Source organism: Neopsephotus bourkii, unplaced genomic scaffold (genome assembly GCF_033783945.1).
Source record: "Neopsephotus bourkii isolate Nb327-2 ecotype Australia unplaced genomic scaffold, CSIRO-AGI_Nbou_v1 NB_1234, whole genome shotgun sequence".
Lineage (NCBI taxonomy): Eukaryota > Metazoa > Chordata > Aves > Psittaciformes > Psittacidae > Neopsephotus > Neopsephotus bourkii.
The window spans coordinates 1,898,686-1,970,774 of record NW_026901719.1 but is presented as its reverse complement, the minus strand read 5'-3'; the positions used below and the strand labels follow the sequence as shown (position 1 = coordinate 1,970,774).

The window sequence follows — 72,089 nt, the reverse complement described above, 5'->3', positions numbered from 1 at the left end:
CGTCAGCTTAAATAAACTTGTTCTGAGACAGCTTTTTCTTGACCAGTTGAGGGTGTTTGTCCTGTGGCTGCCACTCTTGCATAACCCAGCAGAGCTGAATGTCCAACGGGAAGGACATGCCTGAGACATGAGCCTGAGCCATCCATAGCTGTGCTCTTTTAAGAGCAAGCTTCCATTTTGCTCCCTTGTCTCCAGGATGAGTGGTCAGGCATTGCTGAGTCAGTGCCTGCAGTTTAATAGTCCATGTCGGAATGAACAAGTGTGCTTAGTCCTTCTTTTAGAGGCCCAAACCCTTGTTTTCAGAGGCCATCAAGGTCTAATGTTTCCAGTGAGAAAGTGATGTTTGCAGTCTGGCTGAAACATTTGCATTGTAAAATTACTGGTGCAAATACCTCTCTGACTGAAGTGAGAACTTTCACAATCTGTAAGGTTAACTTTCAAGTAGATTCCATTCATTTCACTGATAAAAAATGTTGACTTTTCAAAGAGCAGCAGTATCACAGACAGGTGTTCTGCAATCATTTCATGACTAGCAGGTCCAGTCTGATGCTGGATAGCATATAAAAAACACATTAGCCATATAGAAACTGCATGTCATTCTTCCTGTCCACTAGAGGTGAACAGTGGCTTTAGCAATAGTGCCTAACATTAATAATGGTGTCTCCTTACCACATAAGACTGGTGACAGACAAGTGTTGACACTGTGCTACAATGCCAAAACAAGAGGTAAAGTAGGGTTTGAGGTGAGGGGAAGCAATCCAGCATTGTTCACTGGTGTATCAGTACATACCATAAGGTTCTGATACGGAAGGACAGCCTATGGCTTGTTTAGTACATAGATTCAATATTGCAGCAAGTTCCATGGGAATGTAGGTACTGTATCCTCCATTGATCTTTCTACTTTCATGTTGTGGTAGTGGAAAATTTTGTCTAAGTAGTTGTCTTTCTCCATGCATCACATTTTCTTTCCTCTTTTCTCATATCTGTATTTTACTCTTTTATGTTGTGAGATTTCTTTGGTTTTGTTGTGATTGTTGGAGGTTTCCTTTGACTTTTTAAGAGTGCTGGCAGCTTTCCTCAGTGGCTGCAGGGGAAGCAACAGGAGATGAGGCAGCAGCCTGCCATGGTGTTTTCAAAGAAAGCCACTGGGTTTCACCCACATTCAAAACAGCAGTTTTAGCAGCCAGGTGTTGCTGCCCAGGCTGAAGAGAGACGTTAACTGGCATATAGCGCATCTTCCAAACCACATTATAGACATCATCTAAACCCATTGAAGTCAGGTCCTACGAACTTCACTGGTCTTTAGGGCACATGGCAAGGTGTCCTAAACAGCACCCAACAGCAAAATATGGCATACATATGCCCCCTTTGTAGTCAGCCTCACCTTTTCCTTCCCTTTCCCAAAATAAAGGAGACCCTGCAGGCTTTGCTGATTGTTGAAGTGCTGGGTTAACATTCTGCAGTAATTTGTTTGGCCTGAAAGGTAGCTACAGTAAATGTGTTAGTGGGAACATGCTTCTTTTATTCCTTCCCTCCCTAATGCCTCTATAAAGCTCTGGTTTGCACAGACTTTAATTAGAAAAGAGGAATTTTGCATGCTTTCCAGCTGGGCTTTCTTGGATTTAATTGTCATTTTAGCTTTTATTTTTATTGAATTTGTAGCAAAACAAATTGGTATAATCCTCCAAGCCAAAATAGATACAATCCTCCAAGCCAGCAGGGAATGTACTAATGGAAAGAAAGTTAGGATAAAAATAACCCACTTAACTCTGCAAATATCTTCATCATTTAACAGAAGCTGCCTGCTGTCATGTAGACCAAAATCCCTTATTTCCATGGCGCTATTTTGATTTCATGAGTTTCAGAATTTTCTTAAATGGATTGAATGACACATTTTTTTTTTTTGTTTATATTTTAAAAAGGTAATAACTCTGTTTTCATTCCAGACTACAGGGTCACTGCTGACAGCCACACTCTTTAGGAAGAGCTGGGCTTTGTTGTTTTCTTCATTCTTCATTCATTTTCTTCAGTCCAGTTTCTTCCAGAGGATCAGTGGTCTTGAACACAAAGCTGCATCTGTGGAAGAGGCTGATGTCTGCATCAGTGGCCCATCTGGCAGGAATGAATGGGCTTCATTAAAGAACATCATCTGACAGGTGACATACCAAAGCCACGACACACAGATTACTTGTGTGCGATGTCAGTTCTCCACACTGCCAGTTCAAATACATACACTCATCAGGACCAGCGTGATGCACATAGACACTTGGCATATGGCAACAAAGATTCTGTATTCCCAAGGAAAGAAACGGGGAAATGTGTATGTCAGCTATGGTGGAAGTTAATCAAAACTACTGGGAGAAGACACTGTAGCACTGACAAAAGGAAAGTGGATCTGTTTCTCTAGTGAGTAAAAGAGACATCGCTTTAGGCACAGTGGGTAAGACCTTGCTTACCAAAATTTCCACCTGCAGTGAGGCTTAGGTAGAACTTAGACATCTAAGCCCCAGGCAGCTTTCCAAACTGCCCAAAATGCACTCCTTTAACCACTGTGTTTGTCATGGGTGTATACACATACAGAGTCATTCATCTATTTATCTTGCAGCCCAGAGTTCCTGATGGCCCAACTTCATGTGAAGAATGTTCACTACCTCAACAGCCCAAGGACTGTAGACTGATCTTGGTGTGGGAACTGAGTCTGTTTTGGTTAAAAACAACATTGGCTGTAGTATTATATGCCTAGATAAATCCTGCATTCACTAGGGTATTATGCAAGAGATCGCTGCTAACACAAATTTATTCTCAGGGAGTCACTTACTCCCTTTTCACCTGTTCTGAATCCAAAGGACCTGATAACCACAGATGGTAACCTGGGCATATATACATATTTACTTAAAGATATAAAGGGCTTCAGTGTAACTAGTATTGGTTAGAGCTTGGACATCATAAGTCTAGGAGTTCAGCTCATTGTTAAAGCTTGAAAGACGTAACGTTGGAAATGGTGAACGGTGAATAGCTTCTGGCCTGTGGCCAGGGCTAGAACAGTTCAGGGACTCTGCACTGTTGAGGATAGGACAATGATGGTGGCCAGAAAAAAAGGTGAAAATATAATACTAATGCTGGACGCAGTATGGCCTGCAGGCCTACTACAAGAGCTGCTGCCAGCAGTGTAAACGATACATTTAGCCTTAGGAAGAGGTTAGCGTTAAGACAGTAGTGGCAGGAGTCAAAATTAGGTTTTAAGATACCATGAAATGATGACATAAGTTTGTTAAACAATCAACAAAAGCTTAGTATGGTTGGAATTTAAGCCAGTACACAGGATAAAAGGATTTAAAGAGCAATTTCCCTTGTGACTCCTCAAATTTTGGCAAATTAACATATGGACTATTGTTGGGCTTGAGTTTGCTAGGTAAAACCAAACAGTAGTGTTGCAAGACTAGAAAATGGGGCAACAGGTTTAAAAAACATGGCACTTGGCCAGGTCAGCATCTATAGCTGAAGGCTGTGGTTAAGGACAGTTGTCTTGGAAACAATACTTTCTTTTTGCCCTACAAAATAAATTGGATGTTGGGCAGACACAGAGTCTCCTGTCTCTGTGAGGAGTAACTCTGTAGTCACACGCATGAAAATGTGACATCCAGTGCAGAAACCCCAGCATCCCATATGAGATCCAGGTAATATAGTGAAGAGCAGAATGGGGAGAAGAAAGGTGAAGTACAAGAAGCAGAAACCTTCTGAATTTCATCGATTCATTGACACTTGGATATTTGAGCGCAGTTCTGTGTTGTGCTCATATCCAAAAATGTGAGGTGAAGCTGGTGACCATGTCCCCAGTGCAACTGCTTGAAAAGATGGTCACAATATTTTTAAAAAATGATTCTTTCTCCTGTGATGGAAAGGGGACAGAACCTTTGAAAGAGAAGCTACATAAACCTTGCTTAACATCTTGCTCAGATGTATTATTTTAGCCAGTGTTAGATGGCTGCAATTGACAGCATGGTCCTTGCTGTACATGAGCTAATTAATATTTAGGCAGTGCAGAGGATGAAAAGAGAAAAACTTATGTTAAGTCATGTTAAAGATGAGAGGATTTTTAGATGATGCTTAGGTTAGGTTCCCTAAAACAGGCAGCCCTTCCAAAGAGAATACATGAAAACTTCCTATAACCCTTTGGTGACAGCTGAGCCTTGAAATCCACCAAAGTTCTGTTGGCTTCTTCATATTACACGGCTTCAAAAATCCTTCCTTTCTTGTTCTGCATGTATAATCAACACCAAACCTTTCCTTTCCATACTTCTTTCCCAACATATAATTTTCACTGTAAAGATCTGTCTATAATCAATCCCTTAAGACTAAATCAGGAATGGATCTGGGGATCCTGCTGTAAGTATGCAGTTAGTTAATGCCTAAGAGAGCTCTTTGGCTTTCATCTGAAGGAGAACCAGTTCAAGAATGTAAATGAAGTTGTGGTAGGTTTGTGCTGCTCTTATTATCTAGCCTAGATACTTGTTTCCCAGGTGATTAAGAAGTTGAATCATTGTTCACATGGCCTAATGACAGCTGAGATACAGGCCTCGAGTCTGTATGGATTAGTAAAACAAGATTTCAATTTTCATCTTTCTTACCTAATTTCTGGGACAAATGATTGCTGCTTAGTTAATGTGGAGAATACACAGGAAAAATGTGCTTAATTACTCTCACTCTGGACTGATATACAATTTTTAAAAGCCAAAAAATTGTCCTGTGGACTGAAGACTACGTGGATGGCACTGGCTGAAGTGCATGGTACCCTTGGGGTGCTGAAAGATTATGGATGGTACCAAAAAGGACTGCTTTTTTGCATCTTTTATCTTTCAAATGAAAATTATCACTGCACACTGCAGAAGCAATACACAATAGAAACCTCTTCTATGTAGAAGGGTTTCAGGTGGATATATTCTTTCCCTCGAGATGCTTTGCATTTTCTCTTTGCTTGCTAATGTTATGACTTTGAAGCAAAAGCTGTATTTTGTTCTGTACATATAAAATGGGACACAATATTGCTTATGAAATGAAGAGTCAGAGTAAGTCTCTCTGGAGGATAAGGGATCCTCCTCCCCAGTTGTGGTACAGGGTGTATGTCTTTTCCATAGCAGAATCTGCATGCTAATGCATATGGATGGTAAGAGGTGCTGCTGAACTGGCTGTTGTTACAGTGATAAACTGTACATGCACATGGTTCACCTATAGCTGGTTTGTGGAAGTGCATGTGTTCCTTGGGGAAGCCAAGAGGCACAAGCCGTATACCCTACACACACCACCATCTCTCTGCTACCTAAGACAAAAATGCTTTATAGACAGGCTGTAGTGCCTTATTGTACTGGTGATTTTAAACTGTGGCATACCACCTCAGCTGCTGCATGGTGGGAAGCCAAATAAATCATTATACAATTAATGTAAGTCTGACATACATGGGAGAAACTGTATAATTAATTGTGACTAATGCAACTGTTACACTACAGAGGAGAAATTAGGATTGTTTTCCCACTTATTGTAAAGAATTACCAGAAGGCAGCTTATTGCCATACTAACTACTGCCATTTAGTCATCAAATCACAAACTACCTGCAGTCTGGTTTAGACATTTTTCACCTTAATGCACCAATCTGACCATGCAGATGCCAAATACTGTTTTGAAACTATTTGGATTAAATTCTTCAAAACTCCACAAATGACATGGTCATCGAGAACTCAGTCCAACATTGTCCTCTCAAAACAACAGAATAATTTAATGATATTTTCTGTGATTAGGAAAACTGACCAGAGTTATTAACCATTTTATAACAGGGACACATTCAGATATGGGAACATTTCCTGTGCATAAGCAGGCATTACCTACACCCCAGCTTTCCTGGACTTCCTGTTACATGGATACTTAGGTGAAGACATATTTAAACACATACCTACAGCTGTTTACTTAGATGTATTACTTTAGCCAGCCTTCAAATGAAGCTTATTTGTATATACACTAATGATAACATGGCTGAAGATGATAGTAACTTATGAGAAATAATACATGCCTAATAAGTGATAAGTAAAATGTGAGGTCAACCCACCAGCTTTCCAAAACACCTGAGGGGAAAATAAAAGAGGGAGGAAAATGAGGAGGCCAGTGCATGCCAATTCACATAGGTGGAGGTGAGAACTATGAAGCATTGCTGTCTGAATTATAGTCTGTCTGATCTCTTAGGGTCAAAGGACTTACAATACTTTTTTGAGTTTGTGTAACATCCTATCTACCTCTCAGGAATATTAAGGAGCCAGGAATGGGTGAGATACATTTGTCTCTCCATTCTCAAGTTTATGTAATGCCTGTTTGGATTTTTATTTTTTTTTCCAAGAAATAAGTATATAAACAATTAATTATGCTTAGCACTTAGATGCACAGTGATGTGATGGGTCGTGCATGCAATTTCTAATTACATTACAAATGAAATCAATTTCTTTGTTGTTGCATATAAGTGGGATTGACAAGTTTATTCATCTGACCCAAAGTTTCACAGTTTGTTCTTCTCTTTCTCTCTCTTTATCTTCAACAATGGGCAAAGTTACTTGAAAGTGCTTTCACTGAAGTCATTAAGGATTTTCACAGGACTAGTTTTGTGATGACAAAGACCTGCAGTCAAGGAACACTGACATTGTAGTGTGAGGTCAGTATTATTTAACATCTTTGCTGTAGGCCTCTTGAAAGCAGCCCCTAAAGTGGCAGCAGATGTTGTTACAAAAGTCAGTGATATATCCCACCAGGAACTGCTTAGGAAAACTCTCCCTCTGATCCTGATAATATGAATCAACCTGGCAATCAACTTCAAGGATGACTGTCAGATACAAACTACCATATGGGGGAAAGAAAGCTTACTTAGGAAAAAAAAATATAGGGTTGGAAAATCTAACTAATCTTGATACTATTCCTCAGGAAAGTTATGAGCAAGTCTGAGGTCAGGCAATTGAGCAGAAAATATTGGGAAATGAACCTTTTATTTAAGAAAACACAGATCCTGTGTTTTGTTTAGGGAACAGACAGATTTTCACAGATAGATTTAAAATGGCATGTGGGAAGCAGCAAAGTTTTTGTTTATATTACCATGGGTTATCTGGTATTCTTGTTATTAGTTACATAATAAAATAATAAAGTGATATTGCTTTATTTATGTTCAGTTGTCAAGGAATAATACTCTCTAAGCTTTCCACCGTGCCTCCCAGCCTTTGTGACTAACAAAGATAATTGCCTTGCTCAAGATTTGTGCAAGCATCTCACCACCTGTGTTATGAAATCTTAACTCTGCAAAAAATCCCATTATGAAACAGTTTCCATTAAGAAATACATTCTCTCTCTTTTCCATAGAGATTGCATGGCTGTAATGAACACAAGTTGGAGCCTTTGTTCCTGCTCCAGAGGGTTTTCACTTCCAGTCGTGAGCTGTTTACGGCTTGTGAGCTAGATAATGCGATAGCAGCACAGATTATCCTGATCTTTAGTCATCTCTCAAGACTATAAAAATTAATATCCTGCGATAATAATAAATGCAGTTCCTTGATTTTCAATACTGTCAAAGATTGATTGTAAATCTCAGTAAACAAAGACTCATCCAGATGTAGGTCAGCAGATATCTCTAAGCAACAAGGCACAAAGGGTAAAAAAAACACAAAGAAGAAATTTTGGTATTTTTCACACTGTATCTGATAAACAGGACATAAAACTTTGAGATTTGAAACTTGCATTTTTCTGCTGTTATCTGAAGTCAGATGGCTGATGCTTGTATATGCTTGTATTTTCAGATTATGAGTCTGCTTTTTGGGCTGTTATTGTACAAGATACTGAACCAATTACTTATCTGTGTAAACCATGAAAGGTAACTGCTGGCTGGTTATTTAGAATAATATAGTGAACAAGACTGTAGTCTAGGAACCAGGGATCCACATGGCAGGTGGTTAGAGGCAGCAAATAACTACAGCTCAGTTGGCTGTGATAATCTGCAAGTGCTCATCTCCTAGACACTGTTTCTGCCTCTTCTTTTGACCAGGGACAAGGGATGTCACATCTCTGGGTTCGTTTCAGTCCTTTTCTGTTTTGTTGCCAAGAGAGCAAACTATATCCTGGGGTGCGTCAAATACAGTATAACCATACTCTCAAAAGAGTTTTTTATCCTGCTCTGTTCATCATTGGTGTGGCCTCGCCTGGAGTCCTGTGAGCAGCTCTGGGCCCCACAATGTGAAAGTCCTTGAGTGTGTCCAGAGCAGGGCAATCAACTAGTGAAAGGGCTGGAAGAAATGGTTGAAGACTTTGGGGTTGTTTAGTTTGGAGAAAAGGAGACCTCAGTGCTTCCTGCAGCTTCCTGAGGAGTGGAAGCAGAAAGTTGCTGATCACTTCTCTCTCATATCCAGTGACAGGACATGTAGGAATGGTTCAAAGCTGCATCAGGGAGGGTTAGACTGGAATTCAGGAAGAATTTCTTTACCAAGAGGGTGGTCAAATCCCCTGGAACAGGATTTCTAGAGATCTGGTCAATGCTCCAAGCTTGTCAACGTTTAAGAGGCGTTTGGATAATACCCTTAACAACATGTTTTAGCTTCTGGTCAGCCCTGAACTATTAAGGCAGTTGGACTAGATGATTCCTGTAGGTCCTCTCCAACTGAAAAACATGTCTTTCCTTGTATCTTCTCCTCTCCTCTTTTCTCCTTTCCTCTCCTCTTTTTTACAGTTGAATTATCTGAATTAGAGCCTTTTCCCAAGCAGTTTGCTGCACCTTTCACAGCAAAGTTTTCCTGTTATGTGTAAAGATACTTAATAAAGGAGAGCTGATGCTAGCTGTCTTTAATATGCTTTTTACTGTGGTGCAGTAAAATCAGTAAACCTAGATTTTACTTTCTGACATCTTTTACTTGGTGTTTGAAGGCTGCATTATTGCCACAGTGCATAATTTTGCAAAATTACCTCATTTTGAAATTTTGAATATATTTTCATCTTAAAGATTTTATAATATAATAGAAATACTTTTCACAACTATCATTCTCCCTTGTTTCAAGGCTAGACAGGCTTTGTGCTACTTTGTCACCCCCCCAGAGTCATCTACGTATCCTTCATTCTAACAGGACAGTGGACAAGACTGGCATCATCAGAAAAGGTTGGGAGATTAACCTCTACTTATGCACTGAAAATGAAGTTTAGCTTTAAATTATGCTCCTACCTCAAGCTTGTGAGTCTAAAAGTCACCAATGACTCACCATTAAGTTGCTGACAAACACTTTGGAGCTGTTTCTCCTCTGTACTACACAGCTGGAGACACATACTCTTGGTATGACAAGGGAACTTAACCTCTCTCATGCCCCATGAATTTGGGGGCCCTTCTTTAGAGAACTTGACAATTTGAAATATACCTTTTTCTGACCATGTTGCCTGACTTAGCTAAATGCTCACAATTTCTCATCATGGAAAGACTTCATGTCATTGTCTCTTATGAACGTATTTCCTAAAAGAGAGAGTTTCTCATCAAGTTTCAATTGAATAAAGTTTTGCACTTTTCAAAGGGTTTCAGACAAGTCTAGTGCCAAAGGTGATATCCGGGAAAGGTGGGAGCCAGAACACAGAGATGAAATAAACTCAGGGAGGTCTCACATCTAGACACGTTAATAGATGCAGAGGTTCCTGATGTGCTGCCCACTGGCCTGATCTCTTGATGACATTGATTTCATCTTCCTTGACCTAATGTCGTTTTCAGAGCACCCTATGTGTTCCTTCCCTTCTAAAATTGAAAACTATCATATCCTATCCAAATCAATTAAGACAGAAACACAATGCAAAGCCTTACTGATACCCAATGTCTATTCTTGTTTTGCAAGAGAGCTGTTAGCCCATGGCCATTAAGGTTTTCCTCAGTTTTCCTCTGTTATTTTTAAAAATGGTGTGTAAAATTATTCTTTTCTGAGTTGTGTTGCCCCAACCTGTAATGCTGTCTGGGCTAGTAATAGCAATTAGATATTTTTTATTGGCAATCCAGACCTTGTATCAGTGGCAAACAAGAGCGATTTCTTTTCTAATCTATCTCTACTTCTGCATGTAATTATGCATGCATAAAATGTATGGTAATTTTCTATATTTCCACACATGTAGTGTATAGAGTACCTGAACTCCTCTTTTTTACCACTTTTTATGACCAGAGGGGCATTAAGTACATGTCCATGTAATAACAAGAAGTTTATTCTATTGTCCCCTTTTCATTTTTGGCATCCCTTTTTCTCACATTATTCATCTCTGGGTTTGTATTTGTTACCTGATAACTTGCTTCAAAACCAGTACTTCTAAAAGCTGTGAGATGTCTGCAGCATGAGTTGTATGCATCAAGGTATGCAATTTTCCACAATTTTAACACACAAAAAAAAAAAAGATAAATACGTGATTTATACCACTTTACTTCTCCTGAAGCCCTATTTAGGAGAGTGTTAATTCCTTTAGCCACTAGGTTGCTAATACCTCCTGTTGTCTGTGATTTCTGCCTGAGCAATATATGTGCACCAAAGAAACTTAATACATTATCAAACTTAGTTGTGTAAATGTAAGTCAGAGGCTGTCATCCAGCCAATACAAATACTGAAGAATCATTAAAATGATCATTAAAAGTATCAATGCAGACAAGCTCAAGTAAGAACCACAATTGTGCTTTTATAATAAAATTCAAGTTTAAAATATTCTTTTTATCCAATACTTTCCTAGTCCTTTTATGATTTTAATTCTTGTGGCAATGAGAAATATTTCTGAATAGAAAATTAAATACACTTTACTCATCAACATCAAATTCTGCCATATTATAAGTATCAGCAAGGGATTGACTGTCCTTGTGCCCACTGCATTTGACACAGTTATCACTCCGCAGTGCTTACCCCCACAAGACACACACCTTTTACATTTCCTTTCTTCTTTCCCCATCAACTGTTAGCCCAAGGGCTGCTTTTAGCAGTGCTTTTAATGGCTCCTTTGAAGTCTGACACTCTATTACAAGAGCTAAATTGAGAGCCATTTAACACTCCCTATTTCATTTTCATTACGAAAAAAAGAAACCCAAAACCCACGGAGTGTTAAATGCAGGGAAGCCTGGTGAAAGCCCTATCCAGACCCACAGGGGACTGATTTTATTGATGGCTGCTCTGTGAGGTGTCAGTTCAGTGCCCCATCTCCCTGTCAGTCGGACTAGGGGTTACAGGAGGTGGCTCTGGCTGTAGTCATTGCCTTTCCACAGCTTCTGTTGTCCTAGCTGCTCTACTGGGTTTTGTCTGCATTGATAGCAAAAATATTTTCCAGTTAAACTCGTTTCATCCTAGGTGGCCTAGCACATTGCTTGTGACTACTTTCCTGTCTCAGACTGCTTCCCACAGCATCCTTCTGTCTGCAGTGAAATGTCCTCCTCCAAGGCTCTGCACCTCACTCTGACATGAGTCAAACCTGAGAAGAGACCACTGTGTTCCAGCACCACAGGGAAAACGGCTGTTCAGTTGACAGGTTTTCTGTGTTCTGTTCAAATAATTGATGCTCAGTGTTTCCCGGTAAATCCTCACTTTAGGGGGTGAAATTAATGATTACAGTATAATCCTGCGAATGCCTTAACCAGATGACAATAATGGGATTGTGAATGAAAAACAAAAGCAGTGCAAAAAGCATACTGAATGGTCACTAATTACACCAAAAAGTGCTTTGGTGCTATGAGCCAGAACTTTATTATTGTGCAAGCAAAAGAAAAAGCCTTATTGTAAAGTCATAAATATTTGTAAAACACCAGTAAGTAGTTACACATCTTTCGGTAGGGGCAAGATCTTCTGAAGCCTATTTCAGAAGAAAGTCTGTCTAGGAAAGATTAAAGATTTTCAGAAAGCAGCAAACAGCTGACAATTACCCTAGAAGCCATTCCTAAACAGAATGCTCCTTATGCTCCTGAACTTCCAAGCGATAAGGAGTCTACTAGAACTATAATGTGAAATAACTTCTAAATCAGTGCAAATGACTCTTCTGTAGTTTCCTCATCCTCTGCCAAGGTTAAACAGTTATTATGCTGTTATAAACACTTCTGTTCCAGAAACAGCCTTGAACACAACCTTTAATGAAAACATACACAGGGAGATTGAAGAAATCACAGCTTTTATTCTCTGGAATACACTCGTTTCAAAGTAAATTTGCCAACCGACATTGCAGGACAGTCAGAATGAGAAGAGTTGTACACCTGTTTAAGCCACAGAAGCAAGGTAGTCTCAATCACGCCATATCTTTCTAAATCAGGTTTGGTAAAAATACAATTTCCTGTATCATACTATTGAAAGATAGATTCAGGCAAACCTGCCTGATGAGAATATTCTCTAGGGAGTAAAACAACCTGCTTGATCAAGTTCCAGGCTAGAAAAATTCATGGATTTTATATTGCAAACCCCATCAGCAAAGTGCAGCTAAAATGCAGTGTATGTGATATATATGTATCTACCAAGCACATGGAATCACAGAAGAAGAAAAAAACATGTCCCCTTCAGCTGGCAGAAAAAAAAAAGAAGGTACACATGGCATGAATTCCAGCTTTATTCAAAATGAAAAATTCCTATTGTACTTCTCCTGGGTTTCTACTGAGATCAGTAGAAATCAGTTCTTCAAATTTATTATTTCACTTCTTAGCTCACTAAAACCTTGACCTCAGATGGAGCAAACATACTAGCAAATGCTATTTTTAAACTGTGCATCTAGGTACTTCTAAAGGGTATAAAATGAGTAACTGCCTTCAGAAACTGGCTTTGTAATAGCCTGTGGGATGTCTGTCCTGTGCCTTCCATGTTCTGCAAAACTATATGAGGAAAGCAATGGTTTTTCCACTAAACAAAGGACACTACTTTCTTTCTAAAAAATCACATTCTTATTTTGTAAAATCTCATGTAAATTTAATAAGAAAATACTAAGAAAATATCGAATAAGAAAATCAAGATATGAATGTGCTTTTTTAATGATCTGCTGGATGTCACATTAACTCCTGAGCTACAGATCATGGGAAAACCAGGTTGGTTTTCTTTGCATGGTTGCCTGGTTTATATATGTTTGCAGTTACTGCTTGGAGCCACCTGTGTCTGATTAAGACTGTCAAGTAACCAAAGCATCCAAATACATTCAGATAATAGGATGTTTATGGTTTTGTAAATAAAGATGTCAGGTTTTCAGAGAAGAGATCATAACCTCTAGAACTGCAATATTGCCCTTTCTCAATGTTTTGCTTTTTATTTTGCCTCCACACTGTTAGTAAATTCATATGAACTTGAATGATGTTTCTATTTGATGAAAACTTAAATTATAAATGAATTCATGCAGCTGGCAAGAAATCCTCTCATATAAGTGTCACATTTGAAGTATTGAAATATGGGAATTTGACCTCCCTCTCAAATGAGACAAAATTATTGAGAGATGTTCAGTAGTATTTGTAATACATACTAATGCAGAGAGAAAAGACTCACTGTGGCTCAGGCCTTTCTTCATATGGTATTTGAACTTGCTGCTCCTTCATCCTCCAGCCAAGCTGAAGAGCTGCTGGTGTCAGGCTCCATACCTGTGTTTGAAAGGGCCTCACTCCCTTGGCTGGACTCCTTGGCTACAGCTCCTGATATGATTCCCTTTCTCCGGCCTGTCCTCCATCTCATCCTTTGAAGAGAAATTATTTTCACCTTCACTTAAACGCCCTCATTGCCTTTGAACTTGTCTCATTGCTAAAACTGTCCTAATAACAGCATTTCTCTCCATTGTGCTCATATGGTCCTTGCTGCCTCTTGAAATAACAGGTCACACAATGTAAGGCTTCAACAGCAGGCTTAAGCACATTATGAGTGAACAATTGTGGCTGTCTCCAGACATCATTCAACCCCATCATAACTGCAATTCTGTTACAGTTAAAATGCTGAAGTGACCCATTCCCACCAGTCTAGGAATGGGCTCCAAGGGGAAACACTGAGCACAGACACAGCAGAAATCTGCTTAAGGTGGTGACTTGGGTTTTTGAGCTTGTCTACAAAGCTCCCCAGCTGCTTGGGGAGAAGCTGGTTTGCCTCTGACAAGCGCAAGAAAAGGTCATGTTTTGTGTCTGTTGCATTTTGCATATTTATGCACCTCTCAGAAGCAAGCCAAAATGGGTCTCAATTACAAGTCTCTTGAAGAGGGATTTGAATGCTTTTCTCATATAATAACAGCAGAACTAGAGAGTTGTGTCATGGAAAAAGCATATACAGAGAGACTGCTGTTTCCCAACTTTTCTTTCTCTGCTGAAAGACAATGCCAGAAATCACTGACATTTATGCTGCAGAGTCTGGGTAAACGGGTAAAGAAGAGTACTTATGAAAACAGAAGTGTACAGGTAAATAGAGAGAAACAGAAATAAACAAATAGCCAGATGTATGCATGTGTGTATGTATAGTCTTGAGCAGCGTGCATGAAACAGCCAGATGTTAATCTTGATTTCTAGAAACTGAGTTGATGAGAAAATGGCATTTTTTTTCAGGGTTTGGAGAGAGGGTACTCCCTACATGCCAAATGTAAAACAGGCTAAGCAGGATTATTCAGAGGTGCTGAGCACCCCTATCTACAGCAGTGACAAAGAGTGCTGTGGTATAGCAGCCTCTGTCCTGTGCCTAAAGACCTCCATGCACTGCTCTGTCTTGGCATAGGCATCTGGTCATAGCTGATGCTGTTTGCAGAAGAGGGAGACCCCTCTTGACTCCTGTCTCCATTGGGAGCAGAGGGGATGTCTGACAAGGGAAGAGGTGTGGGGACTCCTGTGAGTTTGCAGCGGGATGCATACATGGTAGCTGGCCCTCAGGGACGTCTCCCACACCACATCCAAGCATGATGGGAAAAACACTGTCTTTCGGTGTCAGTCATTGAGTGGGCAGCCTAACCCAAGAGCTGCATCCCTCTTTTGCTCCTCCTCCTTAGTGAGCCCCTGACAGAAACTCTGGCAGAGACCAAGGCTGTTTCTGCCATTTGAAGGCACCATGAAGGGAGCACAGCCTTAGGTTTGTACAACATAGCAATAGTGTAATACAAGAGTTGATGCATCTGTACTGTGGAGCATCCAGCTCTGCTTATGTATATAAGGCTCCTAAAGACAAAAAGGTGTTTTCTTGCAGCAATGAAATTTCATTTTCTAATCAACTGCAGCAAGTTACTATTTTCTAGCCAACTGAAGTTTGTTGATGATACAGAACTTCATTCCCTTGAGTTGACCCAAATTCTCCAGCAGCAAAAGTCCAGGTAATGCCATATGGGCCTTGTCACTGTGGGCAGAGGCATAACATTATGGCCAAGCATGGTGGAAGTAAATGTGGTAAAGAAAATAAATCATGCTATTTCTACCCCTGATAAAACATGGGAATTAATCGCCTGTGAAAAGCTATCTTGCATGGGCTATATTTTACCCTCATCTTCTGCTCTCTGAATCTTAAACATCTGTGCTCTCTAGCACCCCCCAAAATAAGATTGATTGATAGTCTCAAACACTTAGCTTACACGGGCAAAGAGTACCCAGTTTTGAACTTATCCTAAGGAGAGACAGATTCCTACAGATACTAACTTCACTACTTGCAAGGATTTGTTTGTTACGGGTGCCTAAGTCAGGAATAAAACCTGTACAAAAGTGTACACAATGAAAAGAGGAAACAAGAAGTTGAGAAGTTACTTCAGAAATCCTAAAATTCTTCTCTCAGGAAGAAAAAGGAGCCTATGGGTAAGGGCATGTAGCATTCCAAAAGCTGAAATAGCACAAAAGCACCCAGAAGATGCTTTCCCTAGGGCAGACTCGATGGCACAGAGCATAAAAGTTGTTGCACAACACACAGCACCAGGAAAGGGGGGGGATCTCCATCACCCTGTGCTTCCTGTGCTCTGCTGCAGAGTGGATGGAAGGGGGCAGCTGGGACATGAGTCCTGTGAGTCCCCATTATGCAAGGTCCAGCAGGGTCTGTGCTATACTCGTGTGCAGCCCCCAAAAGGGGCATTTATTCTTTCTCACTTATTTGCAGACAGATTTCTGCACTTCAACATCCCCATGTAGCTATGAGTAAGCCCTTTACCACAGCTCAGTCCTCATGTATTAATCCCCCAGCTCCTGCAATAAGGAACGTCTAGTGTCACCTCTTAGTGGATACACAGAAAGGCTACGGGGAACTGTAGACCCTCTGAGGGAATCATGGACCCTAATCTGGTCTCCATAGACAAAAGACCAGTGCCTTTGCTGATGGGCCAGCTTTCCATACAGCAAAGGTACATGTACTCACTCCTGAGGCTGTGACCCCAGCTCTCAGAGGTGGCCACGCTGGGTCAGAAGGGTGGTTTCTCCATCCCAACATCCTCCATTTGTCAGCATCTGCACCTGAGGCAGTGAACAGAAATTGTTCGTTTCTGCCTCAAAGTCCTCAGGCTTGGAACTACATGAATTACAGAGAGAAAAAGTTCAATTTCCTGCAGTTTCTGCCTGCTGTTGTTACCTGTTGTAAAAAATGAAAGTGGTTTATATTGCTTCATGGAAGTCTACATGTTTTTCACAAGAGAAGAAACTACCTTATGCAGCATGGCAAAAGGCAGTCTTTCACCTGGAGAATCATACTAAGCTCACAAAGGAAAACATAAATATCTGTGAGGAAAGCCAGCTTGTTTATCCACTCTTCACCTTCAAGCAGCTTACAGCCTCAGTGCGCTCACTCTCCAGCAGAAACTTTAGCACAGTTTTTCTTTGGTTCCAGACTTTTAGAGGGCCTTTTTGTCTGACAGTCAACAAGCATTGCAAAGAAACACTCTCTTCCTCAGCTTGTAATGTTTACAAATCTCTCTCAAATGAAATGCCTTCACACAGACTTTGTTGATACAGAGGAGAGCAATATTTAAAACACATGTGAAACTCGCTTGACGCAGAGTCTCCTGGTGGATCTTGCAAAAGTACTATTTCATTTTGGGTTTAAAACATCTCCAGTAAAGCAAAAGAGTCATTTTTGCAAATAAACCAAAAGAGTCATTTTTCATTATAATGCTAGTGTACATGCAAGTGTAATCCTAGTTCTTTCCTAGGCCTGTGGGAAGGGGAGCTGAGAAGCATTAAACCCAGGAGGTTCTACTGCACTGCTTGAAAATTTCATCACCTACAAAAATATTTTCCCTTTTGTGGTAGTAAAATTACTGTTATATGCAATATCTACATATAATGTTAATAGATACAGTATCGGTAGAGCTCAAACCTTTTTTGTTGTTGTTGCATTTATTAAGACTTATGCCTTTTGCCTGTTTGCTTTTCCCATACAATCAGGTTGCAAAGCAGATCTGATAGCACAGTCCACATCTGTTTCAGCATGTGTTTGGGAAATCTGCTGGTTTTCACTACAGCAGCAATGTTACGTGCAATGTAACTGTCTGGAGCTGCTCTCTTCTTACAACAGGCACTGGCTTTACCAGGCAGAGTAAACCACTTCCTTGTAATGTCAGCCTTGTATTTTTAAGGTGCTATGTTTGAAGATTATCATAACTAGCAATTACAGTGCAAATTACATAAGCCTGATGCAGAGCTATTAGAAAAAAAGATTGCAGTCAACCCCCTGCCTGGTTTCTGCAGGGCTCCTTGTTCCACACAGCCTCCTGCCTCTTGAGTTACAGACACGGCCAGCAAAGAGGTACCTGATGCAATTTGCCCCTGTCCTCCGTGGCAGCCTACAGCGTGCCAGCCCTTTACTTCAGCTTTAAGTGGCTACTTGCAAGCATCCCATGGCTGAGCAACATGTAATAAAAGTGCTTATTATTTTTGTGTCAGGTGTTAGGCAATTTAAGTCCATTACATTCAAGAGCCTGCAATTATTTTCCACCCCTCCAGAACTCCAGAGTACCACCTTTACCCAGGGCCCTTCAGGTCTAATTCCTAGCAAGTTACTGACAACAATCAAATATTTTCTCTAACTCAATAATATTTTGACTCTATTATCTTCCAGCATTATGTAGCAAACTATATTAGGAATTGTCTGTCAGTTTCTTCCACAGCTTCTGGAAGAGTGTGCCCTGAGGTTTCAGATACATTCTGGAAGGAAATCCCATGATAAGTAACAGCACAATATATCCCTAGCCTTGAAGATAATATACATTCCTACCCCAAAGAAGTATGTTTCTGGATACAGAGTTTGCAACTCAGTTTTGATGTTCCAGAACTCTCTCCATTTTTCCTAGAGGAGAAATACACTTAGAAATTTAACTGAACAAATTTAAACTAAAAAATATTTAACCTACTGCTTCAATATAGAATAAAAAACATGAAATATCATTTGCTTACAGATTTGGTCATCAGTTCAAAGAATATGATTGAGATCAGTTTTTGGTACCAAGTTCTTCACTCAAGAAGAACGTTGGTTTCAGGCATACATCTCTTTCAACAATCGAGGCTATTTCGTACTATATTTATTTTAAAACTAAAAACTCCAATTCGTATCAGTAGTTGGACATAAATAACATCAGTGTAGGCACAACCAGTTCTGATAGTTACTAGTACTTACTGCTATTTTCTTTTTAGCTGAGATAGGTAGAAGACTCCTGTATCGATCCAATACTTACAGTTTTTGTGTGACTTGTTTTTCCTTACACACTGCAACCAAAACCGTAGTCCTCTGCAAGCAGGTTTTGTATCTAGTCAGTCTCTTCATTGATATCAGAGAAATACTGACAAAACTGGTGATTTGATGACTAAATATTCCCCTATTTCTCTTTTTACTTCTCTTGAGTTCAAGTCAGTATTCAGCCTAAAGATTTCCAGTGTTATAAATGTATGAATGCCATTTTTGCTGGCATGAAAGAGATTTATTTGAAGCACCACGGCACTTCCAGGCTGAAATTTTTTGGGAGACAATACAAAAGCAGCTATCCCTCTGGTTAAGCCAGGCTGTGTTTCCAGAGCAGAGCAAGCCAGGTGTCCTGTTTGCTGGCCCAGACAGGTTGGCAAGAGCAACCCTGGCATTTATGAGCACGACTGAAAACACCTAACATGTATTTTGATTTGAGAGCTTCCAAATCTACCTCAGAGGGCATTCACATGTACATCTGACCATCATTATATTCAGGTGACTGGTGGGTAACTTAGCTAGTCAAGACAACATTTTCATAGTGTGGTCCAAAGCAATTTTCAATTTGGCTACCAAAGCAATTCCCACATATTTTTTTGTGACGACTGCTTTCTGGAGGGGGTTTCATTTGCCCCAGGAGGAAGTGAACTTAATTTATGCTGAAACACAGCAAATTAGAAGGTGTCTGTCACTCCTGTGCCCCACTTGTGCAAATTGGGACGCCTCTGCCTCAGTCCTGCATGAGGCCATCAGACACGTGGTGTGTACTCCCTGCACAGGAAGCAAACTAGCACATCTGCTATGGGGTATCTTTTAAATGGAAATTTCACACATGCGGGCAAAATGGTACTTGGAAAAATACCTGTAGACTCAAAGGAAAGTAGAAGTCTCTCTTGCACTGTGTTTAATTCCTCCAACATGTCATTACCCACCAATCACTCAGAGCCTTGCACTATGCTACTGGAAATGATAGGAAATGGAATCATGTTTCATTTGAGATTTGAAATAATGCATAATTTCACTTAATATCAGTACTTACTTATAGGAGAAAGAACTTAAAGTGCTATTATGGGGAAGGTATTAAAATCTGAGTGCCCTGACGTTCCCCTCCTGCATCTTTTCAAAGCATGCTGAGCACAGCAAGAAAGGAAAGGATTCATTACTCCAGACAGCTACCTGCAGTCTGCCCTCAGGAAGAAGGATGCATTGTAGGCATATTTCAAACACCTACCCTAAAGAGTCTGCTATTACAAACTGAGTTAGCATTTTATTTTCTTTGAAGGCTTATCTGTGCACCTCTCTCATTCCTGATGATTCATACGCAGCAATGTAATGCAAAAGACAAGCACATTTCATTAGCAAAGGCTGCAATCCTGTTTTGATAAAGTATGACTCAGATCTAGACAACTCTACCAAAGAAACAGGTGCTTTGGCAAGAAGATATATATCTCCCCAAATTTCAGCAGTGGGAACACTTCAAAAAGAAACTCTGGAAATTTGTTTTCTCCTGGTTGAGTAGGCTGTAAGCTAGCCATGAAGTTTTCCCCCAAGATACAGCATCTAATCCAACTGGAAGATGACTCTATTGTTTCTTTATTCTTTGTGAGTTTAGAAGTACTTAAAAAGAGAACTTAAAAGGACCTGAACCACAGCATTGAGTACTACCAATAAATCTGTCCGCTATTCAATGAATCTGGGAATACTGAGTCACCAACACGTATAAAACCATTTGCCCTGATTCTTAATTCATCCTGCAAAAATAAAAATAATGTAAATCTGCAATATTTTCTAGAGTGCCAAGGAGCTTAGGGCTGTGAATGGATTTGCTGAGGAATGGCACATGATTGACTAGCAACAGCCAAACTAGAAGGTGCTTTTTTGCTGCAAAGTTGGTAACAAGTTTATGAAGTTCTTAAAACTCCTCTGTGTTTTGCAACTGTAAGAGTTCTAAAAATTCTAATGCCTCAGTTAATAGGGTCCCTTCCAACTGAAGATATTCTACAATATCATGCTTTTTGTCTCTGAATCTCCTGCAAACTGTGGCTTTTCCACACATTCTTCAGTTTTCTAGGGACTGACAAAATCAACATTGCATTTTCAATTACAGTAAATAATTGTAAGGAGAACTATTAAAAGGAGGCATATTCCTGTTTTAAAGTTGCATATCTGCAAGCTTTGCCATCCATTGGGCCAGACTGCTATGAGGCAGTATCTGCGTGATGAAGGAACTCCACATATATTTCCAAACTGTAACAGCTAATGGAAGGCAAATCTCACTGAAAATGGAAAGAGCACAAATTATATTTGTCTACTTTGTTTTTAGAATGTACAGCTTAGAGCAGGCAAAACCAATATACAGCTCTTTCCTTGGCTACCTTTTTATTTATTATGTAAAACACTTCCAGCAGATGTATCTGCCCAGGGTCATCAAAAGAATTTGATGCTCTTCCTCTGATGCTTTTGCAGCTTCTCCTCAATTTGGGAAATTGCCAGATTAAATCTATGCCCTCTCTGAAGTCTCAGAGCTCCCCATTTTCCCCACCCATATACCAGTATGGGACAGCCAGCACATGTCTATTGGAGTATTTTCATATGGGCTAGAAATAACTGACTTAGCACCTAATCCAAACTCCAACACACATCCAGTGTGAGGGGTGTGAAGAAGTGTCGTATCAATCACAATGTCTGCTAGAATAGCAAGATCTAGGACTACATATACATCAACATATATTTGTTTAGGATTGTATTTAAAATTTGCAACACACTAGCATGAATCCTAGACTGCTTTGGGCTGGAAGGAACCTTAAGACCATTTAGTTCCAAACCCCCTGCCATGGGCACAGACACCTTCCACTAAACCATTGCTCCCAGCTCCGTTCAACCTGGCCTTGAACACTGCCAGGGATGGGGCAGCCACAGCTTCTCTGTTCCAACGTCTCACCACTCTTGTAGTGAAAAAGCATTGTTTTTTCTGAGGTTTCCCACCTAATTCCAGACTGAACTAAGAAGCTATGTTTTCATATCCACTTTGGAGAACAAAGCCCACTAAACTGAACTCCAAAAGAAAATGCTACTTTCTTTCAAGAAAGCACTACAAAATCTTTTTGTGAGTCATCACCATCAACTGCAAGTTTAAATTAAAAAACAACAACAACAACAACAACAACAAAACGAGACAGAAAGGAAAATATGATAAATGCTAATCTTGTACAAGAAAATTCACTCAGGGCATGGGGTTTATAGAAATGAAGGTGCCAGTAGGTTAAGCATCAATCTGTAAGTGTTAAGTGTACCAGATTAATGAAGCATCTGTGGTGTTTGCCCATATTTGCTTTTCCTTTCAGGAATTTATCCAGTGTAGCATTCTAGAAAATAAAAACTTAACAAATGCTGTTTATACTTCCTTTTCACGCTACTGCTGTAATCTATATTTATTTAAATGGTGTTGCTCCTTTCTGACATTTTCCCTGGGGCCTGAAGAACAGGTGTTCAGATACAGCTAAAAGCTGTCAAAGATGGAGCTGGCAGTGATTTTAACAGATACAGGGCTAGGGAAATATAAGAAAGTTGTAACTTTGAATAATTAAACACCACATAGACTTTGTAAGACTACCTCATATTACTCAGAGGATATCTTAATTCAGATTTCATCATAAACACAAAATGGGATGTTGACCATGGTGGGACTGACACTGGAGACTTGAATTTGAGTTCTCTTGAATCATTTCTTTGCTAATCTAAGGAATGGATCTGAATCAAAACCTATCAATATTCCTTTTGTTTCCACTCCTGGGCCCAGAATTAGGGGAACACTTTTGCTAGAGACTGCTTAGCCTGTGGTGGGAAGAGCGCTTCATTATGTAGCACTGCTCCTCCTTACCCTCCTGACTTCCTGGACACAACTGGTATATGGGATGAATCTTTATCACTTACTTTCTCATAAGGTAGCAATGCCAGTTTGTTGTGTGGCTACTTCACAGTATACACATGCATACTGGAATAACATGAGTACCTGCAACCTGTTATTTGTAGTTGGGTCTGTAACAGAAGGTATATATTCAACTATTTGCTCCTTGTGGTAAGTTACAATAGGCCAAGTCTTTTGCTCCTCAGGTAAGTAAGTTTGTGAAGATTTATCTACTGCAGGAACAAGGTCTACTCAGAAGTATAGGAAAAAAATGACAGCGACTTCATGTTTTTGAAAAATGGAAAAAAAATAAAAAACCTTGAGTACTTTCAAGGAAATCACTGCTTCTTGCCAGCTGAATCACCATCAAGTGTTGGCATATCTCATGGGCTAATCAAGATGAATGAACACATAATTCAACATCCTTCCAACAAGATATTTTTAACAGGATGCAAACCCTCCAAAAATATTTTTGGGAAAACTACCAAGTGACAGTAAAGTAATGAATACATTCTACTGCTGATCGATGAAAATAAAAGATAAATAAACAGAAGTTATTTTTTTCATGTTCAGGTTTACTGACATCTCAACCAATTCCAGTACAGTGCTAATATAGCACAACTGCTATTAAGAGAATTACAATAGGTCAGAGAGATTATTGCTAACAAATCAAGAGACCCTGAACTGGCGTTAGGGAGAATGTAGCAGTTCTTTGGTTGGGCTACTGCTACACTTTGGATCATGGTGAAGACTACAATGACAGGCAACTGATATGTAGTTGGGCCTTTATTTTTCCCCTAAAGGGCTTTGTTTTTGGACTTCACTATTAACTTCAGCAATACTGTCAGAACAAATTGCCTACTGCAATCTAAAAAGCAAGCGCTCTCAGCTGCAATCATACCTCAAAAATCAAGCACTCTTCAGCTGTTAGCCCAGTACTTCTTTCACTGCTCAGGAAAACAGAAGTGACTTGGAGCATGCCAAATAGGTAGGCTGATGCACCAGTCTTGCAAATGAAGTAAACCAGGAGTTGAGATGCCTGGTGGAAAAAATCTGGCAGGCTGCTCTTTGCTCATAGAGCTCAGGAACTTCAGTATTTCTATGTGGAACTTCACACACTTCCTCTGCAAAGAAGGAAGACTTCTCACCACTGCCACCCTTCTGGAGAGGTGGGCTTTCTGTACTTTTTTCTACTTTTCAAGTTGCGTCTATGTGCACTACTGTACACACAGGAGTGTAGAATGTTTAGTACTGCAAACATTCACCATAAGACTATTAAAAGCAACAACAGTGAGGTTTGAATTGAAAAGTGGGACTGAAATGATCAAGAAAACAGAAAAGAAGGTTATACTTCTCACCAGCTACAGGAAACACAGATCTAGAAGCTGCTGATGCTAAAGTGTGCCCAATGGGCATACTGAAAAGCAGCTAATTTGAATCATTATCATAAGAAGGAGATGGAACTGTTGGAACAAGTCCAGAGGAGGGCCACGAGGATGATCAGGGGACTGGAGCAACCCTCATATGAAGACAGGCTGAGAAAGTTGGAGCTGTTCAGCCTGGAGAAGAGAAGGCTGCGTGGAGACCTCATAGCAGCCTTCCAGTATCTGAAGGGGGCCTATAGGGATGCTGGGGAGGGACTCTCCATTAGGGACTGTAGTGATAGGAAAAGGAGTAATGGGTTAAAACTTAAACAGGAGAAGTTCAGGTTACATACAAGGAGGAAGTTCTTTACTGCGAGGGTGGTGAGGCACTGGAATGGCTTGCCCAAGGAAGTTGTGAATGCTCCATCCCTGGCGGTGTTCAAGGCCAGTTTGGACAGAGCCTTGGGAGACATGGTCTAGGTGTGAGGTGTCCCTGCCCATGGCAGGGGGGTTGGAACTTGATGATCTTAAGGTCCTTTCCAACCCTAACTATTCTATGATTCTATCAGCATTTACCTGTGTTAACGTATACACGTGTAGCAACTGCTGTAATACTGAACCAGTAATTCCTCAGTGAGCCACCTTCCAGGGAACAGTAAGCCATGCACTTCAGAAACTGACTTAAGATGGTGTCTTTGACCTCATATCTGAGTACTCAACCTGCTCTTCCTGGCTAATTAGAAGTGATTAGCTGTTCCTAAACTAATACATATATTGCAAATAGGCACATCGTGTCTTGAACACGACACCCTACAGAACTACTACAAGGTCTAAACCAATGAACTCTTAGAGCCACCTGTGATGCGTTTTACAGGACAGTGCTGTTTGGTCAATTTTCAAATTTGTTCTATTATTCTGACTGAATGTCCATTTTCACAACAAAGCCATAGAAAGAATTAACACTGCCCTTTCTTAACAGAACAGCACTATATACCCTTATGCTGCCAGACCAATTACATCTAAGTGAGAAGATCCCCAAGGCAGCACAGTCAGTGACTTAAAATGCTGTCTCCAAACCCATGGAGTCAACAAAAGCCATATAAACCAACATCCTGAAGCAGGGACAAATGTTTGAGGTAACTTAAATGCAAGCATTAGAGACAAATCAGTTACAGCAGGGAATTGATGATGAAATAGAAACGTAATTAAACCCCCCTACTCTTGGTCGTATTTGATGCATCAAAATGCTATAATGAAGATTTCCCCCTCCTCCAATTAGACTAATCCCACATTTTTTCCTTTAAATACCTAGGCTTTGCATCTAATTAAAAAACCCCCAATATGACTGCATCCTTATGCAAAAACTCCTGCTGCCACTATTAGAAAATGAAATCTTCCTGTGTAAAATTTGCTTTTATCACCCCCCTGCCATGGCCAGGGATACACCTTCCACTAGACAAGGTTGCTCAAAACCCCATCCAACCTAGCCTTGAACACTTTACAGTGATGGGGCTCATTAAGCATTCAAACACACTGTAACATTAAACCACAGAAAATCATTTCAGAATGAACATGAGAGCCAATGCGAATGATGCCACTTGAATGCCTGTGGTTCAGAGCTATCCCATAGTAAGACTCTGGAAGTAGAGGAAGAGATTATGAACAAAGCACTATCTAGGAAGTCTTTAATCTTTTGCTTAAATAAAGTAAAAAAACTCAACCCAAGAATTAGGCACAAAAATTGCTTGCTAGGAAAAAGTGTATGTGGTCTTTTGGAGCAAAAATTGCTAATATTTAGGACTATAGTCACTGCTGTTGCTTAATTGTAAAAGCCAAGACTAACTGCCAATCTACAACGAGGGAAAGGAAACTTAAATCTTGTATCTTGATACTGTAATCAAATCCTATTTTGTGAATTGCCAAAGTTCTAAAACGTCCCAGATTTATAAACCAAGTCTCATGTAGTGTGAAAAAATAAAAACTGGAAAGCAATGTCCTGTTTATTCTCTTAATTTTGGGTATCATATCACATGAATGCTGTGCACTCTGCAACTTCAGTGTGTTAGACACAAAACCTTCCAAAATGGATTGGCTGAAATCTGTGCTTCTAAAGGCTGGCAAACAAAACCTGCAACTACCAACAAGTGAAAACTGGGAAAATACTGATGGATCACCATATGTTTTAGGTGACAGAAAAAACTGCACTCTCAGAGAAGGAAAATAAAAAGTAGACTACTGTCAATTTCTATTTAAAGTTACTTTACCATTCCTTTTTTTTTAATGTATTTTTTTCCATTTACTGTGTGATGTTACATAGCCGTTTTACCAAGATATTTATCAAGACATTTATATATATTTGTATTGTGCGTCATTTGTGCCACAGTGGGTGCTCACCTGCCAACATCATGTGCCATGTTATTATGTTAGGCACTCTGTGTAAGAATTCATGGATCATCTCTTTTACACCTGTCTGACAAGTATCATCACAATTTCTATTACTATGGGTCATTACCAGGTTAACCCATCCTTCATCTTAAGTATCTGCAGACTACCAAGAAAACCAAAAGCCTCAGGGCACATGCAGCCATTTTTAAAAGACTAAACATTCAAGACTACATATTTCCTTATATTTATTTCATAACTGTATTTTTCTAAAACATATTAAAATAGAAAAGATATTCATCTGAGTCATCATACAAAGAAAATCCCAGAATAGTAATAAAATACTGAAAATATATGAAAGCACCAAAACATTAAAATATTCATATTGGCAAAGACTGTAAGAAAATATTTCTTGCAATTTTACAGTAAAGTGTTGTTCAATCCACTCAAATTAAGGAATCGACATTCTAATAGCATGGTCACCATTATTGTAAGGTTACAAATTACTCTGTTACCTTTCTCAACAAGACAACAACCCGTTTTGTGGGAAGCTAAGCATGTGTGAATTGCATGCACATGAAAACAACTTAAGTAACAGCTTCAGAATAAGCAGTGAACAATATAAGCTGCCAACTCATTAAGAAAACAAAATACTGAGAAGCAAACTGAACAGAAATTAAGAAAATGCAGATGTGGTAAAACATTGTAGAAAAGAAGTCTGTGCACCAAGCAGTTCTGTAGCCTTGCCTTTTACATGGTAACTTTCTTAGTAAGTGTATCGCTGCTTAATTCATGTGTTAATTAACGCACTTTTTTAAACTGCCCTTTGCTCTAGAAATAATACATCTACAATGCACCGGAGAGATACTATAAGCAAAAACAGAAGCGGAGCATGACCTTTATTTTTCCTCAATGATCTCTTCATCTGCTGAAATGAGGACACAAAACTGCTACCTGTTACAAAGCCAATTTGTGGCAAAAATTAATTCTAGTAAAGAAATTATTTTAAATATTTAAACATCATCAAGATTGAAAATTTTAAATGCATGAAAGATACCATCAGTCTCTTTTTAGGTGTTTATCATTTTAATATACGTATTTACAGCAATGAGTACAAAGAATCCTTGTTAGTAGCTCTCACTAGCTTCATACACGCACTTCGACCAGTTACTGAGAAATGGCAGATATAACACTTTTACGTTGCCTTCAGCAGTATTTAACCTTCCTTGCTTTTTGACTTGACTTGCTTTTTTCATAAATTCATCCGTAATTTAAGCATATTGCACATCTCAGGATTAAGTTCGTACACTGACTATGCTATTAGCTTTTTATGAGCCAATAATAGGTCATAAAAACTCAACTCTCACATTCCTTCCACAATTTGACTAAGAGTTGCTTTCAAACAAACAAAAACCAGGAACTGTGTTTTATCATGATGATTTCATTAATATCTTTGGAATCAAACAAGGGTTATATTCCTGATCAGTATAACTGTATGTTATTTGGTAGGAAATATTTACAAAAACTCTGCATCCAGAAAAAGCACAAAAATAAGGAATTTAACCAGTGAAAGAAATAAGCCTGAATTACCAAAATAAACAGTAACAGCAAATATCTTCCTTTATATACGCATGGATACAGATTATATTAAAAATCTACCTGTACAACATCATTTCTGTAAATTTTCTTGACCAGGTTAACCTTTAGAATACAGTAAGTTGACTGCACCTTCTGTGAGACCAATTCTGAATGTAAGAATGAATATGAAAAAAATTAAATATTGTATTTAAAGTAGTTAAGAGAAAAAAACAAACCCTAAACAGTCTTAAATTATGTTGTATTTGGTTCTCTCCTTCCAGTTCAGTAGTATTTATTGAGTTGTATAGCGAAAATAGGTCCTAGCTCTAACATCTTCCTAGTGCCATGTTCCAAGTGTCAACTTTCAGTAATCTCCTTTGCTGGTCATTCATTTCTTCTTCTTTTTTTCTTTTTTTTTTTTTTTAATTCAGCAAATTGTACCATCATTCGTTGTTGTCGGCTCACAACCCTCGTTTTGCCAGTTCCAGAATCTGAGTGCAGCACTGCAATCTCTTCCACTCCAACCAGTCACAACAGGCAAGCACATCCAGTGCACAGGAGTTTTTAGCTTCTCTGGGTATTCACCAGGTAGAAGCAGAAGGCAACAACAGTAATTGAGAGTAATGATAAAACAACTGACAACTGCTGGAACCAGAGGCAGCGATCAATCTGCTCTTGAAGTCTTTTATTAATTTGTAGTAAATGAGTTAGCTGAAAACAGAAATAGTTTTACTTAATTAGAATTACTGCACATGAAAGTACTTGTTAGTTATTTAGCTAGTAACTATAAACAGGGGGAGGAGAGAGGGAACACATGCACACGTGGACACAAAAAGACTTCTCTTAGTGATCACTTAATGATACCTTTTTTATCACTACATATTTCAGGAACCAATTCCACTACAGGAACTTCAAATTTTAAGTTATGGACAGTCCCTACTGCCTACATGAAGTAGGTGACATCTTTATACTAGGAACCAAAACATACCACTGAGGTTCACTGATACCCCAGATCTGTAATATACACAAGAGGAATGAGCAAACTGCATTGAAAGTAGTGTCTTATTAAAACATAACCAATCACAAAATTATTAAATCATTATCACAGCTTTAGTTACTTTCTGTTGCTGAGCTTTTAAAATAGTGTAATATACATAGTACCAAAGAGGTTTAGTACAAATTCTTTTATCTCTATCATATTTTATAATTTTGTTCAATATTCAAGACAAAGGAATACACTGTTACCTGTATATGTAAATCTTCGTTGGTTTTTGCTGGAATACTAAATGCATTCTCTTTTAATGTTAGGGAAAAAGGCTTACTACTTTCTACAACATGACACCTGAGCCTGTGAAGAGGGGAAAAAAAAAATGCACCAAACATAAATTTAATGTAACATTGTATAATTAATAGTAAACAGTCTTATCTCACAGTTACATGTTTTATCTGTCTGTTCTGGTTGATTAGTTTTCTAAATGACTATTGCAATGATGGTCTGAAAGGACTTCCTCAGTCCACAACTACATTTTGATATAGAAAGCAAGATCAAAATTATCTGCATGCTCAGTTACAATGTATTATTTTAAATTCATAGCACAGGATGCACTGGGCTAGTCAGTTAAATATTCACTACCAATTTATCCAAACCAAAAAAATCTAAGCAAACAAAATCTAAAGGTTTTCTTTCCATTTTGAACCTCATCATCAATATTTTTTAATAGAGTCCACCTTTTCCACAACTGAAAATGCAGGAACAAAATTTCAAGCCACAGTTGAAGGTAGCGGAATCCTACACAACTTATGAAATACAGCAGAAGCTCCTCTAATAACATACAAGTCAATCAGCATGGGAATGAATTTATTTGCTAAAGAAACTGTTAAATTGAGGCTGTGGCATTTTTCTATTTTCAGGAAAGAGAAATGCTAAGATTTCCCAGCATGACAAAACAAAAAAGGGAGAAATATGCATAATACAATCTAAGTAGACTCTTCAGATAAAGTACTTGCACATGTAATATTAAAGAGACAATAATCATATACTCCACTACTTTTAATCTATGTTTAATCAGCTAAAACAGAACAGAAACCTCAGCAATATACTTCAGTCTGTAAGCACACAACTGGGTTTGGAGAATCCTTCACTGATTACGATATGCAAATGCTATAAATCAGCCAAATGATGCTGGCTAAAATAAAATTGCAGCCAGCAGAAAACCGTACGCTCACCTGTGTTCCATCACTTTGGTCCTAGGGACTTCTTTCCAAAACTGCGCCAGTTCTGGTACACCTGCTCCAGAAGACTGGTCCATTTCTGCTGCCATTATAAGGAAACGATCCTGAAGAGAAGCTGCAAAACCTGCCCTCAAAGACAAAAAAAAAAAAAAAAAAAAAGGAAAGCAAAAGTGTCCTTAGATAAAATGACATTATTGCACAGCTTATAGAAGCATTTTGGGGAAAAACAAAAGAACAAACAAACAACAAACAAAAAACCCAACAAAATGTTTACTGCAGAACATCAGACACTGGACAGAAGTAAAAATAAATCATTATGTTAAGCTCAACAATTTTGATTAGTTTCCCCAAATTCTAGTTTAATTTTACAGAATTAGTTTCATCTGAATGATCCAAGCACAACCCAGGATTGTGTAAAAAACACTTTCTCCAGCAAATTCACCCGAACTTGCAACAATTCAGGGAACTGATTTACGACAGATAAACCCCCACTGGAACAGAGCACAAGTGAGACACCTGCCACTGTGCCTTTTTTTTTGAAGACAAGAAACAGAATGGTATAGGCAGTTACTCAAACACTGTCTGACACCAATGCTTTTTTTACAAAGAGAACATTCCCATAGAAGAGGCAAGGAGACACAGGTATCTGTCAGTCTTAAACCCCAGCAAGCACATACAAATGTTAGTATCTAGAGCATCAGCCTGTTAAAACCTGCCTGGACTTCTGAAAATGTCTATTATAAGCTTTTACTTACCACCATGAAGAGAGACTATTATATCCAGTGATGTGCCAGGTTCACAGCTGCTGTTACTGGGTTTAACTCTGTATTTTTCAGGAGCAGTTGTTCTCACCTATAAACAAGAAATACTAAGCAAGTATATAGTAAATGCATGTACAAAGTATGACTGTTTCATAACCTCATTCACTCTGCAACAACTAAAATCCCCAAAAGCTTAAATATTAAGACAAATATTAAGACAAATCTTTAAAATGCTTTCTCTTGTTGGAGTAATCAGATACTGGTATTTCACTTTTTCCTCTCTCTCAACCACTTCTATCTTCTCTTTTCTGGCATATATAATTTTTTTCCTCTCTTATCTACATATTTAAAAAGAGCCAAGAATATTAAATGCACTATCTGTTAAAATTTTAGATATGAAAGTACGGAAACTTTAGTTATTTTTTTGTGCAGAGAAAAACAAATCAAGATGCAAGTCAAGTCAGTATTTCTGAAGCAAACAAAACTGATTCTTTTGATGGTGACATCTGCAGATTGATTTGCATCGTTTCGAAGCTCAGAGTCTTAGGTTACTAAAGAAGTAACCACTGCCATAGCTCTTTTTCAGTCAGTGCTCCAAACATTTGTATTACTGATTACCCTCTCCAGGGTGCTACCATAATAGGCACAAATTCAGCCAGATTTCTTTGATCTGCTCCAAACATCACAACAGAATAAAAATTTTAGACTGAAAATTCAGTTTAATAGTATTTTGTCATCCTTACTCAAAACAAGTTACATACTTAGTGAAGTAAATGAGGCCACATATAAAATACTTACCTTAAAAGCCACTACGTTTTTAGTGACATTTGTGAGAACTATCAAACATTTTTTCTCTCCAGTTTCTTTGGATCCAAAATATAACTCTTCTGCTGGGCTAATAAGAAATTTAAGATTTAGTTTCTTCAAATTATCTATACGACATACCATAGAAAAAATATTACCACAGAGGAAAATAAAACACTTTCAACCCTGCAGCTACAGTCACTATAAACAGTTTTTCATCAAGAAAGCTGTGAAAATAAAATGCAGAAATTCTGTAGTGAAGCTCAGGGTTGACTCATGAGCACTAGCAGATCTAGCTGCCTCATCTGATTGCTGCCCTTGATTTCTTCCATCTGGATGAGCTGTGACCGGCAACACCAAGAAATAGCTAACAGATATAAACGATAAATTCAGCCACTGCATCTTAGAGTGGCACGTTAAGGGAAAGCATCATTAATTTTAATTCATGCTAACATTAAAGAGTACAAGGTGTCACAGCCAGAGAGTAATTACCATCTCATACATCTATCCTTGTAAGGGATATAGTGCACACATCAGAGGAGCAGGCAGATAGATGCGAGTGGCAATCATTTCAACCACTAATGCTAAATCCACTTGTACTTACGAGTCAATCTCCACATACTTCTGGTGACACATGCATAAATAAAAGTTATTGCTTGCTTTTAATATTCTTGTGCAATTAGGAGACTCATGCATGAAATCTTTTAAACCACATCAAACTAATACAACTCATTTTGGTATAAGCATTCAAATGAATACTATTAGGCAGAAAGTAGGGCATGCTCATATACTACAAGTTCAGAGGAAACTCAAGTGAAAAACTGTTCCTTTCCATGTCACACTAGACTACACAAAGAACTCCCATACTACACAGTATGAGAACTGCATATTCTTTTGACAGAAAGCTTTGTCAAAAAAGTGTTTTTTTCCCCCTTCTCCCCTTTCTAGAAAGCTAATTTCACATTAGTTTGACCTCCTCCTCAAAAGGCCTCATTTTACAGAACCAATTCTTCTTTTATCTCACTTAAAGTAGTGTATTACCTGAGAAGAAAAAATGGTGATATAGGGCAAGCCTGAAAGCCTATGCTAGAAGCAGAGTCTGGCAGTGACTGTATGGGGAGTTTAAGTGGGGTTGGGGGCGTCTGTGTTTTACAATGCATTAGACAGTCCACAAGATATTTCTTTTCTTCTTGGTGGGGAAGAAAGTGTGCAGAATCAAAAAGCAGAAACTGATGGGTTTAAAAGAGATTAACAGAATAACTGTACCCCCTTCTCTCAGGTTTGATGTGGCTTTTTTTGTTCGGGTTTTTTTTTTTTCTTCATTCCTAAATCCTCAACTTAAGTGACCAACATCAGTAAGGAAATGAAGAACTCTTGTTACAGATACCTTAATACTGTGCCACTGCAGTTGCGTGTTGCAGCAATTGCAAGATGAACAAAAAATGAGGCAGGAAAGCATAGCTAACATCAAAACAAGCTAGAAAAAGAGCTCAGGGAAAGGAACGTTCTTCCAGAGCCTGATCTTTCTTGTTCCACCACTACCTGCGGCTACTGACAAACCAACCAAACGAGTGAGGCTTGGGGCCACTGCTGTATGCCTGATGTTTATGCTGTCAACCAGTTTCATAGCATTGGAGGTGGGTGGGATGTTTAAATTTAAATGAACACTGAAGTTTTTTAATTTGTCTAGAAACCCTACCTACCTTTTCACTTTGATGCGTGTGGAGTAACCATTCCAGTTTGTACTAGAAATTCTTGCCTCAAAATATACCCACAACATGAGCTACTCTTTTGCCAGACAGTGCAAGTAGACTGCTGCTTTTTTTACCTTACCAAATAAATTCATTTATTGAGGAGGAAAGCCAATAAAGACCAGCCTTTTATAGTACAGTATGCAAGGCAAATACAGTTGTGGTCTAAGTTACATAGCCAGCTGATTAGTATGGCTACAAGAAAAAGAAGACCACAAGTACCACACAGTGATAGATCATGAATATTCCTCCAAGGGGTTCTAAGGAGGCCTCACTGCGTCTTCAGCTAGAGTCACAGAAAGGCTTGCTGTTGATTTCATGGTGCCAGAGCTGCTGTGTCTCAGCTTCCTAGTCATGCTCTAGGCTGCTCCCCTCACAGGACAATGCTGCTATCAGCAAGGATACAAGCTAATTATACTGGCAGGGCTTACAGTCTCCAAGAGAGGTGCATGTGACTAGTTACAAATCATCTGGTCAATAAATTTTGGTTCAGTGAACTGAAAAACTGAAGGGAAATAAAAACCAGTTCTAGCTTCTAGAGAGTTAGAGTATTAATAAAGAGCAACAACTGCACATAATTTCAAGAGCTTACTTAAGAAAAAAAAAAAATCAACACACCAAACAGCAAGGAAAATGGACACACCAGTATTTTATTTTCCATGATAGCAAGACTATAAATACTAGCACCTCTAAACTTCACCAAGTTTACTCTTTCATGTAATTTACATGAACTCCAACACTTCCATTTCAATGGTAGAACTTGAAATATACTGAGAGAAAAGAAGGTACAGTTAATGTTGGGGTTTTGGGTGTTTGGGGTTGTTTGTTTTATGCTTGTTTGGGTTTTTTCAGAAGTGGATGGAAGATCAAGAATGCTTTTGGCTTTAAGCATTCTTTTAAAAACCACAATTATGCAGTCTATGTCTTTGTCCTGCCATAGGAGAAACTAAGTCTATACAGAGGAGGTTTTCTGCACAAAGGGGTATAGAGTTTTAGTTTCAAAAATCAGGAAAATTTGTAATTTTTTTATGCTAATGAGCATGTCATTATTAAAATTCATTCCCAAACTAAGTCAGTACAGCACTTGCAAAATTAGCTAAGGAATTACCTATAAATTAGATATTTTCTTCATTCACCTAATAGAAAACTGGAAGTGAAAATGAAAATTAACACCTAAATCAATCTCTAAAAAAGCATTTTACTCTGAAAGGCAGTGAAAAGAAAAAGTGAAATCGTTTAATTGCCCCCTCACCCCCAGTTTAATGATAAAAGGCAGATAAACTTCAAGATGTAAGCACCTTGGATGATAAAATCTTCTGAACAGATATGTCATTTATACAGAGCACTTTCCAGGCAAGATAAATTGGACCCTTTCATTAAGTTCAATTGGTGTAAACTACTAGCATATACAATAAAAGAATTCAACAGAGATTTAACAGTGAAAGCTGTCTTAGAAAACACAGCGTTTTTTGTTAAGCCAATGCAATCAATGTCAAACCACTGCTCTCATTACGGCTAAGCACAAGTTTAACTAAATCCAACAACAATTTCTCAATATAAATGAAACCATGAAATGTTTCTACGATTGTATGAAATGTACACCTACTAAGCATGCCAACGACAACACCAAAAGACTCACTAAAAGCATGTAAACCCCCAAAAATTCTTTGAGCTTTGTAAAAATAATTAAAATAATTCTTAACTCTTTGAGGGATGTTTGCAACTTGTCTTCCTCTAATAGCCTGAAAAAAAAGCTTATTTTTAAAAAACAACTAGTTCAGTACTCTAAGTGTCCAAGGTACATTAAAAAAAAAAAAAAGGAAAATTATTATTACCTGATATGCAATAAAGATCCTTTAAAAGTAGTTAATGCTTTCTTTACATTTTTTGGTTTGATCTCTGTTTTGTCAGTTTCCTCTGATTTGGAAATTTGTTCTACAGAATTCATCTGAGTAAAAATGACAGTTATAATGATTAACTAGAAACTTCGGTTATACAGGTTACAATATCATGCAGGTATTTCAGAGAACATAAGGAGGTTTATCTCAACAATTTATATACTGCAGGCCAAGCTTAATATGTATTCATTCCCTGAAGCTGCTTGAAGTCTGCTGAATAAAATGATTTGCTATATAAGTTACATAATGTATTAAACACGTGTGAAACAAAACTACAATTTTGTTTTTCCATGTATTTTACTGATGTTCATGTTGGTTATTTTTGAGAACTACACACACGTTAAATTACTAGTACCTCAAATATTTAAGATTACAAAGCACTGATGTTATCCCACTGCGAAACGTTTCAATTAAAGCAAACATGCCTGTACAATCACTGCAACACTGAACAGAAACCACAATAACAATTACAGACTTTATTGCACTGCAAAATTCCTAAACATATCTTCATAGCTTTTAGATGGAATTCTGAAGTATTGAAGAACTTGTAAGAAATAATCCTGATTGAACTGGTGAGTCCAAAATTGCAGATATTTGCATTCTGAGATTTTTCCTCCATTACACTAAGAAAATAGATGTCAGCAGGCCTGGACATCTTATTATTTAAAAAAAAATTAAAGAAGTCTGGTATCACGTGCAAACAGGGCCAGGAAGGAAGAAATACAGGAGACTGAAAAAAATAGTGACATCATAACTCAAATGAGCTAGCTGAACAGTTTGCTTAGCTTTGGTTTTATTGCGCTTAAAATACAAAGAGGAGACATGAAGAGAATTCCATTTATGTAAATTAGAAGTATGGGAATGAAAGGAACACAAAATTTTACAGAAAATAGATTTTATAAAAAGAAACCACCCAGCAATTTTATTTCCTTTTTATATATATCTAATGATAGTAAAAAGTTAGTTTGTAAATACACTGCACTAGTTATGTGTTGGGTTTCATTCTATATCAAAATTACCAGAAAAAATATTCCTATAGCTGCCAACACATTAAAGTTGGAGGCATTACAGGTCAGGCACTTATTAACGAAGTTTATCACTCATGGTTCCCTCTACTCTGTGGAAAGAAATAGGCCCTTCTGTGGGATACGGGGAAGCACACATATGTATGTGCATGCGCACATACACATATCTATTTATATAGATATATATCTATAAATATATCTAAAATAGATTAATTCTTAGCGATGACAAGAATCTCCATATAAAGACTGGTAGTGCAGTAAATAATGAAGACGATATATCACAGATCACTTTAAATCTGCTAGTTTGGAAGCTGGCCTTATTAGACAGTATTTGAATATTTATAATCAGACACAGTGAAGTAAAAAATAATTAACTTAGAAATAAGAAGTGCCAACCATTCAGAGACAAGGGAGTACCTTCTGAAAAACAATTTTAAAATAGTAAAAAAAGAAATCAACCAACAAATAACATAGGGCCTTAAGTATGCCTTATGATAACTACATGATATAAGCATAAATGTCAATCTTAGTTCACTGAAAAGATGATTAGCAGTTTGATTACACTGTATAAAAAAAGAAAATACCATGAACTAAATCAGATGGGTTTTTTAAATTTTGACTCTTAAAAATAATTACACAGAAAGCTGAAGTCAGCCAAGCAAATTAAAATACATACTGAGGTTAATAAGCACCAAAGCCAACTTACACACTGAAAAGGGATTTTCCACACTTCTGTATCTGAGAATCAGAGCTTGGAAGATGTGCTACAATGAAAACAAGCTACTGAGTCTAATGGTCAGGAAGTTGCCATGGTTATGCCATGCTTCCTTTTTATCCTAAGGTCAGTGAAATTATCTTATTTTGGATTGCTGGCCAAGTTGCAAAGAACAACTGGACTAAAAGTGAGCTCTGCGTTTCAAAGTATTCTACTCCATTAAACAGAAGTTTTGCAGTGCATATTCCAAAATTAATTATGGCTTAAAAGTAGTGTATTTCAGATTTTTCCTACTATTTTCAAGAGTGATATCCTCAGTGACTATCATTACATAGTCCTAAATAACACTTCATATGGACTTGTGTAAAATAATGCCTTTATATTTCTGGACAAACACCACTGCAGGAAGATTATGCTGTAAAACAGAACTGATGGATTGGGGACACAATTTCCCCTGGGACTAAGTGAAAACTTTTATATGCTGAGGTTTTATCAATAATTTAAGAGATCAGATTAATAACCAGTAGAGTATAAATATTTAAACTGTTAATATTTTCTCACGTACATACTGACTTCAACTTCTAAGAAAGCTAGATGTATTTTAAGATTTACCACTAGATAACCCAAAATTAAAAATAAATCTATTAGACAAACTTCGAAAACAAATCACAGAAAACTTTTACATTTTACCGAACAATTCACTGTATACTAAATACTTGGTATACATTTTGCTCAGTCAGAAGCATGAAACTGATCTTAAAAGAAAACAAGCAAGGTTGAAACTGCAAAGAATAATCTTCAGTTTTAATGGGTTCTTTCATCAAGCTGAAGAGCAGAAAAAAAGAAGAAAAACATTCAACACACGAAGGCCAGACAAGGAACAAAATTTATGACTCCTGTCCCCCTTTGTAACCTAACTATTTAACTAGGCTTGCCTCAGCCTTCAGAGTTAGATACCTTTTTCTGATTAAGGTTTTGTGTTTCATTCAGCTCCCCAGTCTCCTTGGTGTCCGCATCTATCTCTTCTTTACTTTCATGTTCATCTTCACTAGTAATAGGCCCATTTTCACATAAAGGAGTTTGAAAATCATCATCAACCAATGGAGGATAACTGTACTTGAAAGAATCCTAAAACATAAGGAGATTTTTAAAGGACCAGTTATTTGGGAGGATGAGAAGTACCTTCTCTAGTATTTTTTAAATGAAAATACTATAAATTATTTTTTTCCTCACATGACTCGTATGTTACATTTATCCATTCCAAGTTGGACGCTTGTGTAGAAAGGTGACACTACCATTACTTTTTATTTTTTCATCATTAACAGACAAATAAATAGTCACCCAATGAAGCCACTAAATTTTAACTACTGTTATTTATAGTCACAGCACAACTGCAGAATCTGGTCTTATCAAGGATCAGCATTCAGTCATAATACTCAAGTTTCTTTTTAGCTGTAGGAAACATGGTTTAAATATGACAGCTATTTCTAAAGAAGGTTCCAAGAGTGATAAAAACTTTCTTTGTACTGTAATTTTGTAATAACCACAAGGAAAAAAAAAAGTTCCCAAGCTATGCTAACCAGCAAGGAGTTAAAAAATAAGTGTTTCAAGAGAGGTCTCCACAAGCATGTTTTTCTCAAAACAAAGACTAACGATGTTAGGAAAAATGGAAAAACCTTAGATGGGAAAGTTATTAACGCTCTTAGAACTGACAGGTAACATGGAGCCAACGTGGTCAACAATCACTAACTGGAAATGAGACCAAAGCAGGATAAAGAATAACTCTAAAGACTATACTCAGCCAAACACTTCAGGACGATATTTAGCAATGCCACAAGTTCTTTCTTTAAAGATGTAATTACCTATGAGGCAAGCTTGTCTTAAAAAGCAGACAGGAAATACTCAGCTCTAAGAAGGAAGAAAAGAAACTTCCCCTCTGTTGCAACAGGAGTGCAATACTGTGGGAGCTAGTCCCAGAATCACTACTATACCCCATTCAAATCCTTACTGAAGCCACATCGGACATCATCAGCCCTTCCTCCTGAAGTTCAGCCATTTCAGCTTTCTTTAACGTAAGAAAGTTCTTATGTGAGGCTGGGGAGTCTGGGCAGCAATTTTCCATGGAGAAAGAGGGTATCTTTTCTTCAAGAGTCTCATGCAAAAGCACTTTTTAAAGGCTGCTATTTTCAGTAGTAACTCGGGTACTTATGATAACTTAGTCCTTTATGTTCCCCCGAAAAGTTTCATATTCTGGCTACCCTGGGTTTATATAAAAATGAATGTGGCCTCTCCTATTATTGCTATTCTATTCTGATGCTCCCTATAATTCTATTAAATTATGAAGGTTATGTGAAGTGATTTTACCAGCTCTGTGAAAAGTTAAACCTCATGTACAAGATGCTTGTGCTGTTTTGCTATTTAGATTGCACTGGAATGGGATTCAGGTTCGCTTAGTGGGATACTGGATTGTGGCATAGTCTTTGCAGCAATATTATACCCTTTTAAAAAGAATCTTCTACAGCCATGTCTTAAAATGCAGCCCTAGAGACAGCAAAGAGAAAATAATACCAATATAATTATCTTTAATGAATAGCACCTTTGGAGCAGGATCAAAACTGAGGGCCACAAAGTCTATTTTCTGTCCACAGAAAGTATTTTATTAAGCAACACAATCTCAAATTCATCAGGTGGGAGGAAAAAGAAAAAAATAGGAGGAAGAATGACAGTTAAAATGGATATTTTTTTTTTAAAGGTCTAAAAAGCTACATGGTTTCCAGTGACTTAGAAGTGGGTAAGTGATTCAGAAGTTATTTCTGTACTTAACACTTCCAGATACAAAATTGTCATTAATCTACTTTATATTAATATGATTTACAAATTATCATTGGCAGAACAACTTCAAGAAACTTCACATCCATGAAGTGCCAGCTCTCAACCCCACATATGTAATTTATATAGGTGTCTCAGTCTATCACAAAAGGACCATGAAATGTTAATATACTTACAGTTCCACCCATGTGAGGTGGCAGATACTCTCCGCTAATGTATTCCTGTACATCACTCTTGTTTGTGAACTTTAACATGCTTATTGCATCTGGGCCAAGCCAACCCTTCACAATTTTAAAAGCAGCTTTAAAACAAACAAAAAGGAACACATAAGTTGTCCAGAAGGTTTTGGTTTTGTTTTTTCTTTTCCCAGTGCACTACTAGACCTTACTGAACACAAGTGAGCTACAGCCCATAAGATACGGCAGAACCTGCTGTGAAACTGTTACAATAGGGAAACACAGTGCAAGGAAAAGAGTATTATTTACAGAGAAAATATTTTACTGACATATTTTTCCATAGATGAATGCAGTTAGATCACAGGCCCTCACAGAAAGAATATCTGAGTTAGTAACTTGTCTTGGAATTTAGCCCAAAAAGTACTGAGGGAGCAAAACCAATTATATTTCCAAATCTGAGGGACAAGAGGTTGAGAACAATATGCATGCACTCTTCTTTGTGGAGATGTTTTGCTGCTTTAAAGGACAACTGTTTATGTCTACAGAGGATTTTCAAACACCACAGTTATTTCAGTGATGGTAAAACGTGAATATACAGCACTTAAATATGTATTCATATAGTAAAAACACAGGAATAACATGTTTCTCATATACATTATAATTAAAGATAGTTATTGAAGTATACACATAAAAACGTATGTACCAGTATCTGTACCCTGCTTCAGGCATCTATCTTAGATTGTGTATTCTACTTTTTGGCTGGTTACAAGCATCCATCTTTTGTTGATGACAGTATTCCTAGATTATGAACAGACCTAGCTTTGAAAAGAAACAGTTTGAAACCTTCAAAGAATAGACTAAATATCAAGATTTCCCTAGCTTTAAAGATAACAGGTTGAATACAGACTCCATTTGAAGTATGATGCAAAATACGATGCTAGAAGGAAAAAGAAGTATGCAACCCACTAAGTGAAAAATTTAAAGGTAGTGTTTAACAATTCTCATCATTTGGTGGTATCTACACAGAGCAGAAAAGTGCTTCCTAACTATGCAGTAGCATAAAAAGAATAAAAAAAATAAAAAAAATCATCAGCATCTAAAAAATAAACCCCCAAAACCACAAAATCAAACAACTCACCATTCATTATCCATGGCATTTCAAAGATAACTATCTTTGCTGAAAGGACAAAAAGAGGAAACAGACTTGAATGCCAAGTGTTATATATTTTTCCATTTAAGAGAAAGCATAGCAATAATGGTCATGGAAAAAGTGAATACTCATTTTCAGAAACTTCCATGTTTACCTCCCAGTAGAAGCAAATTTGTATAACTGTATAAATCTATTTCTATTATTATATAAAAAAAACTCCTTCCAAAGAAATGGAAGGAATAAAATTCTAAATTATAAACAGCTTATACACTTCCCCAGGATACTACTTCTCTGACATACTGTTACTTAATCTTCTCAAATAAGGTAGAGAGGAGTAGGACTCAGCCTGCCCTTGAAAAGCAACTACTGAATGGAAAAGGAAGTTTGACTCATATATTCAGCACCCCTTCTTCCTAAACAAATAGCAAGTGTCTTTGTAAATCTACATTTTTTCTAAGCTGTCTTTGTTTTAGCGTAAGTCTGAAAAATCCTTTGACTCTTAAGTGTCCCAAAATTTCTCCTGAATGTCAAAAAACCATGATGTTGCACTTGCCTTTAAATTTGGTATCTGATAAAAGTTTTGAACTTTGATCAGCAAGGTGAAATGTAACATTCAGACTTCAAGCAGCTGGTATACAGGTTTTCAAAATTTACAGACACATTTTCACCTAAAATTTATGACTCATTTCAGAAGAGCTAGCAAAAGCTATTTGGTGTTTGCCTATCCACTAAAAAAAATAAAAAAAAAAAGGAAAAGAAATAGCAGGCAAGCATGCAAGTTTTTCCAAGAACACACACAAACTTGCCCAATTTCCTGTGAAGAGTAAATAATTGCTCCTAAAATTTTCTATAGCTATTCATTCTTTGTCCCCTGAAGACTAGGATACAAAGGACACAAACTGTTATGCAAGTTTGTAAAGCTTCTAACCAAGTAATAAGTAGCAAATGAAAAAACAGGCCAAATGAGTTCCATTAGATTTTTTAATCCATAAAAACATGTTTTAGACTATTATTTCATGAAAAGCCAGTCGATTTTTCATGATTATAAGTTTATTTACAATACAAAGTTGTGCTGACTCATGAGCACAAAAATACTCTGAATCTGTAACTTCCATGTATTTTATGTAGTTACCACATAAAGCACATGCAAAAAGATGACACCCCCCCGACTTAGTTTTCCCACCATCATCTGTGATATTATGAAATGCTATTATTACACAAGTCTCCAGTGCTTAAGAGCTAATACACGTTACTTACTGAGAAAGTTTGGGTAATAATCTGTAAAACAGTTGACAATAAACCGAACAAAATCCAAGTCCTAAAATAAATGCAGACAGTGAATGCAATGTAAATCAGAACATGAAAAATGCAGGCTTAGTTAAGCTAAGGCATTTACTGAATAGCATAAAATACTTATCTCATAATCTATATTCAAATTGTATACATACTACAAACATCATCCTAACTCAATGCAATGCTTTTCACTTCATTAAAACGCTGCAGGATTGTGGTCAAACTTAGCTTTATCATCTAAGACCGAAGTTAACAGACTTATTCTCAGTGGATTAAATTAGGTATCTAAAGTACTGCAATAGTATCAGTGGGATTTAAGCTGTACAGGAAAGATAAAGGAAAAATAAACCATTAGCACTAGAGAAGCCTAACAGATTATCTCAAAGCCTTACAAGGGAGAGCATTAAACATTTCCCTTCAATAACTTATCTTACATATTGTTCAATATACTACTGCATTAGTTTGTGGTATGCAGAAAAACTGTGGCCAGAGGCAGCTCTCAAAAGAGCTGCTTGTATACCACCCATTTTCAGGGTGCTTCCAACCAATGAGCAGCAGCACTGAAAGAGTATAGCCAAGTCTCCATTGCAAAATCCAGGTATAATAGAACTGACTACACGATAAAGGGCAAAAAAAGGAATTTTGTGAAACAGATATAAAGAGATGCTTTACCACAATAAGGTACTTTGGTTAGGTGGGAAGCCTGCCATGAGTACTCATAGCCAGTGCTTCTAACAGGAGTGACCACTACTGTAACTTTAAGAAACAGTACAAAATATATTGCTGACAGAGGATCCAAAGCCTGTCATAACAATAAAAAAATGCTATGGCAAACAGGCTCCTAAAGTGATATAAACAGGCTATTACAACATCTGCAGACAGAGAGGGGAAAAAAAAAACCCAACCAAACACAACACCCTGTATAAAAGGATTACCCACAACCTGAAAGCTGCATTAGTAGCTTCAGTAACTGAAAACTAGCTGAAAGCTTATCTTTAGAGATAGAAGGTAGCCTTAATACAAGTATTTATCTCAACTGGCTGCTGCTTTTACTAAATACAGTATCTTTCATTTAACAGCATAAACACAGTAATAGATTCCCAAGAATTGATTACAATCTCCTGTGCATTAAAAAGAATGCTGCTCTTTATTCCACTGCCTACCCAAAAGCAGCACTATCAGATTTTAGGAGGCTGGTTCCATTACTGTGATCAAGGTCTGGAATTAGAAGTACAGATTTCAGCAGACCATTCAATAACTGCATCTATTTTAGTTACTTGAACTGTGCAACAAGTCATGAGCTATTAGAATTACCTGGCTGCAGACCAGTGATAAAAGATGACATAGATGTCTATAGAGATCTATGGAACAAATCCAAGTTCTTTTAGGATAAAGTTTTTCAACTCTGTACATGGGTACAAACAGCCATTAAAAATATATTTCTGTTCTGTAAGACATGTTCTAACTACACAGCAACACTGTACAATGGGACACTTATGGACAGCACTTGCTGTCTCAGTGTTATCTCTGGGAGTCACAAAGACATTAGAAAAAGTTGCTTCAAGATAAGCCCCATAAAACCCAAATCAAGCTGCTTTTTCACATCAAGGAAACTATTAAAATCCTCTATTCTTGTTATATAAAAACATAGCTCCTGTATCATCTTTAGGATTCTGGGTAGTACAGATAAGAGCACCAATCCTGCCTTGCAAAACTGAATTAAACCGTATTTATTTGTTAAAATACCTTCTCAAAAGCTTGTGGCCCTGTATTGCATAGCTGCAAGGTCGTAATGCAACATTAATCTTGTCTGAAAAAGGTAGAAAGGAAGGTTTTTTCCTTATATTTAAATGCATTCCCACTACGCTACAAAGAAGGAACAACAAAGAAGTTTTAGCCATTGCTGTAAAAATGGCAGGATAGCATGACAAGAAATTTTTCAAGATTCTGTGGAAGTAAGACTACCTTTTTTTAAATCTCTGGACAATCTGGGAGGTTTTTAGTTGTTAGATTAAATGTATAAATATGTCATGATACGAAAGATCTTCATCTTGCAGTCTAAACCAGCTTAGATTCTTCTTCTTAAAAGTGAGTGCTAAAAATGTACTTCTCTAGTGAACTCAGTTGAAGAAAATGACAGAAATCTATCGATTTTCACCTATCTAATTAAAATTACGCAAATGTCACCTCCCGCACTGTTCCCCCAACTTACAACATGTTCACATAGGGTGCAAGCAAAAGCAAATACTGAGTGTCCTCAAATGCTACAAAATTTCAGATGTCACATAAAACCAGATAATTAAATGGTCTGTGAAAGTTTTAGTGAAAATGAAAAGATACTCAACTACTGGTTTTCCAAAGTAAGCACATTCCATGGGGAGGAGTTTGGGGGAAATTTTAACATACCACTGATGTAAGCAACTGTTATGATATTTAGATGTCAAGGACTGCACAGGGACTTGTATTTTTCTAGAGACACAGGTTACATAATTCAGAAAGCAATCAGAAAAGTACAATAAAAATACTTACTATGTGACTGATACCAGTTTCGGACATATCAAATACCACTGTTAAGGGCTTTCCATGATCTCTCTTGGCATAATGTTCTAACCAAAAAGCTACCAGTTTCTTTTTCTCAAGCTGCTGTTTAGGATCTTTTATATGATGCTTCACTCTGAACCAAACTTGTGAGAAGAAAAACACATAAAAATTGGAAAAAAACAAAACAAAACAAAACAAAAAAACCAATAACAGAATAGATCCGTATTAACAGAAAACACTATGCAAATAACTATACAAGATGCACTGAAATTTATTAACTCCTCTGAGTTTGCAGTCCACACTTCTACTGACTTTATGGCCACTGAACAGCCAGAGAAGCAACTGCATTTTCCCCACGTTTTCCTTGCTCACACTTTAATAACACAAATCTTTAAAAATTGAAAATACAAACAATTACAGCACAAACAGTAGAATAGAAAAATACCTTTCATGTCTATAAAGGATACTTTTTTCTGGATTATAATTTCATTATTTCAAATTAAATCACGTAGTCCTAATATTATGTTCTGCATGTATTCTAAGTATTGTTGTGGTTGTGAAATCACACAGCATATTAAGTAGATACTGTAAGTTCAGAATTTCAAAACAATTTTAAACACAGGGCTCTTGCGAAAGTAACCAACAGTTCTTGAAAAACTTATTTATACTTTGAAATGTCTGTTTTACATAGCAGAATGACAATGGAGAATGCAGACTCAAACGTTAACAAACAAGGAGCTCTTCACTACGACACAATCTGAATTTGCACATCAAGTCAGATATTCTGACTCAAGTAACATTCACAGAACAAACATTTCAGGTATGGAAAATTGAGAAATTAGTTATGTTGCTGTGAAAATAAAATCAGAAATTATATAGCCAGCTTTCACATTCTTGTCATGAAATGATGGCATAATTTTCTCAGTCCAAGCACTGATGCAAGGAACTAACGTTTTTCCTACTTCTCTTCCCTCCCTATCTCACCAATTGGAATGACCCAGTATAATCACATGCAGATTTCTAAGCGCTATAAAAAAAAGGTATCACTACCACTTATCCTTGAACACCTTGGAAGACAAAAAGAAAACCATGAAGCATTAACAGAGCACCAATTTTTCATACAGCACTGATAACTTATAATGATAAGAAAAGGGGCAGTTTGACAAAACACAGTTATAGAATAAAAGCTGCATTTTCCCGATTTTTTTTTTTAATAGAAAATTGTATTGGTGTTTAAAACACAGTCATTCCTGTAGAAAACTGGACTGTTAGTGTATTTCTGGACGTACACACTAGCCCATGGAAGCCAAGGAAAAGCAGAATTTCAGGTTTAAATTTTTGGTCTTTTTCAAGGTTCAAGATCACTGCTTGGAAAGCCTCATGAGACATTTGCTTAAAACGCCTCTTTTGCCTCACAGGATTTAAGCTTAATTAAAAGTAAATATGTAACATATTTTCTATGAATTAATCTACTGTCATAATATTGACCATCTATTATATATTATTAAATAAAAATTTGGGAGCATTTCAGGCAATATTTACTGGTTCCCTGTAAATCTAATTCTTTAATTACTAGAAATTAATCATATAACTTGAGACTTCAACAATCCTGAGCTGTCCATGCTGTTACTGAACATTCCAAGGACACCAGAAAAAAATGGAAAAAAAAAAGAAAAGAAAAAAAAAAACAAAGCCACTGCAAAAACGTGGGCTGCTAGAAAAGCAATGACAATGTACTGTAATGAACACTTATACTAGTCACATACTCACCACAGTAGGTACAGAAACAATGTAAAGGAAAGGTAAAGGTTGCATTATAATTAGGACAGAGTTTTATAATTTCTGAAAACTCCTAATGAAGTTCCCTCATTCCACTTCTGTGATCCAAAGACATACTAAAAATTACCATTCTCATTTTTACAAAAAAATTCTCATTTCCAGTAAAAACCAGTTGCCAATTTGTACCTTCTTCTGGTTTTAAAACATTTGTTTTTCAGAATAGATGGTAATCTGCTGGAAACAAAAAATTATGATCACTGACTGAAAATACTATATTTTGTGTAACTTACATAATTTATAGCCCTCTTTATCATATCCATGCAGAAAGAGAGAACCATTTTCAAGTAACCATTTTGGAATGACAGATTCTGTCAAGTCTGCAAAACCAAAAGAAATATTATCTCAGTAACCATATTAGTAATCATATTGTAACTTAACAGATGTCACTAAAAATGCAGACGTCTATCAACAAAACACAAAAATGTCTTTATAACCCACTTTCCCAGGCCTTTACTAAACTAATACAAATACTGAACTCTCTTGAAATCTTTACTATCTTCTTCCTCTCATGCTGTAGAGTAGGATCTATTTAAGAAGAAGCAAGAATGAAAAAACCTGAGATACTAGAAAAATACTGCAAATGTATGTTTTTGCTCATATCTGAAGCCCCTCTTGCTCTAATCTTTAATTCAGATTGTGAAGTCCTGTATATAGAGCTCACCTACACATAACAATATAAAACTTAGACCTATTCTACTTAGGGTGACAGACCACTGCTGCTACAACAGAACCCTGGTTTCTGTGAGGGGTTTATTGTTATTTGCCTTTTTTTTTTTTTTTTAAGGACTCCATTCAGTGCTGATAAACATAAAAAGCAATAGTTCTAATTCCCACCCTCCAACACACCCACCCTGTGGTGCTTACAGAACTTTGAAAGGCACATTATGAAACTACATACAGAAATCAGTTGTCGCTCATTAGAAAAGCAACGTACACCATCAAAATCGTTATTTAGCATAGCTTACCATTAACTGTATATTCCTTCCTCCACTGAAAGCTTTCATCAATCATCTTTAATGTATCATCCACAACATCATGACGCCAAATCAGATAATTTTCAATCCATTTATCATCTTGCTGAAGTCTTTCCACATCTCTAGAATCATATTTATCTGATTTATCTACAAATAAATCAATTATTGTAAGAAGATAGCATTTTGCTATGAAAACATTAAAAGATTTGTCAAGTTTTAATATAAGTATGTGGTATGTACACAGATCCTTGTGCAGTCTCAAACTTAAGCAAAGCACAGCACAAGAAATTGATTAAAAATGTCTGTCTACTGTGGTGACATCTAGGAACACTACAAGATTATTCTCACTAGAAAAATATTTTCTGCAATTCTTCTTAAAAAAACCCAAGAAGGTGTGTGAAAGTATAAATTTTCAAAAAAAAAAAACAAAAAAAAAACAAAAAAACAACACCCAGGTTTCTATAATTAACATAAAATTAGTATACAGTCTAAGAATGTGTACTGATGAATGTATATTGTATACACTAAGCATCATTAGTTCAAGCTTGACTTCTCAAACTTATAGGCATCAGAAAGCCAGACAACAGATGTTAAAACGACTATTTTTGATCACACACTATACAACACTGCATTAAACAAAACTGTTTTCTTTAACAAGACTACACATTCTACACTTGTTAGAAATGGTTACCTTATGAACACAAATTACATGCGATGCTAGAGCAGTATAAAACCCTCAAGGTTCAAATTCTTTTTGTATCAGGTTAGCAGCAGGGTAATAGGTTAACATGGTTTAGGAAGTACTTCGGATGAAATAGTGCTGCTGCTGCTTTATTTTCTTCTTCTTAACTATTTTTCAAACATAAAAGTTTGTAAAATCAAATGCCTAACTGGTCCTATTTTTTATTGTAGATATCCTTAAACAAAAGCTCAATTTTTAGATCAGTGTTCCTCTCTGCCAGAGAAATTTGCGTAATTGGAATGTAAATCAAGTAAGAGCCCATAATAGAAACAGACTTCTGAAAGCAATAGACACTGGTACAAATCTCTTTGCTAGCTACTAAAAACCACATAAGCTCTTAAACTATTCACTTAAAATCCTTTGCTATTAGCATTGAAAAAGTTAAGACTGGTCATTAATAAGAGATGTTAATTTTAACATACTGGAAAGACTGTTCCTCTGTCAACAGTAATAAATTGAAAATAGCTACTTTCAGGACCTCAAAACCTAACTATTTAGAATCACAACCGAACACTTGTAGGGATGTGAATTTCAGACTTTGTAACTCTGAGAAAGATGTTAAGAAAAGGACACCATTGCCTTTTATTACTATTTTTAGTTTTACTGCAAAGGTATGACCTATTTTACTTATCTTTCTATTTATACTGTCTCCTGGCACAAACTAGCTAATATAAACATAAGAACACACCCAGTTTAAATGTATCCATCCACTAGGAGTTACTACAGTTGCACTTCCCCAGTGCATCTCTTCCCATCCAATTGCTTCTCATATACATTATCTACTCGATTCCTTCTCTAATTTCTCCTTCCCTGGATCCCATTCTACTACCTTACCCTGTACCTTAGCCAAGCCTACAGTAAAATCCCACTTTCCCTAATTTTAGAGTCCTACTTTCTCCTCTCTGCCCCAAAACCTCAAATCCACTAAAACCTCTATTTCAGTTCCTTCTCATAACTTCTGTATGAGAAATGTCTGCTGCACCAGACAGATCATTCCCTGTTAATGGGACATCATGTCCCTGTTTAATGGGACAAAGCCCATTAAGGTGCACGCTCGGCATAAGACTGAAATGCTGTTTAACTTTTCTGTGGCTCTAAGTCAACCACACATAGAACAAGTTGCAAAGATTTTGGGCATTAAATTTTGTAAAGTCTCAATTGCTCATTTGAAATTTGATTATCCCCCTTTGAAATTTCATTTACTATCCCCCCCCCCCCCCCAGTGATTTACTATTTGGACACTTCTGCCTGAGAAATACTAACAATACCTAGTTTCAAGTTGGAATCATAAAAAAATGAAATTGGAGAGGATTTCTGCAGGCCATATCAGTTCCAACTCCTGCCCACAGCAAGGCTAACTGCCAAATTCAAACAGGTTGCTAAGTGCCTTTTTCAGTCAAGTTTTGAAAACACAAAAGGGCAAAGGGAGTCTACAGCCTCCCCTCATGTAACATGCATTCCAACCCAAATCCTCTTAAAAGATTTTGTCATATACAAGTAACTAACTGGCACATTCACAGTCAATTAAAGGAAGAGAAGCACTTGCTTCTCTTAGCCATGGTGTACTAGCTGTTCTATACTATATATTATTCAATATGGTATATTGACTATTAAAGCCACATATTGCTACCCATAGCCACAGAAACTAGGGCTTTGCAAGAATAAAGATTTACTTTAACATCAGTATTGTATAACTCCAGTGCCTGAGTTACCTTACTCCAACTTGGTTTAATAGTATCTAACACACTCTAGCTAAGTAAGAGTGACTGCTGTTAATCTATCAGCCAAGTATTTTTCTGAGATTAGTTCCATGCATACCCTATTTCTATTAGGGCTTTGGGTTCTGTGTAATTAAAAAGCCATGCACCAACAGGTAAAAACTAAGAGGATAATATTTCTGGACATTTTCTTTGCTCCCAGTATCTCTTTGAGCAGAACTGTCAAAATGATATAACAGTAGACTTCATATCAAACAATAATTTAAAAACATTCATACATCATTCCGTGGAATGTGTCTCAGAACACACGTACCTGGGCCCCTAACAAATGTTCCCAAACTCTTAACATAGATAATATTAAAAAATAATAGAAATATAACTTTGTGAATATTTGAAGGAAATGAGAGTGAAAGCTGAACAGAGAAAGCGTTTTATCCAAACTTTCAGCATCAATGAAAAGTAAGCTGCATCCACACACATGAACAGCTGAAAGAAAATTAAATATTGTTCCTTTATTCAGCAACTAAATTCTCAAAAAGATGACACACATAATCTAAATTTACATATATACTGCAACACACACTAAGCCAAGAGTAACTAGTCAAAATCTGCCTCCTAAAAGAAAGGTTTTATCTCACGTATAAAGCAGTGACATGAAATTGCTGGAGTCCTACCAATAATCCAGTCATTGAAAATACGTTAATTCAGAGAAGGAATTCCTCTTCAAAACTGTGCATTTCCCATCATTCTGTAGGCATCTGGAAACTTCTGTTCAAACTGAAAATTTGAGTGAGCAAGAAGATTGACCAGATCTCAGTCAGATTTTAGAGGTTTAAAAGTTCATAGTTTCATTTAACCTTAATTTAAAAACAGCTACTTAAAGTTACTTTTGTTTCCTCATTAAACATTTGAGGTCAAGGGTGAAGACTGGGAAAAGACAAAGTTCTGTTTGAATGCAGCTTCTTCGTATTGCCTGCCTTCTTTCTTGCTTAAGTGAGAAGTTCAGTTCTTTCTATGACCACATTCTCCTGTTTCAATAGTTGTCTTCAAGCTGAGAAACTTACAGTGGAACTCTACAACTTAATTACTATCTTCCAACATAAAGTATCCTGTATAACACAAGGCAACAGCTCTGAAAATAACTACAGAATCATGCAGAACTAAATGAAAACAAATTTTACTGCCACAGCTTCACAAGAAGAATTAATTAAATTATTTGACACACAAGTTGTAACATCCTGTCTCTTCACATTTGTTTTAAGTGACATCTACATTACGAGGCGACCAATGCTGCACAGCTGTGCTTTCTTCTGGCACTCATGCTTTAGGACACCTAATAGAAATTTGAGAATATTCAACCAGAATAGAAGAAAGACTGCAAGACTGAAAAGCAGACAGCACATCTAAATCCTACACTAAATTAATCCAGAGAAGTTCAGAAATCACAACCTGTAGGAATGACTCCTCCCTTCAGAAAAACTCTTATCTAGAAAAGAAATGTTATAGAACAGGTCATACACAAAGCTGAGAAGGGACAGCAACTCCATAGCTTTGAATAGAGAAGAAAAACCCTAAACCACTTAATTGTACAAAAAATTAGAGAAAAAGCAAATTAACAAAGAATGTCAAGTGTTTCCATTACACAAAGCCTCTCAATTTAACTACCGCCTTAAGTTATTTCAACCAGCAAGTCCTGGGTCTGAAACAGTCATAATTATTCCTCTGACCTTGGCTAGAGAAGAGAAACCCATTTTAATTGGCTGCATATGCTTAATATGTTAAGCTAAGTACTATAGCCATTCAGGTATGTGCCTCCAAGTGTTAGATGAGGAAATTAAGAAAGCAATTTAGAGGTCAGTAGCCATACACAGACAGGGATGAAGAAAACATACGTATTTCCCTCAATAAAGAGTTATTTCAACAAAATCAAGCAGCAATAAAGAAATAACTCCCTCCACAAAATGTGATAAATTTAAACTTTTAGCAAGACTGAACACTCTCACTGACACTAAAGACTAATTTTATTAGAGAGCTCAAGCATATCACATAGCTTTCTACAAAAGTACGGGGTTTATTCTATCCATGTTTCCTATTTTATCCTTCAAGTATTTCTTATCCTGAAAGCCAGGAACTGGGGAAAACAGATTTTTCAGAGCATAAATAGACATAACGAGGTATCAAAAACATGTCAGTGTACCATATACAAAAGTCATATCACTACGCTTTCTCAGGATACCCTATGTCTAAAACTTTATTTGCAACCAGCCAATATGATTAACAAAGCACATTTTGCTATCAGCTTAAAGGAAGTCATGATGAAATTTAATCTTTTAAATTGCATTTTGAAACCTCTCTTGCAAAATCTTCTTCTTTTCAATTAAGCTTTGCCTACAAGAGAAAGGAAAAGGATACAAATGGCGAGAGGCCGGGAATATATAGGCAATACAAAATGGCAAATATGAAAATGGATGTATAGAAAAGACTTCCTGAATGGAAAAATCTACCAAGATTTGATTCTAAATAATTTCCACCATAGCACTAAAATGTAAAGCCATAAGCCAGAAATAAAAGCTAATTTTAGAAATCCTCTAAGGAATGAAAATGCATTAAAAGACAAGACTGTTTGCTAGAAAACAGTACCAGTCAGTACCAGAAAATAATCCTTTTGTTTTCATTGTTCCTGTCACCACCCAAATCATTTACATCACCAACTCTCACAAGGAATCCAAATAGACAAAACAGAAATTAGGCCCCCAAACTGCAAAGATAAAATGCTGTCCAGCTACCATATCAGATAATATTTGCTGGTCTACTGGACTAACAGGAACTTTTCAGTATTGGAAATATGCCTTTTAAATAAATGCAACAAGTTTCATTACCAGGGATATACGTTCCTCACCTGAACTGGATTTGTCTTTCAAATACAGCTAGAAAATTAACTGAAGTGGAAAAAAACTACCACCGCAAGATCTCAGTTAACATTAAACACTACTTTGCAGTTAAGGTCTCACCGTGGCCAAGCGTTCCTTCTAGAACTCCTCAATGGCCACACTTGCTAAACAACTTACACAAGAAAGTTCTCATGAAAACTTTGTGGAAATGAACCAGTAAGGTTCTCTGACTCCATGTTTTTCAAACTCTATCTATTAAACCAATTCTTTGATTTAGTCACATAAATTAAACAACTGTATAATTCAGAAAACATTTTTGGTGCTTTCAACTCCTTAAACTTTTCTTATCCTACCTTGAAAACAGTCAAAACTAATTTTTATTTGTTGTAAATTTTATGCTAAATATTCCAACATGTATTAGATGTGGCATTAGATGTGATTTAATACTAGACCTTCCTTAACCGGATAGATATATTTCTGTATATTCTACTTCAATCTGAAACATTGTATTTTACCAATAAGTAAGTTGAACCAAAAATCAGGATTTCAAAGGCCCTCCAAGTTTTCACTTCACAACAAAATAAACATTATTGAAAGACCATCATAGCATTTGTGATCATTAGCAACCCTTTTTCATGGGAGGGAAATCAGTAACTATATATATATATATATATATATATATACGGAAGAATCACTTCATAAGACAAATGCAGTTTCTAGAATAATCAGGAACACTGTTTTCCTCAGAAGGAAAATAAAACTGTGACAGGTGCAGCCCCCAGAATCAAAAATTCCTGAAAATTTTACTCAAACCTTAATACTCGCAGCTCACCCATAAATGGAATTAGGTTCATTCTGAAGAGGCCCAGTTCTATGACCACACTAAACTTTCACAGAAGTACCAGTTTCTCAGAGTGCCTCAACAGTGGCTCTAGTTTTTAAAGCAAACTAAAATTGCTGGAGATTAAGCAGTTGTACCTTTACAACACAGAAAGTTGCATTTTTGGGAGTGTCTATCTCCACATCATTTTTCAAGTAAGAGGAAGCATAAAAGAACAGATGTTAGAAAGTACACAGCAAAGGCTGAAGGACCACATTAAATTAAAATCATGTGTTTTTCATACTTGGATTGTGCACGACAATGTTAATTTGCTTGAGGCATTCTTAAATTCAAGTGAGGGACTTCAGAATGTGAACTCAGAAAAGTCCTAATCCTATTTCCTTGAAAGGGCTAAGAGTCCTAAATCATGACCCAAAACTGGGCTTACTGAGAAAATACATTCAAAATACTGCAAACAGGATTATAGCTTACCTTGCAACAGTGTTCAATTATTTTAATGGCTGTAACAAGCAGCCCAACAGAGACTTCACTGCAACTACAGAAACGTGTGCAACTCCAAGACTGTAAGGGACAATTCAATTTAAAAGGTAATACCTACTCCCTTTTAGCAGCAACTGTCTTAAGGAAGTTCTAGGCTTTCTGAAGCTACTGTTTACAAGTGCAGCTCTCAGATAATAGAATACAAAACAAGATGAATCACCTACCATAGGAAAATATACACATTAACTGAAAACATGAACAGCGAAAACAATTTATCATTTAAGATTATCCTCCACTCTGCTGAGCCTCAGCTTTAAGAATGCCAAAGACATCTTTATTCACACAGCAATATCAAATGGTGAAATAAGCTCGCTCTCCTTCAAAACATTATTCTATTAATTTTGTCATATTAATATTCTATTAATTTTGTCAATTTGCTAGACATATAGGTCATCTCTAACTGAGACTAAAGAGGTTTCCTTTACTGAAGTTAGCAGATCAACCATATGAAACAAAGTTGTACCAACTTCAAGACCCTCAAAGTCTGCAAGAAAAATACTATAGCCAGTTACAAATAAGTCATAGATGCACGCAACCCATATATAAAAGGGATAGCTAGGTAACCTCAATAATTCTGATCAGGAACATCAAAGCAAAGTACGTGCTCGCAGGACTGGGGATTATATTAAAGGAGATGCATGCAACTCCTAAACTACTGGGCTCTTACTGTATTTGCATTAAGAATTGGATAAAAGTATGCTGTTAATAGACAGCCTTTGGACAGTCATAATGAAGTGTACTGCTTACTGCACTTGTTAGCATACTCTAGTACTCTTCTATCATAAACAATGCAAATAAACCTCGAAATGAAGGAACGCCCCCCCGGCCTAGCCAGGTATTACCTTTCCCCCAGGCATACCCAGCAACCTCCCTACCTTCATTTACAAGTTTAAAAGCATTTGCACTTGAGAGTTAGATACGCAGCATATTTTAATTAAGGCCATCACGAATGTGAAGTGAAACTTACTCTTTCCTTGACAAACTGGCCGAAGTCAGAATTCTTTCCTTCACTTCCCTCCTGCTCCAACACCTCATGTTTTATGCTCGAAAAGCCCAAGCATTTCAGCGTCCCATACCCCATACTACAGCCAAGCAAACATAAGCCAAGAGGACCCGGACCTTTGCCCTGGCATGTCTTGTTGCCCAAGACGGCGATCCAGCAGACAGCACAAAGCCCCAAAAGAAAACCTCAGCTTTATACATCATCCCCACCCGGCAGCTTCGGCCACCCGAAGAAAAGGCTGAAACACCCACTCACTGGGGAAATGCCGGATACCGGAAGCATACAAGGGAAAAGCAGCGACACCGGACGAGCCCCTGAGACCACAGCCACAGAGCTCCAATCCCAGCCCGCCCTCCACCACCACGGCCGAGGTGCTTACCTGGCAGGTACTCCGCCTCGAAACGCCGCCGAGTCTCGCTCACCAGAAGGGCCTTATCCTGTCGCTGCTGAAAAGAAACACGAGACAGAAGGACTGTAAAAGGAAGAGAAAGGCTGCGGCCCGATACAACCCCGGCCCCTCCAATGTATGGCCCTCACCATCCGACCCCCACCTCTTCCTCTTCACCCCCCAGCCTGCTACCGGCGGCCGGGAACGGCTGGGGAGGAGAGGCCCGTCGGGCTGGCAGCCGTTAAGGGGTATCGGAGCGCAGGTACCCACCTCCGCCATGGCCCACCAAAACCTCCACACCGCGGCAGCAAGGCCTACAAGTGCCGGGGAAACAGAGAAACGCCAACCGAGGCGCTGCGTGACCCCAGCCGGGGCAGGGCAAGGGGAGGGGCCGGCGTTGCCAGCCACCCAGGAGCCTCACTCTGCCGGCCCCACCCCCTTCCCGGGGTTGAGCCGCTGGCCCCGCCCCTAGCCCACCCGTCATGCTTCCCGCGGCGGGAGTTTTGGCGCGCGCGCGTGTTCTTCTAATTCCTGTCGCCCTCCGTTTCTCCATCCGCGGCTGGGACCCGCAGCTGGTGGGAACGGGTTGTCCTTAGGGGACTTGTCGGTGCAGGGTTTGCGGCCGCTGTGCCTCTCGGGCTCGGCTTCCTCCGGTAGGAGATTGTGTGGCCCCCGTTGGGCCGTACAGCTGTCAGCGGCTTTTGGGGGCGGAAGCTAGGCCGAGGTCTGCTGCTGCCTCGGCCCGGCTGCGGCTGTGAGGGCCCCTGGGTGGCCCCTGTGGTGCCTTAGCTGTCCGGGTCCCCTTAGGGAGGTGCTCTTTGCACCCCTGAAGTTGGTGAAACTTAGTGAGACGGCTGCGGGGCGCTCTGGATCCCGGGGTCTTGTCAGGGGAGAGATTGAAGGGGAGGGGAAAAGGAAGGGAGCCAACTTGGCAGCAAAGTGGCTGGAGTCTTCTTCAGAGAACTTTTAGCTTGAAAAAAAGTTTGTAATTTAAACTAATAATGAGTTGTGCTTATTAATGAAGCCTGTGCCTTAGTGAAAGCTCTTAAATTTGAGAATTCAAAATACGATTAGTTTCTCTTCTGCTCTGTGTATCTGTGGAGCTGACACCTTCAATTCAGTCACACAAGCTGCATACATGGGTTGGTATGGTTTCTTTCAACTTATGGTATGCTGTGTACCTGTTGATGAGAGTGAATTCACGCTGTGGTAAATAAATTTATTTATTATATATATATATTTTAAAAAGTTTCTGCCATTTAAATCTCTCAGTATAAAGTTGCTTAACTTCATTTCAAGGTAAAGCACGTACTGGACTCATGCTCTCAAATTAGTCTGTCATTGCTTTGCAATGTGTAGTTTTTCTAATTCTTAAGGATCTGTTCAGCTCTTCCCAAAATTACGTTTTTTTTCCTCTTCATTTTTGTAGGTGGATAACACTCGGATAAGTTAATTTTTTTCAGAGAGAAATAATCCTGACAAAAATGGAGGTGCATACGATACTCTTATAGAGGAATACACATAAAGATGCTTCTGGATGAGCAAAAGCAAATCTTGTCCTACAATGGCGAAGTCCTTCTGTTTCAGCTGTCAAACACAAAACATGTGGAGGGAGCTGCTGATAAAACAGCAAACTTGTGCGTCAGAAGAATGGCATTCAACAGAGACACTAAGCTGTTTGTTCAGAAGTCTTCTGGAGCATTCAGCATGCGTGGCAGTCACTTAAAAATTGAAATAATTTGTTGTAGCTGCACAACGGATTCCAGAACAGGGATTATTCTTCCCTGCATTTTGATCAAAAAGAAAAAACGGAACAATGTTATCAAATACCTTTTGTTGTTGCTTCACAGCTCAAATCAGTTTGAGCAGTCCTTTTGTTTTAAGTTGGATTATGAGCTGAAAGAAGACATCAGGTTGTATACTGGCCCTTCAGTGTTGTGGAGGCATGCCAATAAGCTGTTCTACATCTCTTCTGACACCTGCACAGTTCTAAGTGCTCCTGTTCAGCTTTCTTCTGTTGTGTGGACAGGTGAAATGGAGGATAAAGGCACAGTTGTCTTGGGGATAAGAACTGCTTGCCTGCCAGACAATGAAGATGAGGATGAGTTTTCCACTTCAGACAGAGCCATCTGGGGTAGTGAATTTTTTGGCTATGCAATAAAAACACAAAAAATGCTAACTGGCACATGCTTTATGCCTCATGCATACAGCAAAGTGGTATCTTCTGTCTATGTCTGCAAGAATGAGATACTGAAAAAACAGCTCCGAATATCGCTTGTTGCAGTAACCCACAGGAATCAGCTTATTTTGTTCCAGGATGGTGTCCCTAAAGGTGTTTGTGAGCTTCCTTATGAGAAACCATGTTCAGTAAAAACAGCTGTAACCAGTAGCAATGATGTGCTATTTATTGTGTCTTTTGCCTCCGGAAATGTCTGTGTTGTACAGAGGAGAGACAGCTTACAGGTATTTGTGGCTTTAAGCAGCTCCCTTTTACTACTATGCCTTTATTTGTATATATTCTGTTATTAGAAATTTCTGCAACCAAAAAGCTGCATGTTTTAAGTTTTAAACATTTTTTTGTTATTGTTGTTTCTGTTAAAATAACCTACCTAAAGTGTGAGATTGTTTTACTTTCACTGTTGCTTATGTATCTGACAACAAACCCTGGATTCTGTTATTTAATAGTACCTTTCATGAATCTGAGCCAAAGCTTCTGTTTCTAATTGAAAAATTCCACAGTATTAGAACCTGAAGTTGTAAGATGCTTGTGAGTGTGATTGCATAATTTGTGTTAAAGTGAAAGAAAACTAGCACTATTGCAGAGCATAAACTTCCTGAAATTTAAAAACGTTTTGAATCTCACTTCCTAGTAACGAAGTATTGTTTCACGAAAATGGCAAGAGGCCTCTCTTAGGTTTTCTAAAGTCAGGGCAGACAACGTTAACTGTTAGGGTTTTGTGATACTGTTATCAAGATAACTTACATAATTGAAGAAACGTCTTTAGTCCTATTTAGTCCTCAGCATTATTGTACATATTTGTCTTTACCTTTCAAACGTATTTAAGTGCTTAATGCAACAAAGGTACTTTTGAATATCAAAGGTTATCATGTCTTTAACAGATCTGCAAACATTATTGGTTCTAAATAATGTTACAGCATTCAGCTATTCAGCTGTTTGACTACACTGAAAAGTTGTCAGCTTCTCTGTGTTCTGGAAAGTAGCTAATTTTTCCCGGAGTTACATAGGTTCTAAATGATAGAGTGAGAGCTTGAAGCTTCTTAATACTATATTCCACGCACCTGAAGAGGCCGCCTCTTTATGAAAAGCATGCTTCACCGAAATTAAATTTCAAATTGAAGATTTATTAAAAACTACGTATTTTAAAACCTCTTCTACTGTAGGTGGCTTCCAAATGGCAAAAAGTGAAGTCTGTTCTGGTGGATGATTTTGTTGGGTCTGGAAGTGAGCAACTGTTACTGTTTTTTAAGGATGACTCCAATACAGATGTGTTAAGTACATTCAAAATAACAGATCTTGGAGAGGTCGACTATGCTGTAAGTTCAACTTGCTGTTTCTCAGCTGCTCAGTATTTGCTTAATAAATTAACAAAACCACATAAAATCACTGAAGGATTGGTGCAAAGTGAAATTTGATGTGTGTTGTGAAATGCTCTGAAGTTTGAATCTAACATTCCCTGCTGTAAACGTAAAATAATTTATCTGAAGAGATTATTCTATTTCCTTGATAGCACCAGCATAATTTGGGAAATAAAACTAATGCAGTTGCAAATGCTTGACATATGTATGCTACAATGCTTACCTTTTGGCAAGGAACTCCTAATTAAGGCCATAGTGCTTGTTAATTATCTTCTTATAATTGGTTATTTCCATTATGTGCTATCGCACTAATTGCATTAAGAAGTTAAGATTTTTCTTGTAAAATGCACACTGTGATTCTGCTGGTTTTTTTCTATTTTCCCTAGATTTTTATAATGCTTTGTAATGGCTTATACCTTACCTTCAGCTTTTTAATTAATTCAGGGGTTTGTTTCTTTTTTTTTTTTTAAGAGTGAAATTAATTATAAACATGATGCTCCTGCTGCAGAAGGATTGCAAGAGAATGGTTTGCTTACTGTCCAAGCCCTTAAAACACGATTACAGGTTTGTACTTGATAGTTCTGCCGCTGTATTTTCTCCAAAGTACTTTTCTGTATCATTACATTAGCTGAAGGGAGAGGTTAATGATACTGGTTTTATCGGAAAAGTATTTCAGGAAGAAGACAACATTGTTAAGTATCCATTCTTGAATCAATGATAGCTTGTGTTTCAGTTCTCTCAGTTGTTACAAATGCATTTGGGTAATTGGAAGTGTCTAACTGAATTTTAATCAAAATTTTGCAACTATGCTGAAGCTATCCTGTCAAAGCTTCGTAACACTTGTTTTGCAGATATTTAACTATCAGTTTGGTAAAACCAGAACATTCACTACTTTTGCTCCACATTACATACTTTGAGATAGTGTAGAGCCAGATCCCCAGTGAGTGCCAATGAGAGTGCCAGTCAGTCCCGAAAATAATGAGTGTTATGGTCTGTTTCTTTGTCCACAGACTTCAATCAAATTGGGTTTTGCTTTTGACTCAATTAGTGACCGTGGTTATTTCACCACCTGCTGAGGTTTTTCCTCCTGTTACTAGCAATTTTATAAGCATAATTTTGCAAGGATAATTTTGTTAAGTACAGTAGGTAAAGCTAAAATGTATCTTTCTTTTAATTGGCATTATTTGTAAAACAAGCTGGGGGGGACTTGCCATAGTCCAAGTGATCAATGGGAATATGGCATTGCCTGCCTTTCTTTCTACCTTTCATCCTGGTAGTAAACACCCAGCATACTCTCAGAGATGCTCTTCTGCAGTGTTGTGTGATGGCCTATACCAAACAGGTAATAATTGACAAAATTGAAAGATTGATTAAAACAAAAAGTTTTAGGAGCTTAGTATAAGTCTCAAATTGAGTTGATGTGAGGTCATTGTTAAGTTTGCTAAAAGTGCTTATATCTGAGATAGGAGGTAATTTATTCCTGTGATTTGAGAATTAGTGAAACCTTAAGTAGGATATTGTGGCAGTTTTATCTACAGACTTTAAAAAATGTATCAAATTAATTGGAAGAAGTTTATTACTGGAAGAAAAGGAGGACTATAGCATATTAGGAAAAGTCTAGAAAAGAAAAGATTTTTCTAGGTTTAATTGCAAACAAGATGTCTAGCTAGATATTATACAATTTCTAAGAGATAAAAGCTGTTTGGTGAACACTGGGTAATAGTTTCTGGTTTTGTTTTCTCTTTATTTTCCTTCAGTTTTTTCAGAAACTGGAAGGTGTAAGAAAGGAGCAGTTGGTTGAATTTTGGGGACCTCTTGAGGTCCCTTCCAACCCTGCATTTTTACAATTGGTCAGTTTGCATGTTGTTTTAGTTGTTTCTGGATTCTTTTAGGTAATTATCTATTTTAAAATAGCTGCATTCTTTCCCTACTCATTACATTATTTTCCTCCTCTACAACACAGAAGTTAGTTTGTTGCTTATTTGTTGTTGCTTCCACTGTTGTAAGGAAGATTTTCCATTGCAGTTGACAGCTGTATATTCTGTGTAACTATGTTCTGTGACTCTGTTCTTTTAATACACCAACTGGCTTTCAGCTGTACAGCTCTGTGAGTGTGTTAAGATCAAATAGGTAGTCTGTTTTGTGCATTGTAGTGGTTCTGCCTGAAGCAAGCACTGGCTGGAGATTTCATGTAGCATCTGCTGATAAAGTTCTTAGACACAGACTCCTCCATAAGACTTTCATTTGTTTGTTTAGAGATCTTTTTGATCTCTAATTTTCAAGCCATGTGCTAGCACGAGCATTGTAAGCAAGTTGGAAATCTTCCTGTGTTTTAATGCTGTCAGTCTTTGCTGTTGTCATGCTGATGAATTTCAAAGTATATGCAGATATCTCTTTTTTTGACCTTACTGTTGCTTCCTTGTTGAGATCTCCATTGTTCTGTATGTTTCCCTGAATGATGAAATACTCTTGCTGTTTTTTTGTCATCTGGTATATAATTGAATTTCAACGATGATTGTTTTGATACCATAGTGTATGGATCCGGCTTAGTTTCCAAAGGTTTTTTTAGCCTTTATCATCAAGATTCCAGAAATATGCAACCAAAACACGTTTTGACAGTCTCTATGGAATCTTTTAGGGCAAAAAGAAATAGTGGATGTGGTCCTTTTTCATATTTTGTTGCTTATCCCTTATTTCACATTTGCATAGCTGTTTTCTAGCGATGTGAGAACTTCAACACAACTGAATTATGGTCCACTGCATTATAAAGAGGTTGCATATAAGTTGTATACAGTAATACATGTAAGTTGCATTTTGCAGTAGGAAAATTTAAAAATATATCAGCCTGTGCATTTTTTAATTGTCCTATGCCTGCATCCAACCTTTTCTCCTCTGAAGACTTTTTAACATTTGTTTTAGTACCCCCTGAAGATTACTTCCTTTGATAGAGTACTGGAGTTATGTTACAAGAGCTGAGGTTACAGGGTTTCTCATGGGTTTGATTGCTCTGGTAGTCATACCACAAGTCAGAAGTGTCTTTTTATGTCCACTAGCCTGTTCCCTCCACAAATACTTAACAGTTGTGTATGAATTGTAATGCCAATTTCTTTTTCCTGTGATTATTTTGTTTCCTTTGACTTTGTTTGCCTGTTTTTTGGGCAGGTATTTTTTCAGTCCTTACTGATGATACGTTGAATTGCTGCATTGTCAGGTTGTTCTGTTCTCATTCTGATAATACTGATTTAGTGGTGGATAGAAAGTTATTTAAGAAATGTTCTAAGATTTAATTTTTATTACTATTTTTAGTGTAATTAACATTTTTCCATCTGTTCTGGATTGGCCTGTTTTTTTGGTGTTTTTACATAAGGGATTTTAGTCACTTGAAAAACACAGACCCAGTTATTTAGTGCATGAGCTGCTCCAGCCTGTAGATTTCTAAATTGCTTCTCTCTGGCTCTTTTCTTTTTTTTTTTTTCCCCATTTTACCTTTGTTTTTCCCAATATTTTTTAGTCTTAACCATCGTGAATGTTCCTTTCCGTTTTCTTTGCTTTCTAGAAGTGCCACAGTTCTTGGCTCAGTGGTTTTAGCTTTGTATGTATGGGTATTAATTTATTTGTTTATGAATGCTGCAACTTTAAATGGAATGTGTCAAAGCACTTGGCTGTTCTACTTACTACTAAGCCTCTCCCTGCTTTTGGCAGTGATTCATCTCTTCTGCTGTTCATGCTGGATTTGTTACAGCTGTATTGTGTTTGGCTCTAGACTGCTTTAATTTTATGCTGATGTTTATTTTATATTTTAAGGTGATCTAGTTTTGTTTTCTTAGTTTCCCTGTGCAAAGATTGTGACTTCTACTGGTGCTTGTTGCATAATATATCTTGGCATATGGCAGAAAGGATGTGCTAGAGGGACCTGATGGAAGGCACTACCCAGTCTTGGTTTGCCATGTGGTAGATTTTGGGTCTTTTTTTCTTGTGTGCTTTGTGAGGAAAAAGGGCTAGCAAATGTCAGATTGATAAGCAGGCATACCTCAGTGAATCTTTGGCCATTTTGACTGCTTCAGTCTGTGATTCACCTTTTGCTTTTTGTTTCTCAGTTATTTATTCAGGAGTTGCTCATCAATGGCAGTAAGAAAATAGTTTGGTATTCTGATGACCTTGATTAGGAAGGTGTTGTAAAAGCATCCTTGTTCTTAAATCTTCCTTTTCTTCTCTAAGTCTGGCACTGTGTTATTGCTTGGAATCTGGTACTTGCAATGCATGATTAGGTAGGTAGCAAATTAATTTTTTTACAGAACCTATAATGATGAGTGCTACTTGCTCTAAATGGTCTTTACCGTTGCACCTTGAGCAGAGGGAATCTCTTTGCATACATGAAGTGGTCTTTATTCAGGCTTGGCAGCTGCTTATGATTGATCCTAATTATTTGTTCAGGGTTTTCTCGGGGGCGGGGGGGAAGCAGGGGAGAAGTTTGGGTTTGCATTCCAGTGGTGAGCTTTCTTCTCTCTGCTCCTTGGCAGCATAGGACTTCTCAGGATCTTGCTTTCCTGATAATAGCTTTTGAGAGCTTTCTTAAAATCTAAGCAGCTGGTGCTGGCATGCTGCTTTCTTGCTTTGTTTTGTTTTGAGTTTTTTGGGTTTTTTTTGTCTGTTTGTAAAACTGCCAACTGTTCAATATATTTAGTTGACCAGTAATCGGCACGAATCTTGAGAAGAAACTGAAACTCATATCAGTGGAAAAGGGAAGTAGGAATGGTAATGAAAGGGCTGAATATCTACATAATTAAATAAAATTGACCTTAAAAGTTCATATTAAGCTTGAGGTTTCATATCAAGAGGCCAAGATACTCAGATTAATATTTTGGATCTTGATTGCATAAAGATAGAAAGCTGAAGAAATATATTGGTACCTTCAATATTGGTTCTTATTTGCAGTAGACCTAAGTGTAAGCGTTATGATAATTTTTATCTTTTGCAGGCTGGTTACACTTCTGTTCGAGATCTACAGCAGCATTTAAGACTCAAAAAGAAGGTTATTCTTGAGTCTTGCAGAGCATTAATAGATCTTGTTGAAGAAAGAACCCATATCCTACCAACTGCAAAAGAGGTAAACTGCAGAAGAGATCAGTTCTGAATTCTGCCCAGCCATTTGTAAAGGGTGCTTCTCTCAACCACTTGTTACTTTCAGCACTAGTATTGTCGCTATCAAAACTCATATCTGCTTTTTAAGTCTGGTTCATTACCTTAACCTGCCAGTGTATGTGCATAAGAGTAAATTTGGGTTTCTTTACTTGAAATTAATTTGCACAATACCACCTGACAACTGAGTTGCATGGAGGAGTAACATCTAACACAGAAGTGGATTGTGCAATCTTAACTGGCACAGTTGCCGAGATATTGAATACCTATCTACGGCTGAACATGTTAGGAAAACTGAGCTGTCATAGATATGTATAAGCAAAATTTATTTTATAATGGGAACAGAGTGAACTGTGTGCTGAGAAGGCGGTGGAGCTTGGGAGAATGTTAATGTGTTGCTCGAAAGAAGCCTCCTAATTTACTTGAAATAGAGTTGATCTTGTTTACAAGGAGAGAACAAGTTGTACTTTTCATGGTATCGTCTTTTAAGAAAATGCAATTCTATCTTTTGAACCTATTGTAGAGAATAAATTAGTGCATATAGACTTTGTTTAGGTATTTTAAAAGCACTTCCCGCAATCATTTGTGGTAAAATGAGAAGTAATGCAGTTTAAAAAGAAATAATGTCTCCACTTTATCTAAAAGACCCAACGTTTTTCTGTAAGGAAGGTCTTGTCTCTCTCTGGGATGATGTAGAAAATCCTCCTCATTCTCTTAGTAAAGAGACCTCATTGGCACCTACAGTCCCAGAGCACTTCACAGAGAAATTGTGGCAGCGTGTTGTTGGTGACAGCTTGATAGTTGGAGTAAAACTAACTGAATCATCTTACTTGTAAGTATATAAATTTATCTCATATTTTTGAGTAATTTTATAGAAACTGAATTTGCAGGTTAAGCTGCGCAGTAGCAAGAGTTCACTTTTGAGCTTTGAACTTTCTCATTTTGAACATCGGTATATAAAATGTTTCAAGTGTGTCTTTGTCAGTGTTGTGGCTGCTGCTTATATCTCTCCAGCTCTGCACAAAGAAACCAAACCAAACATTGTATAGCAAAAAATTAGGTTTTTCAGTATAACCACATCATTACTGGAGGCTTTTATGGAAGAGTTTTCTTCATAGTCCATGTTGACTAGCATAGCTATGCTGATACTAGTATGGGGTGTAGATAAAGCTTTGTCTTAGCTATATAGTTCTTGATGCCTTACTGTTAATATCTTGCTATTCCTGAAGAGTGATTTACTTAAAGAAGCACAAAAGGAAACACTTTAAATTCACTGATCAACTTAATAAATACTCAGCTTTTGAACTGAAGTATGCTACAGCCAAGTGTCCATTCAAATAAATATTTGCTAGGCTTATGTATCGTGTAACATGTGGAACAATCAGACATACAGTCCTTAAACCTTCAAAGTTATTCGTTTATTGTCTTCAAATGTTATTTGTTTATTGTCTTCAAATGTATTCATTTATTCTCTTCATTTTAATTGCTCAGTTGTAGATGTAAATACTACATATTTCATTTCCTCCTTGCAGAGAGGAAACTAATTTGGAACACACTTCAGCAAAACAGGATTACATTACACAGTGCACATTGTAAATTTCTGTTTTAATGTAAACTGGTGGAGTCAAAACTTTCCTTTTGACCTGTATCTCCGCAAGTAGTGTAGCTGATACTGTATTAGGGTAAGCTTAAAGACTATTGATGCCACTGAAAATCATTCAGGTGGTGGTGAGAGAGCTAACCCATTACACCCTTTGGCCATTCTGCTGGAGCTGTGGGTATATTATTTCTCAACTGCCAGATTGCTATAACTTTACAAGAAAGTTGACTTCATCTTCATGACAGCTTCTGTTAAGAGCCACTGAGGCAAAAGATTGTTTTTGCCTTTCCGGTATTCATTCTTTTAGCTTTGATGATGATGACTTTGTTTTTGAAAATGAAATACTTCATTCCTGTATAGCTTCAGAAATTCTCAGAAGATTTGGAACCACTCCTTATAAACTAGCAGCAGTATTGCTCTCTCCCCCATTTTTACAGTTGAGAAAAGATTTGTGAAGATGAAGTCATTTGTCAAAGGTTTCCTGGTAGGCTAGCAGCAGAACCTAGGTCTGCTGGGCTCCAGCTCAGTACTGTTCACAAAGACCTGTGTTTAAGGGGAAAAGGGCTTGCTTTCTCTCCATCACAACACTGTAAGTCTTTATTGATTACTTTTGTGCTTTCTAATAAGGCAAGATTGCAGTGAAGCTTTAGATTGCATTATGAGGTGGTGATACTTCTCCCTAAAGAAAAATATAGTCATAAGACTTTCAGATGACATCTTGAAACTGAATTGATTGGCAGACTAAAATATTCATTAAGAGAGTATCTGAAATAGTAATATTTGCATTTCATTGAAAGAACCCTGTGTTAAATAAATCAAGTACTTTGCATATTTCAGGAAATTACTGCATTTTTAAGGTAATAGTATTTAAAACCTTTTATTTTACTTTCTACCTTCAATTTTGTTTGGGTATCTATAAAATAACATAGAACATCAGAAAAGCTTTTAGTCCTCAAAGAGGGCAGAAGATACTTTCTGTAATTTTTATTAAAAGAAAGTTAAGTCTTTAAAAATAAATTACAAATGTCATAGAGCATCTGCATGAGCTATGTGGAATTTTCATTTTCTGGGTGAATTAGAAATCCAAATTCTTTCAGTTGAAATGAGGCATCTAGGTCCTAGAAGCCTTTTAAAAAATTCAGTCCATGTTTTTAAACTCTTTATATTAAGGTTAGATGAGATAGTCATTTGAAGGACTTGCACTCTTTGCACAGTCTATGACTTAACCTGGAATGATATTGAGTTTGTAGTAGTCTTAAATGTCTGTGTGTGTGTGTGTGTGTGTGTATATAGGGAGGTAGGTAGATAGGTAGGTAGAGAGATAGAGAGATAGATAGATAGATGCACACATATATATATTTCTGCAAAGTTCTGGTTATTTGTCAGAAAACAAAATACAAACTGGGGGTGCAGTCATCTTATATGGATTTTCACAGGTCACTGAGTGATGTCAGTTTATCTTTAGTGGTGGATCAAAAGTTCTCTTCGATTGCTCCAATTATTGAGTGTCGAAATAAGATCATTAAGCTGAACAAAGCCTTCTCAACATTGGCTGTCTCCTCCTGTCAAATTGAACCTCCTCCAAAAAAGATGAAACTGGACTTGCATGACAAGTATGATATGAAAAAAGAGTTTCCTCAGCGGAATGAAGCAAAGTCAGTCATTGCTGTTACCAGCCTTTCACCGTTACTAGCATTTCACCGTGTATGTTGCATAGTTCTTCTACATGCGAAGAAACAAAAACATTGGACTGATAGTTTAGAGGAGAGCAAAAAGATTACTGTACTCTGTGGGAAAATTTCGTTAAGTCTGGAAGATGTTTCAAATGGCAAATATTCAGTAAAGATGCTAAAGGATAATAATTACTGTACAGGTAAATGGATTGATAAATTTTGGATTCATAAACACATGGTTGATTCTTCTGTTCACTGTAAGTGATGCCAAGCTGTTTTGAAGATGTAATCACATCTCTGAATATGAGCTGCATAGACCTGTTGGGAATTAAAATCTGGGTGGAATACAAGACAGAACATTTTTCAAAATGGAAAAAATGTTTAGTGATTTCCTGTAGGGTTTTTGTGCTTTCATTGGTGCTGAAATGTCTCTGGATAGGTTAATTCTCAAGATTAGTGTGAGTACAGGTTGCTGAAGGCTGGGTTTTTTTTTCCTGCAAGAAAGATACTTAACTATTTATTAGATACAAGCATATTTTTTTTCTGCTATAGTATTACCTCTTAGATAATACCAAAGTAATTGAAGCTTTTCCTCATCTACAAGTCTATTAAGGTCATTTATTTTCATTTCTTTTAGTATTCCTTATTTAATTGATTTTTGAATTGTGCTTCTGCTCATGTAGTGGAATACCCTTCGGATAATCTGTAATGAATTTTAATTTCTTCCTTTAATGCTGTATCATGGGCTAAAGCCAACATGTCATCTTACTATCTACAGAAGGCTATTAATAGTCTTTGGCAAGGTGGCATTTATCTTCAGAGCTTTCATTAAATAAGTGGGGCTTTGTTAATCAGCTAACTCATTTGCTTGACAGAAATAGGTATAAGAATTTATGTGAAAACTCCCCAAAAATGCCTGTATGCGGGTGCAAACTCTACATAAAACTGGGGCCGTAAACCCAAGGTTTTGCATAAGCAAAGCTTAATGCATGCTATATGATCAAAATGTTCAGGCCAAATATTTTGTTACTGTGTTTTTTTGCAGGTTCCTTGGAAGATATACTTGCTGTCCTTGCAGTATCTGTCAGATTCTCCTTTCAGATTGTGTCTTCTGGTTGCACATTGACTCCAGTAAATTCATGGTTACTGGGAGAAATGGAGTGCACACCATTTAAGGAATGCCATGACAACATATTCTGTCATAAAGCAGGAACTGTATATGGTACAGTTTTTAAGTGGACCCTGAAAAATCCATTCGAAGGGCTTCTAATATTATTTTGCAGGTAAAATTGCTTAAAAAGAGTTGTATATTCATTTTGCATGCACACTTTTTTATCTTTACAGTATGTTTTACAGGTACCGTGAACAACAGCCAAAACCATAATTAATAGGCTTCTAATACTGATGATATGGCAATCACCAGCAATAACAGATTAATTTCAAATCAGAGCTATGACTGAACATGAATTCTATTGTTTAAGGGTTAGGGTCTCCATTAGGTTAGGTCTCCATTAATAGCTGCTTGGTAGTATTTCTTTTGCTCATTTTGCTGTGCATGAATGTTACATTCTTTTTTTTTTTATTTACATTCTTAGTATAACAATTTTTCTTCAGTATGTGTTGATTTTAAAAAGTATCTTAAGGGAATATGAAAAACAAATAAGAAAAACCTTAAACAAACAGCAACAAACCTTAAGTTATATTAAATTTTAATTTATTGCTGTCATTTTGTAGTTTAGTACTGCAACATAAATTTAGTCCAGTTTTGTATGTGTTCCTGAAGTATTTATTTCCTACCCACAATGTCTTTGAAAAGTAAATAATTTGAAGAGTCTCAGTGATTTGTTTTTCTTACATAGATTCTTGGATGTATGTCTATAAAAAAGCAGGCTATACAAGTTAGTTATACTGCCATGATATATCATTTAGCTAGATACGGTTCACAGCATAAAAAGTATGTTGTACTGACAAATGTTGCCTGTCCTGGAGACTTCAAGCTAAAAAATAAGAGAAGGTGTATCTTTCACCAGTTTCTATTTATAATGAGCTTGAATCTTTTACTCAATATAGGAGTTGATTTCCCTCTTTTAACTAAGATGAAAGGCTAAGTTGTTTAAGAAATCAATCAGTAAAATTTTAAGCCTAAAGGCTTTTGATTCCTTTTAGAATGTTGATACTATACACTTTTGATCCAGCTTCTTATTAATAGTGAACTGCATGTTTATGGTGTAACTATGGTTGTATTTTCTATATCTTTGTTTCCCCATCTTTGGATTAATCTTTTATCCAGCTGGGGTATTTCTGCGATTGGTGGGAACTACAGACTGTTTTTTTCCCACAGCCTTTCAGAACTAACATAAACTGCTATAGCTGTTATAAGTAGTGGAACATTCAAGATAAGTAAATTGAAATAGGCATTTTTCCTGAAACTACTTCGTTCTGAGAAAACTAGCTACCTAAGGATGCTTGTAGGGTTTTGGGGGTTGATTGTTTGGTGTGGTTTTTTTTTTTTTTTTTGTTGGTTTTATTATTGTGGATGGTTTGGGGTTTTTTTTTTCTGGGATTTTTTTTTTTTTTTCCCATCAAAAGATATTATGGCAAACACTGGAAATAAGACTTTGGACAAACTCTACATTCCTCTTAGAATAAGGGCTATGTCATTGTGTCATATATGCTACACTGGTGTCCAGGAGAGTAGGTTCCTGATGATTACAAGTACTATTTTATCTTGTTTCCTTAATAATTTTGAATGTCTGATTTTTAAGTGCAACTTTCCCTCTATAATAACCATTTAAATAGGAGCTGTGGGCCACCTAATAGCCATGCTGTGAGTTGATCATGACAATCTATGAATAAAAGTGACTTTTTACTGCCCCTGAGTGTAGACTAAAAAATGCATTTCCTTTGTATTATTATATGTAGCTTTCATATACAATGACTTGCTGTTTAAAGAAACAAGTAATGCTCATGAAACCTTAATTGTGCACATATATTTCAACATAGAATAGTTATGTTCTTGAGGCTTGCTTAGTGTCAAAGTGGTGGCTAATGTACCATTAGAAAACCTTTGCTGACTGTTGTATGTACAGCATACTTAATACTTAAAAGCATAATCAGCATACATGTTTCCCTGTTTCATTTTAAGTAATTCTGTTTTATTTTCCATGATAGAATTTTGAAGATACAAGGTAGTTCTAAGAATAATAATAATCATCACCATCTTATCTTACAGAAATCTGACTGTGTTGTTCCAGTGCCTTTATAGCCTTATTAGAGTTCTCCCACCAAGCTGTGATGTAAAACTCCTGAAATGTGGAAGCAAAGGTATACTGACTGGACAGTTAGCACTGGCTTTGGAAAAAGAGATGCTTACCTCTAGGAATTCTTTCTTCTCAAAAGAAAGTAAAGATAAAAACAGTTTGACATGGGGGAATGAGCCTGGCAAGACAAGCACTGATGCTCCCGTGGCTTCTTTACTGGACAGTGAAGAAGGGGTTCAGCAATTCAGAAAAAAGCTTCAGAATGAAGGGGAAGAGAGTATGCTGAGTATGAATCAAACAATGAATGGTGCCCTTTACCAGGAAATTTCTTTGAAAATAGCAGCTGCTCAGCGCAGTTCAGATATGATTGCATGGAGACTGAGCAAGTTCTAGAAACTACTATAATTATCTTGAAGAATATTTTATTAAAATTGTAGTATTAAATAATATTTATATTTTCATGGGTACTTTTTATTGTATAGCTCAGTTATTTCTACAGATAAATACTGGTATTTTGGTTGATGACTTGTAGCTGGTGTGGCAAGAATTTAATATTTAATATTAAAGGTAGCTGAGTTATTACTTTGTTACTTAACTTGAAAATATTATTTTTAAAGTATTTTCTAATAATTCCTATTCCAAAATTATATTTCATGAATCATGAATGAGCTGTATTGGAAAAAAGATAACAAGTATGTACAGTTTAAAATAGTCCTTTTAAACTTGAAAGATGACCATTTACACAGGTGAAACTTCAGTCTTAAGACAGCTATAGAAACGATTAAAGCTGAGTAACAAAAATTAATAATTTGACTATGGGGTTTGACAAATTTAAAGAAGGGG

General features: G+C 37.2%; 2 protein-coding genes across 2 annotated transcripts; one reads left to right on the top strand and one right to left on the bottom strand.

Annotated features, from left to right (window-relative positions):
• Nucleotides 1-26,519: 26,519 nt before the first annotated feature.
• On the bottom strand, nucleotides 26,520-56,271 carry MOSPD2 (motile sperm domain containing 2). The gene is made up of 15 exons (XM_061364473.1): nucleotides 56,248-56,271; nucleotides 55,969-56,035; nucleotides 47,846-48,001; nucleotides 47,111-47,197; nucleotides 45,030-45,184; nucleotides 42,465-42,525; nucleotides 41,196-41,234; nucleotides 40,058-40,182; nucleotides 38,010-38,180; nucleotides 35,250-35,362; nucleotides 31,658-31,754; nucleotides 30,854-30,950; nucleotides 30,093-30,222; nucleotides 29,112-29,214; nucleotides 26,520-28,577 (listed from the first exon to the last, which is right to left on the bottom strand). The coding sequence occupies exons 1-15, from the start codon at nucleotides 56,254-56,256 to the stop codon at nucleotides 28,431-28,433; spliced, it is 1,557 nt and encodes a 518-aa protein (XP_061220457.1). The 5' UTR covers nucleotides 56,257-56,271; the 3' UTR covers nucleotides 26,520-28,430.
• A 1,124-nt stretch (nucleotides 56,272-57,395) lies between these two features.
• On the top strand, nucleotides 57,396-71,707 carry FANCB (FA complementation group B). Its single transcript, XM_061364472.1, has 8 exons — nucleotides 57,396-58,440; nucleotides 59,380-59,532; nucleotides 60,046-60,138; nucleotides 64,553-64,681; nucleotides 65,379-65,545; nucleotides 67,750-68,186; nucleotides 69,032-69,269; nucleotides 71,219-71,707. The coding sequence occupies exons 1-8, from the start codon at nucleotides 57,505-57,507 to the stop codon at nucleotides 71,637-71,639; spliced, it is 2,574 nt and encodes an 857-aa protein (XP_061220456.1). The 5' UTR covers nucleotides 57,396-57,504; the 3' UTR covers nucleotides 71,640-71,707.
• Nucleotides 71,708-72,089: the final 382 nt, after the last annotated feature.

Excerpts from the sequence above, each read along its gene's own strand:
- MOSPD2 (XM_061364473.1), bottom strand. Across the intron at positions 48,002-55,968 it reads CGAGGCGGAGTACCTGCCAG|ATAAATCAGATAAATATGAT; the intron begins GTAAGCACCTCG and ends ATTTATTTGTAG. Across the intron at positions 38,181-40,057 it reads CACCTCACATGGGTGGAACT|GATTCTTTCAAGTACAGTTA; the intron begins GTAAGTATATTA and ends CTTATGTTTTAG.
- FANCB (XM_061364472.1), top strand. The coding sequence starts at position 57,505 with ATGCTTCTGGATGAGCAAAAGCAAATCTTGTCCTACAATGGCGAAGTC. Across the intron at positions 59,533-60,045 it reads TTGGAGAGGTCGACTATGCT|AGTGAAATTAATTATAAACA; the intron begins GTAAGTTCAACT and ends TTTTTTTTTAAG. Across the intron at positions 68,187-69,031 it reads GGATAATAATTACTGTACAG|GTTCCTTGGAAGATATACTT; the intron begins GTAAATGGATTG and ends GTTTTTTTGCAG.